General features: G+C 52.5%; 10 protein-coding genes across 10 annotated transcripts in view; 3 read left to right on the top strand and 7 right to left on the bottom strand.

The window, feature by feature from the left end:
• UCRPA7_158 (putative cytosolic iron-sulfur protein assembly protein 1 protein) overlaps positions 1-1,075 on the bottom strand; it is a gene marked incomplete at both ends in the record, with an annotated part of 1,431 nt that extends 356 nt beyond the window's left edge. Inside the window, one exon of the mRNA XM_007912756.1 lies at positions 1-1,075. This exon is cut by the window's left edge and continues 356 nt beyond it. Within this exon, the coding sequence (XP_007910947.1) occupies positions 1-1,075 (1,075 nt within the window).
• Positions 1,076-3,131: 2,056 nt separating this feature from the next.
• UCRPA7_157 (putative glycerol-3-phosphate dehydrogenase protein) lies at positions 3,132-5,241 on the top strand (the record flags this gene model as incomplete). Its single annotated transcript, XM_007912755.1, has 2 exons — positions 3,132-5,040; positions 5,099-5,241. The coding sequence occupies 2 exons, from the start codon at positions 3,132-3,134 to the stop codon at positions 5,239-5,241; spliced, it is 2,052 nt and encodes a 683-aa protein (XP_007910946.1).
• Positions 5,242-17,758: 12,517 nt separating this feature from the next.
• UCRPA7_156 (putative ulp1 protease family protein) lies at positions 17,759-21,072 on the bottom strand (the record flags this gene model as incomplete). Its single annotated transcript, XM_007912754.1, has 4 exons — positions 17,759-19,067; positions 19,650-20,511; positions 20,562-20,679; positions 20,743-21,072. The coding sequence occupies 4 exons, from the start codon at positions 21,070-21,072 to the stop codon at positions 17,759-17,761; spliced, it is 2,619 nt and encodes an 872-aa protein (XP_007910945.1).
• A 3,010-nt stretch (positions 21,073-24,082) lies between these two features.
• On the bottom strand, positions 24,083-25,390 carry UCRPA7_155 (putative phenol 2-monooxygenase protein; the record flags this gene model as incomplete). Its single annotated transcript, XM_007912753.1, has 3 exons — positions 24,083-25,042; positions 25,097-25,165; positions 25,328-25,390. The coding sequence occupies 3 exons, from the start codon at positions 25,388-25,390 to the stop codon at positions 24,083-24,085; spliced, it is 1,092 nt and encodes a 363-aa protein (XP_007910944.1).
• A 4,053-nt stretch (positions 25,391-29,443) lies between these two features.
• UCRPA7_154 (hypothetical protein) lies at positions 29,444-30,277 on the top strand (the record flags this gene model as incomplete). Its single annotated transcript, XM_007912752.1, has 1 exon — positions 29,444-30,277. The coding sequence occupies one exon, from the start codon at positions 29,444-29,446 to the stop codon at positions 30,275-30,277; it is 834 nt and encodes a 277-aa protein (XP_007910943.1).
• Positions 30,278-31,024: 747 nt separating this feature from the next.
• On the bottom strand, positions 31,025-31,538 carry UCRPA7_153 (hypothetical protein; the record flags this gene model as incomplete). Its single annotated transcript, XM_007912751.1, has 2 exons — positions 31,025-31,204; positions 31,257-31,538. The coding sequence occupies 2 exons, from the start codon at positions 31,536-31,538 to the stop codon at positions 31,025-31,027; spliced, it is 462 nt and encodes a 153-aa protein (XP_007910942.1).
• A 9,887-nt stretch (positions 31,539-41,425) lies between these two features.
• UCRPA7_152 (putative protein-vacuolar targeting protein atg18 protein) lies at positions 41,426-43,024 on the top strand (the record flags this gene model as incomplete). The annotated part of the gene is made up of 6 exons (XM_007912750.1): positions 41,426-41,542; positions 41,590-41,697; positions 41,758-42,292; positions 42,465-42,556; positions 42,604-42,911; positions 42,976-43,024. The coding sequence occupies 6 exons, from the start codon at positions 41,426-41,428 to the stop codon at positions 43,022-43,024; spliced, it is 1,209 nt and encodes a 402-aa protein (XP_007910941.1).
• Positions 43,025-44,605: 1,581 nt separating this feature from the next.
• UCRPA7_151 (putative pps1 dual specificty phosphatase protein) lies at positions 44,606-46,304 on the bottom strand (the record flags this gene model as incomplete). The annotated part of the gene is made up of 2 exons (XM_007912749.1): positions 44,606-46,203; positions 46,271-46,304. 2 exons carry the CDS (start codon positions 46,302-46,304, stop codon positions 44,606-44,608), a joined length of 1,632 nt encoding a protein of 543 aa, XP_007910940.1.
• Positions 46,305-50,908: 4,604 nt separating this feature from the next.
• UCRPA7_150 (putative metal ion transporter metal ion transporter protein) lies at positions 50,909-52,558 on the bottom strand (the record flags this gene model as incomplete). The annotated part of the gene is made up of 2 exons (XM_007912748.1): positions 50,909-52,114; positions 52,175-52,558. 2 exons carry the CDS (start codon positions 52,556-52,558, stop codon positions 50,909-50,911), a joined length of 1,590 nt encoding a protein of 529 aa, XP_007910939.1.
• An 8,838-nt stretch (positions 52,559-61,396) lies between these two features.
• UCRPA7_149 (putative dna repair helicase rad3 protein) lies at positions 61,397-63,342 on the bottom strand (the record flags this gene model as incomplete). Its single annotated transcript, XM_007912747.1, has 4 exons — positions 61,397-62,752; positions 62,806-62,903; positions 62,953-63,283; positions 63,340-63,342. 4 exons carry the CDS (start codon positions 63,340-63,342, stop codon positions 61,397-61,399), a joined length of 1,788 nt encoding a protein of 595 aa, XP_007910938.1.
• Positions 63,343-69,799: the final 6,457 nt, after the last annotated feature.

The raw sequence follows: 69,799 nt of genomic DNA, 5'->3' as shown, positions 1-69,799 counted from the left end.
CAGAGTATATGTCGCGCGTATGAGCGGTAGGAAGCACATCTGTGCATTCCCAGTCCTCCCTTATAGAACGGCGCATCGTGTTCGGAAGGCCTCCAAACCCTGAGCTAAAGAGCGGATTGCCCCCGCCTGCGCCTGCGCCTGCTCCATCTTCATCGTCGTCCTCCTCCTCCTTTAGTGACCACAACCGTATTGTCTGGTCCGCCGAGAATGTCATCAAGCGGGGAAAGTTCTCGTTCTTCGGCTCAGGCTCCCACTGCAGGCCCCATACAGTACCGCTGTGGCCCTCCAGCACGGCGACGCACACCCACTCGCCGTCGCCGTCCTCGCGCCATATGCGCACCGTGTTGTCGTAGCTCGCGCTGGCCAGCACATCGGCGCTGTACCGGCCCCTGCCGCTCCGCCCGGGCACGTCCGGGCACCAGGCCACGCACTTGACGTCGCCGTCGTGCTCGTTGAGCACGGCGACCGTCTCCCACTCATCGTCTTCCTCGCTGGCGCCGACGTCCTCCCAGATCCACACCGACTTGTCGCGGCTGCATGTGGCGAGGTACTGACCGGACGGAGAGAAGGCGACGCTCTTGATCTCCGACTCGTGGCCCTCTAGAACCAGGGTGAACTCCCAGTCGTCGTCGCGCTCGGAGTGGTCGTCTGCTGCGGCGGCGGGTGTGCTTCGCTGCTGTAGAGCGGAGCTTGTGATCTCGACTTCGAGCCCGGCAGGATCAGATGAGGGACCGGCGGCAGAGGCGGACTCGAAGGGGACATCGCCGTCCCAGCGCCACAAGCCGGCGGTCGAGTCGAAGCTGCCGGTGACAAGGCATAGCTTGTGCGGAGGTAGGGCTGGGCGCCACGCCGCGGAGCGCACGGAACGCTGGTGTCCGCCGGTGAGGCTGCTGTGGGCGGAGAGGGTAGAGAGGGAGAAGACAGTCACGGACTTTGCATAGCAGGTCGCGATGAGGGGCAGTGTCGGATGTGGTATCGAGGCCCAGGCACGCTCGTAGAGGTCTGGCTTGAAGGGCGGCAGGGGCACGAGATCCAGCTCTGGGGGAGAGTCGGAATCAGCCGTGAGCCCCGGCATGTTCACCGTATGCGGAGGTCGAAGCGAGCGCGTTTGTCAAGGAGGGGTGAAGGTGAAGATGGGATGGTGGAGCTATACTGCGATAAAAGCTGCGCCGAAGACCGCGATAGACAAAGATGAATGTTCTTTGAATGCACGCGATTGAACGTTTATAGGCACCCAATCTTGGTCAATGGACGGTTCCGTTTCATAGAGAGCGCTGAGATTGTTGCTGGCGGTGGACTTTGCAGGTAGCTGAATGAGTCTGTCGTTTTCTGCTGTTCAAAGGTGGTCGCTCTTCGCAAGTCGTCTTTTTCCCCCCCACTGCCTTATGTGATCTCCAAATGACGCACAGCCAGGACTAACTGGAGGTCCCTAGTCGGGACAGCGCGGGGCAGGCATAGGTGCCAACCAGGTAAACTGATGAGCGCCTGACTGGCGAGTTGTATCTCAGGCGAATGCATGCATGCCAAAGAAAAAGAAACGATACTAATATGCATCGTGCAATACCTTGTTTACTCATAAGTATTGTCCAAAGTCGGCGAAAGTCAGCCAAAGGTAATAGTAATAGTCCGGCTGGCTATTCTAAATTGTGACATCTCGAAAATCCAAGCCTGTAGGCGGCTGCTGTGGCTTTCTGGAGCTCTGGGCATTTAGTGCTTCGTGTTGATAGATAGCCGTATCTGAGACGAATCCGATCTCGCTCTCTACTTTTCCCTTCCCTCATGTTTTTCCATCTGTGTGATCATGCATAGCAACACCTTCTCCGGGTTTCCTACGTAAACTCCTGCCTAGGTATCTTATCCCGCCTCCTGAGTAGTAAACCTGCAAGTCTCCAGAAAATCAATGACCTCTTAGACCTTGAGATGCGGGTTTTCCGGATTAACCTGCCCCTGTCCGGGCGGTGCTCATTGGAGGATTATTTTGGCTCCGAGTGCTAACATGTGGGCTGTTGCTCAAGTGCTCAATCGGTGGGGGTAACCACTGGAGCCACTAATGTTATAGGCACCTAGGCGTGCTAGGCACCCTGGCACCTTGAGCCTCGGAGTGCTGCCACCCCACGCTATTGAAGAAATGAATGAATGGCATTTGCTCTCGAGCCTTGAGGTTGAGAGCCCAGGCCCCGGGGGGCCAAGTTGCTGTGCGGGAGAAAGCCGCCCGAAGGCGCGGATTCAACACGCTGAGCAGACAGAAAGACGCCTTCAGAAGACAACACCTGGGGCAGCAAAATCAGGGGGGGTTTTCTCAAAGTCAAGTAGCTACCTACCTAGTGTAGGTCCCCTACCTTCTCTCGTCCCGGCAGACGGACTTCGACCAGATCTGACCCTGAGCTCTTCTCTCTTCTCTCCTCCCTGGTCCATTCTGGGTGATCGTGATCATCTCTCTTGTCACTCGCCATCGCTGTTGGGCTGTCTTTTCCTTTATATTCATGCACCTTTGCTCTCGCCTGCTGCCGTGTCTGTCTGCCAGTCTGTCCATCTCCCGCGACACAGGCCTCGGCGCGTGCTTTCAGCCGATGCGCCTCTAAAGTGCCTTACCCTACCTGCAGGCGCATACATATATTTATTACCTTTACATGCTCTGAGGACCCTCCTCGCCGGAAGCATTGTACCTGGCGCCTCTTTCAGAGCTCCGTGACTGAGCTGCGTTCTTGATTCTCGCCTTCTGAGCGTTGTTCTCACTGTCTTGTTGCTCGAAATTGCTGTTTCGCGGGCTGCGAATTGCTGCCGAAGCTCCATTTCCCTAGCCAGTCGTTGAGTCAGGATCGCCGCGTTGCGCGGTGCTCCATTGCTGCGCTTTTCCGTAAGCCTGAACCTCCCCTCCCATGAAAAGAATATGTATATGGTCTCTCCCGTTTGCTTATCTACTTTTCCGACCCTTGTTTATTTGTCACAGGATCCCAAAAGGCTCGAGAATTGACCAGACTAGCAGGTGTCGTCCCACGCCGGGACCGCCGCCGTCCCTTGTCCCGACCCCCGAACCAATTCCCCCGGTGCACTACTTCTGAAGCAAGACACCCCCTAAGCTCGTCATCGAAGCTGTGTAGTGCAGTCCACCCTCTTCCGACACCCTCGCCATGTCGAAATTCGCTGGGCCTCGCTCAGGGCTCCTGCGCAGGCTTGCCCTGCCGCTGGGGATCAGCGCCGTGGGAGGCGGCCTCCTCTTCTACATGTACCGGCCTCGCAACATCCCCGGCTACGAACCCCCCGCCGTCCCCCCGCCCATCTACGGCGCCGATGGCACCTTCAAGCTGCCCCGGTTCCCCCGCGTCAAGTCTCGCGACGAGCAGATCGCCGAATTGAAGAAGAGCGCCGCCGCCGGCGCGGATGCCGAGGAGTATGACATGCTGGTCATTGGTGCTGGCGCAACTGGAGCCGGAGTCGCATTGGACGCCGCCACACGAGGTTTGAAAGTTGCAGTCGTCGAGCGCGATGATTTCAGCAGCGGTACCAGCAGCAAGAGCACCAAGCTCGTACATGGAGGAGTCAGATATCTCGAGAAGGCTGTCTGGAATCTGGATTACGCCCAGTACCAGCTTGTCAGGGAGGCACTCAAGGAGCGCAAGTATTTCTTGCAGACGGCTCCCCATTTGAGCATGTGGCTGCCCATCATGCTGCCCCTGGACAAGTGGTGGAAGGCTCCATACTACTGGGCCGGCACCAAGTTCTATGACTTCCTTGCCGGAAGCGAAGGTATCGAGAGCTCCTACTTTCTTACCAGGAGTAAGGCCATTGATGCTTTCCCCATGTTAAAGAAGACAGACCTGGTTGGCGCCCTGGTGTACTACGACGGAGCTCACAATGACTCTCGGATGAACGTCTCCATCGCCATGACCGCCGCTCTGTACGGTGCCAATGTCGTCAATCACATGGAGGTGACCGGCTTGAAGAAGGATGCCAATGGCAAGCTCTGCGGTGCAGTCGTCAAGGACTTGGTTCCTGAAAGGAATGGCAAGCAAGCAGACCAGTTTGAGATCAGGGCCAAGTGCATCGTCAACTGCACAGGTCCCTTCACCGACTCAATCCGCAAGCTCGATGATCAAGACTGCAAGGAGATTGTTGCCCCAGCCTCCGGTGTGCATGTCATCCTACCGGGCTATTACAGCCCGGGCAAGATGGGTCTGATTGACCCCTCAACCTCAGATGGCCGTGTGATATTCTTCCTACCGTGGCAAGGCAATACCATTGCTGGTACGACCGATGAGCCAGCCACAGTCACAAAGAGCCCTCTTCCCGATGAGAAGTCCATCCAGTGGATCCTCAACGAGATCAGCCACTACTTATCTCCCGACATCAACGTTCGTCGGGGAGATGTCCTGGCTGCCTGGTCGGGCCTGCGCCCGCTTGTGAAGGATCCCAAGGCTAAGAACACGGAGTCTCTTGTGAGAAATCATCTAATCGATATCTCCGATTCCGGCCTTTTGACCTGCGCGGGAGGTAAGTGGACTACGTATCGACAGATGGCTGAGGAGTGTGTGGATGCTGCAGTTGAGGCGTTTCATCTACAGACTCGCCCGTTCCCCAATGCACCGAGAGTCAGTGGAACTGATGCCGTTGATGATGGCGCTATCCTGGACGGCTCCTGCCAAACACATAAAGTCCGCTTGATCGGTGCCCATGGCTTCAGCCGGACCCTTTTCATTCACCTCATCCAACATTTCGGCATTGAGACCGAGGTTGCGAAGCATCTCACAGAAAGCTATGGTGATCGTGCCTGGACAGTTGCCGCCCTATGTCACCCCACGGATCAGCGCTTCCCTGCCAGGGGCGAGCGCATCTCTCAGCTGTACCCCTTTGTAGATGGCGAGATCAGATATGCCGTCCGCTATGAATACGCACAGACTGCCACAGATGTAGTCGCTCGGAGGACAAGACTAGCGTTCCTCAATGCTCAAGCTACCCTGGAGGCTCTGCCGAAAATTATCGATATCATGGCGCAGGAGCTGAACTGGGATAAGCGAAGGCAAGAGACCGAGTGGAAAGAAAGTAAGTTTATGTTTGAACCCCAGGTCCTTTGCAGACAGATTCTCTAACATTCGGGCAGCTGTCGCTTTCCTCGAGTCCATGGGACTGCCTCAACCCATGCTTTCAACAACACGGAAGCAAATTGAACAGGGCAAGCTAGATTTCAGCACATCGCTCGAGTACAAGATGTACTCACGCCATGATAAACCGATAGAGGAGTAATGGAACATCGTCATCTTGTTGGGGTGGGCATTAAAACGGAGAGCCGGAGTTTACTTTAGACGGAACGGCTGGTAGTTCTGCGTTTCTACATCAAGCGTATGTTGGGTAATCTAGGACTCATTGTGTATACAATCTCGCATAAATAATTACAAAAATAGACCAAAATGGAAACATCTACTCCTCTGAGGCATGAGTCCACTTTCTTTGATGCATGTAGGCACAACTCGTCTGAAATGTGGCAGGCACGACCCGTGAAATATGTGCTACCGGCGGCCTATAAATACCTAGTCCACACCCATCTATATCGCTGTTTGCGGCCTTCACATTCGACATCTTTTGCTGCGATAGCATCACAAGCAGAATTACGCCAGTCTCACGCCCGTTCAAGGCACACGGCGATCGTCATTCGTTTTCATTATCCTTGCTTAACATTCCTGTATCATACAATAGCATACAAATGAGCCTAGATGTCGCCTACCATGTGGACAACAGTCAGTCGCAAGCCTCTCGCGGATGTTGTGAACAAAAAGCGCGAGACATGGCCATGCAAAGATTCGTCGGAAATTACTGCAGTGTCCCTCGTCGATGAAATCGACGAAACAGACGTCTGCCCTGCCACTCTTGTATCCGACGAAGACTCTCAAACAAGCCCGAAGCCGATCACTACGACGGAGCCTTAGGGAGGTCATTCCTTGCATGATATCCTACAACCGCAGTCTGCCAAACCGACAGGCATGACCGGGTCCATTCTTGAGGTCATCGCCCCCCTACAACCAGTGTTTTCGCCTCCGCACCGAGTCACGACCCCTGAAGGCTTGCCGTCTTACACACAACTCGAAGCCGAAGCCCGGCGAGCTCGAGAACAAAGACCACAGGAGCGCCCGTCTCGCCGCCGATCATGCGGTGACGGACCAAGAGTGCGTGTCTTCCGACCACCGCAAAGCCAACACTCCATCGTAAATCATCCATACTTACGCACCGAGCCACCGTCAATCACCAGAAGTAGCTGCCAATGGCCCCGGCATGATTGTGGAGCGGTTGCTCACTCGTCGGCACGTTTGAACGCGACAGATGTACCTCACCATGGCGAGCCAGCGGATGATTCCTGCTTCGGGCTTCATTGGGATAACAGATGGGCTCGGACAGCTCATTGCTCGTCGTGGATGATTAGCTGCCCCTGAGGTTGTACAATGAAATTCGGAGAAGCATCCAGGGTCAACAAAGAACAGCCTCTACCACAGGCCTCTATCACTTGTGTAACACATATTTGTACGCTCAATTATGAGCTACAGATGTAGCCCAAAGTTATTACATGAGCAGAATCGCTCGCAATTCACAAGGCAATATGATCATGCTTCAGAGTTATAACAGCATGTATTGATATAGACATTAATGCTATGATGAGCGCAAAGCTGTTAGGACCTGTGTCCCAGTGCGCGAGCGGCATATCGTCTAAGTCATCAATTCCGTTTCCCATGCGAAACCGCCTCGAAGTGTGATTTTTAGAGTTCCTTGCTGTTTTGAGACATTTGTCTTCGCCTCGTCCCCGAGAAAGCCCTGCGCCATGCAATGCTGTCAAGATGCCATGATTGCCGCCGTCCTTTGCGAGGAGGAAGGAGCCAGGCACCTGACTAATATATAGAGTGATAAAAGAAACCATAAAAAAACCTTTTAAAAAACGCCTCGCCTGCCAACTGAACTAAACGCTCCATCCGTCTATGGGCCTGATGTATGCGCATCCTGTCGTGAGAAGCCAATAGGGAACTGGAAGTGACACTTGGTGAAGAACCAAAATTAACGCCTGAATTGATGATGATTGGGTATCATAGATGCAGTGATTCGTCTCTACGGGAAACAGTTTTGGACAACTGGAGGATAGTTGTCCTCTCAGGAGTCAAGAAGGTTAACATGATTGTGTCTTGAAAACCAACGTTGGACAGCAACGAGCCATCCTGTCGGTAGCAAGCCTGGTTAAATGAGATTCCCTCCCCTCATGGCGAATGATGTTGGTGTTGTCCGTCTCGACTCGGCGGGACGCGGCGGCATCGTTCCTATACTGAGAACACGATGGAGTAGACTTTTCTTGCCGCCGTTGGCCCCCCTGAAATGAAGATCCTCGTATTGGTTGTAATCCGGGCTCTCGCTAGCTGGGTATTCGAGCTGTGACTTGCGGTCGAGCTCAGCGTCCCAGCCGTAGAGATCCGACTCTGGCGACATGTGAGAAAAAGCATCAGAGTCGACAACGGTAATTGAGGCATCATCGCCATCCTCGCCGCCTATGTGAATGCCTAGGTGATTCGAGAAATCCGTTAGGTGGCCTGGTGAAGCAATACTCGATGTCTCGGCTCTAATGGTTGACTGGTCACCATCGGTTCCAGCATCTGTCTCGCAGTCGATGTCGACGCTGAAGGTGCTTGGTGGGCATTCAACATTGGGCGCGCCAATGTGGATGGGGGATATTATATTGCTGTTGAATGTGGTATCCACCACACGCATCAAAGGAGCGCTCCTCATCTGTGGCCCTTCATAGCCTTCTTGGCTAGAAATGGTGAGTGGTTTAGGTATATGAGTCCGTGCTCTCGCACGCACATCTCGCCGACCTTGGCAGGTCCGGCGAATTGCGTCGGAGGTATAATGATGTGGAAAATCGCCTTTTGCGGCCATGGCACCCCTAGTGCAGCCTCCGTCGGTGTGGTCCATACCAGCACCATCTGTTTTACCGTACCGTCCGGCCGAAACATCCAGTGAATAGGATAATTTGTTGCCGGGGTGCGGTTCCTCCCAGCCCATGCCAGGAACAAAATACTGGGCAGGACTGTCATCGCCAACAGACGATGGAGTTGAGGAGGAATCGGAGTCTTCTACTATGGAGGATGCAGGCGGTGACATGACCTGGGATCCTCATAACACATTGTTGTGGCTGCTACCGCTACTGCTGGTAGGATCGCTGCTCTGTAGGTTCACATCTGAGACGCTGGTATTCTTGGCGTTCGATGTGTGCGATCGACGGCTGGAGCGAGACTTTTTGCTAAAACCGAGCTTCGCGCCCATCTTCTTCCAGCCACTGTTGTGAGCACTGATCGCTCTTTGTATTGTCCCGGGAGAGGTACTGGCGAAGGCCCAGTCCGACGTTGGCGGCGTAGTAGGCGGTGTCATCGGTTCTAGAGAAGGGGGTGAGTGCGATCCGCTATCGTCAGTCAATTCTCCCCTGTCAGCAGGCTCGGTTGATGAAGAGGCAGAGTGGCTCAAGCCCTCACTTCGCCGACCAATATTCAGCTGAGGGAGAAATGAAGCCTTCGGAGACCGACTAGAATCTTCACGAGAGCTAGCGAGGTCTCGAGGAATTCGTAGTTTCGACCTCCCCTGTCTTGCATCTTGTGTCCATCCTTCCGCGTAATGATCTGTAGGCGGAGGTGCGAGCGACTCCAGGAAGGACAGGAGAACTGAGTCGTTCATCAGATCGTAGACTATCCTTACTGCTTCGTCCAATTCTGAAGGGTGTGGTGGTAATGAGGAGGCGGAGAGGCTCAATAGGTGGTCTCGCACATGGGCCGGAAGATTGACCTCTCGGACGCCATAGGGTTGAATATAGGCATGAATGAGCTTCTGCCACAGTTCACAGACGTGATCGACCTGATATCCTGTCTGCTCATGCATGACCTGGGAGTAGGCCTGTCGATATCTCTCGGCTTCCATGGTGAATTCTAAGGTTTCAAGACAGTGATTCTGGGATAGATATGCCATGAACGCACTGAGGGTCCATGGTTGCGGCGCAGAGTCTGAGAGTATCTCGTCTAGTGTAGGGAGCCTGATGCTTGATGCTGGATTAACCAAGCTATTTGGCCGTGATGCCGACATGACTGTGTCTCCGTCGGAGTCTATGTGTGTGGCTCGAAGATGGGGCGAAAGTTCCCTCGGGGATGGGCTTAGATATGTCGGAGAACGCCGTCGAAGCTTCGACTTGTTCATACTTCTCTCCCAAGCCCTCAGAAAGAGAGAACTGGAGAGTGAGGCCTGTAGGGATGACAGGCTCTAAGAAGAGTAGTGCGAGGCGTCACGGACAGTCCACCATTCGGCCAGAGAAAATCGTCTGATCGGTCGGGGTCGCTTGCGCTCTAATGCAAGACGGCCCTGATCCAGATGCTCTCGAACGTGTCGTCTCGTAGTGTCGTGCAATGCAAGCACCCTTTGCTTCGCGTCTCACAAGACTGCCGATTTCCGTCAACCAATGAGGAGACGGTCTGCCGTGCTGAAGCTGCGGTAACAGGCAGGTTCCGACGTTGATTTCGGACACTCGGTTGGCTACAGTGTCGTCGGGATCCCGGAAATGGCACGACAAATGCTCAGGAATATGTGTGCAGCCGCTGAAAGGCGTAGGCGTTGCCGACACGAGAGCCCAGCGATCAAAGAATCAGGACAACGGCCGGTTGGTGGCGCTCGTCTCTCTTTGGATCAGTGGCAGCTAGCTGCACGAACCTGTGTGTCAAAAAGACCGACGGGAGAAAGCCAGCGTTTCTGAATAGGCAGGTGATAAGCCAACAACAAGGATCGTCGCGCAGTCGCTTCTCGAAGATCCAGCTTTGTAGGACGAGCAATCTGCAAGTGGTAGCCCGGGAAGAAAATGGGCTAGCCAGAGACGTTGAGAGAAAGGCAGTGAGTGGGAGGACAACGTCAAAGAGAAGGAGGGGCGGGTTCGACTCTTTGACGAGCGACGGTCGGTAGGACAAGTGGGAAGCACAACGTGGGTGTGACTAGACCACCTGCTAGCGTTTCTCGAAGGGCTGTGGAAGAGTCAAGAGGTCCTTTTAAGATGGGACAGCCGAGGACGAGTCTCCACCACGCGTGCTTTGTGGCTTTCGTCCAGTGGTGCTGCACCCACTTCACTTCACTTCAATCACGCACTCATTCACGCACTCAGTCCCTCTCTTCAGTGATAGTCGCCGCCGTCGTCGTGGTTCGGTATGGCGCGGGAACGTCAATAGCGAACAGCCGCGCGCGCAAGAGGAGGCAGCTGATGTGGAATAATCGACCCAAAGGAGGCGCAGACCCGGAGCCCCGGATCTTTATTTCTGTCACGCACGCTCCCAAGACGAGCAGCCTAGACAATCCAAGCCAGGCAGGCGGTCGTTGTCGATGTGTGGTGGTAGTAATGCGAACAATCACTAGGTATTCCTATCCGGTATGTCGTTATATTACTTCCTGCTCGAAGGGCGCAGAAGCAAGCAAGACACGGCTGGGGTGAGATGCCTGCCGATTGATTGAGTCTATGAAGACGGGCGTGCAAGTGCGAGTCGAGTCAAGACTCAAGCCAAATCGAGCGAGCGAGGGAGCGGAACGGCAGAGTCGTTGCAAACGGTTCCCCCCCTCACAAAAGTCCGCGGCCGCAGGAGGGCGCCGGATATTGCTGTTAGTTAAACTGGAACGGTCGCAGCAATGGTGCTGTGAGAAATCGCCAGCCGCAAGGGTGAAGAATGCCAAGTAAGGCGCTTTTGGAGATGTTGGTCCAGAGCGTTGGGACCACCCGTGGTTTAAGGTGAAAGGGGAGAGAGGAAAGTTGTGTGAGTGTGAGTGAGTGAGTGAATGAGGAGACGGGACGTGAGGAATGGGAGGGGAGCAGCGCCCTGGGAGAAGAAGGGTGGGTGGCCGTGGCACACCATTTAATCACTGAGCAGGAACAGAAGGTACTTTGGAAGGTACCTCTTGGATGGACAGGGGAGGGGTACGCGGCCTACAAGTACATTTGCTGCCGATCCCTGCCCAGCCCGGCCTCGCGCCCTTCTTAAACGTGCAGACCGCTGAGAATTGGAGCAGCAATGGCCCCGGGCAGGCATCGGCCTGCTCAAACGGTACCCAAGGCTCAAGTACCTGTAAGCAGCGTCCCAAAGACACATGGGCCGAAGGCGGCCACCCCTCGCACGCATAAGACATGTACTCGAATGGTATCTGCTTCTAGCACTTCATTAGGTCTGCCCGTAATCCAACGCTGTCATCTTCCACCTTACCATAGGGTGAATAGGAGGTAAGGTAGGTAGGTAGGTAGGTAGGTAGGCAGTGAATGAGTGTGAGGTACCTAATTGATCACCATTGGTGCCATTTCCCCCTACTGAGGCCATAGGTTGCCATCATCGTCACCTACCTACCCTTACTACGGCTGACCCCTTGCCCCTGACATGACAATGACATACCTACCCTAAGTAAGGTAAATAGATGAATTCTCGCACCCGGAGGGGCACATCATCGGCCCCCTCCCGCCCTTGTGTGTGCGCTTACATGTTCTCTCCTTCTGTCTCGGCCCAAGTGTGGGCGTGATATCATTATGGCCTCTTGTCGCCATTCTCTGCGGGCTGGATATGGCCATCTATGACTAAACAGCGGCCATATCGCTACGGGGCACGGTGAGGCGAGAGGAGACGGAGTGGATTAGATTGAAAAGAGAAACATGGGAGGGATGGCCACGGCTCAAGGCTAGAAGGTAGAATAGAATGTTCGATACCTCGAGCGACTTGGCCTCCGCGTCTTCCGCACCCGGGGTGGACTGGAAGGCCAGTATAGCCGCCAAGATGGGCCCTAGGGTGTTGGAGGAAGGTGTACTGTATCAAATCAACGACAGGCCGGGCCTGGCCAGACTCGATTGACCCCGGCGCTCAGACACTTCTCACTGGCGGTCCAGCCAGTCCGCTAGCGATGGATGGTTTCGAGAAGCTTTCTGCCAGCCTATCGACGCCCCTATTTCCGGGTAAGACACGCCCAATTGGCATTGTCAATATGTAGGGGCGCGTGTTCGAATGCGGCAGTTTTTCAGATTATCAAAGTACTAAGAAGCTTTGATAAGTGTCCCATGTGTGAGACGAGGCAGCAAAAAGGTCAGATTGGCAAGCAGCAGGGTGTCCCAGACTCACAGGAATCATTAACGAGTCTGTTCTGACGATACTTCATTCTCTCCTATCCATAACGTACAGGATCAAGGCTATAATCTAGAATGCTGCCAACCCATCAGGAGGTTATTTACACTGCGTGCTTCGCTGCCAGCAAGGTCACTACGGTGGACTACCAAGGTACTGGTAATCGAAGGTGAAGAGAGTCAAGAGGAAAAGAAGCCTGGGTGCCCGATAACGAGGAAGGAGGTACCGCACATGTACTTGCCCGGTCGAGCAACTCGAAGGACCTGCACGCCGTGGCGCAGCGCTAGAAGCACGCTAGAAGCATTCCTGAGGGTGGAGATGGCGGTGGAGTCTGTGTGGAACCCGAGCCATCTCCAGTCAGCTGCAGCCTCGACCAATCAGGCGCCAAAGACATCGTCATTCCGAAAGAGATTGGCAGAGCCAGTGCCTGATTGGGATTAGCGTCAGGCCGGTCGCAGCACGCACAAAAACATCATCACCGGACGATAAATAAGGTGGCCCTCTGGTGGCTCCTTCTGGTGGCCCGGCGTGTGCTTGGCTCTGTTGCTTGGCCTGCTTAGGCAGAGGGTCGCTGGATGGCAGGGTGGCAGGCAGGGCAGGCCACTCATCTTGGGCTCCTCGAGAGGGGAAGGGCGACGCCACCCTAAAAGCGGCACTGCCAAATGGAACGCGTGGAAGCCAGATGGAAGGAAGCACCTGACCTGATGCACTGGTGCTCCACCATGCACCAATGCCCCCCCAGCGCCAGCGCCAGTGTAGGTGCGGTGCAGCCAGTGACGCCGTGACGGGCAGAGCCTTCTTCCAGTGGCGGGCACCGCGGTCGATTCGTCGCCGTCACACAGGCTCTTCCCCCTGCCGGTTTCAGATATAATTCCTCCGACACAACATCCAACAATGATCGCCTTGCAATTAATTGGTTGGTCTGGAACGTGCCAGACTTTCTAATGATCTTACTTTACACTCGTACACTCGTACCTCTTCGCAATCAGGTGCGCATTACGGCATACCTAGCTAGTAACCGAGTAGCATACTTCACTCTTTACTCTTTAAACGTGAGTGAGCACAAGTGATGCATTCCGCTTCCCCTTACCGTGCCTCTGGGTCAGGTGGGACGAGCACCACGACCGGACCGCCAAGAATATGTCAAAATCATACGGGCCGAAGGGGTAGCATCACCTCAAATGTCCCAAGACTCGCAATCGATGGCATCACTTCTGGCGCCAGTTGCTGATCGTTTCCGCACATCAGATAAGGTAGATCGGCAGAGAAACTAGATGAACCAAGCCTACCTGTACAGTCAGTCAGTCTCTGTGCACGTACAGTACTAGCGGTACACGTCGTTCATCCCCAACCCCAATCTTGGACGCGCGGGTCCAGGCCTCACTATCGTCCTCTGGTTGTGTTTGTCCACCTCTTTTTTTGTTGGATTTAGACTATTTTTCGTGACTCACGACCCACGCGAGACCAACGGGACCAACGCCGTCGGTGCTTCAGTCAACTCGGGCTGTGAGCTTCCTTCAGTTCGGCAGCCTGTTCTCAACCACCAGCATCACGAAAATTCCCACCTACCTAGGTACTCTACAGCGCATACACTATCCGATGAATTGCTCTTGGTAGGCAAACACTAGAGCCTAGTACGTGGCTTGCCGCGCATGCTCCACTACCGGTATACCTTGACCCAATGCCAGTCGCTTGCCTACCTCGACGGCGTGTCAATGGTGCGCCCTTCGGACTTGCGCAACTCGCGATGCTGGCTAGCTGGCAAGCAAGCCTCAAGCTTCAGGTGTCACCCTTTCGGTGACTACAGTCGTGACTGATTGCCATGATCCGGGTCATCATAATATCCGCAGTTCTTCTTTATCAGTTTCCGCCACCGCCTGTTTGTCCAGGCGTCCAGGTGGCAGCCACCTTGCCTACGCGACCGGGGGTGCGATGTGACAGTCGAGCTAACTAACGAAACAGTCGTGAGCAACCATTTCTTTGGTCTTAATGCTATATGCCATATGCCAGCCATAACCAGTGCTAGTCCGCTCCCCAGCCGTGATCGGAGCTGTGGCCAGCACTACGAAGGCGACCCAGCTGCTCCGGTCGCATTCAGACACGAGCGGCTCGAAAGGGAAGGCAGTTTTCTCTCTCTCGGCGATTACGCTCTGCTGAGGAAGCTTCTCCGTGATCCACTTATTCGTCCAAAAGAGTTGCTTAGTTCTATTTGCCAGAGGAGATGGACGAGCCAAAGCTGACGCTTGCTAGAGTCAGCCACTATGTTCGTAGCATCAAAACATCTTTTGGGTATAGTTGTCGATGCCTGTCACACAAGGGTAATCGTCTTGGGAAGCATCCAGCAAGCCTAAAGACGAAACGCTATCGCATCTCATGATAGCAGATGTATATGTTATCAAGGCCACTCGAAAGCGCGTAGGCCCTTCGTCATTGTCACTCTCAAGCCTGATTGTCTGTATGTCCGTAATTTGTCGAGCAAATGGCCATTGCCCACCTTAGGTATGTACAATCAGCCATGTCGGCGACTTCAAGGTGACCCAGTCACTGGCCATTGGCTCCATAGGCCTTCTCTAGACTTGCTGCGCTGAGAAGACGGTGCATTTAACTCCACTAGGCGTTCGTCGTGGCAGATACCAGACCAGGTGTGCAGTTGTTGACTGTCTTGGTATCGGAAGGACGACCTCTGCTCCATTCGTAACCCAGATGTCAATACCAAGCTTCATGGGCGGAAAGAGCATGGCTTCAAGAGACACATCAACATCTAGAGGGCCAGCTTGTCAGGCTTGGTAGTCGACATGCGCACGAGAACGCCTGCAGCAACAGCGTGTCATAACTCAGTACGGAGTGGGTTATCACTGCAACGCAACCCTACTACCGGAGTACACGGACAGAAATAGTAAGCATACCGTTAATCAGTCACTTCGAGAAGGCGGCAGAACGTATGACGCTCCAGTCATGACAGCAAGACTGCCGGACCTTCTGGCCACTCGACCAGGTGCGCCAGGAGATGGGTAATATCAAATGGACAGCCCTTCTACTTAAAAGGTCTGCTGTTTGTCGATCGTAGCCAATAAAGATGGACGATCGCCTATTTTCAACCAAGCCCTAGTAAATGAAAGCCACTAGATTCCTGTGATGTGAGCATCTAGTACAATACAGGTCTGAAGTACCAAAGGTCCGTCCAGAATGCAACCACCAATGGAGCTTTTCCGGTGAAATAAGCAAGGGAGTCCCCTCCAAGCCATCTAAGCAGATTTCGGGGATTCGAGTTATAAGTCTACCACATCAACTGTGACTGGGCACCACCCGGGAATCGCCAAGCTCAGGCCGTATATGTCAGGACTGGGCAATTGTGCCGCCGGGCCGTATCGTCCCCAAGTCTCGTCCTCATTGCGTAGATGCGAAACCACGGGACGGCAGCTTGAGCATATCGGCCGAACAGCACGACTCCTGGTCTGAAAGAGGGCTATTCGGCCAAGTCCAACGGAATCTTGCGGTTCCCTTGGTTCGTCCCATGAACCGCAGAAGGCTGGGAAAATCTGCAGTCAGGTAGCAGGAGGCCATAGCGTCAATCGCATCGTTGCTGGCGGCTGTATGGACAGACCAGGTTGAGAGTCGACGACCCGACGACCCATCGCGCACACGCTTAGGCATGCCGGCCGTCCAGTCTGCTGTACGACGAAGGGGCGACAAGGCCAATCCCGAGTGCAGAACGCTTGATCAGGGCCGACCGGTGGGAATTGACACGGGGCATGACGCGTAGTGGTAAAACAGAGCAAAAAGACAGGTTCTTGGTTAAATTACCGAGCCGTATGGGCGATGCATCCTGTGCAATCCGGCAGCACCTTTCTAACGTTATAGTGTTTGTGCCGTTGCGGTCACGTCCCTCTCAGCCGGATCCGCGAACCGGCCATCTCGCTCCTTGTCCAAACAGGAATGTGCGAAGGACGTTTCCATTTGTTCCGCGAAGCCCCTGTCCGGCGCACGGAGATTGGATCACTACTATGCAGTATGTGCGACCTAGAGACGACCCGTGCACAGCAAACAAACCTTTGATGGTAAGTCGGCCAACGCGATCATCGGTACGTTGAGCCTACCCGTGTCCTCTCCTCTCGATGCTGTGGGTTTGTAAACGTGCTGGACATGTAGGCAGGGGGCTACTTAGACGTAGGTAGCCAGTGAGGTTCGCTCGCCGCATTTGCGCGCTGGCATGGGGTAGAAGCCGCACACCTACTGCATAGTAGAGTAGGTCCAGGCGACCGCCCAGACTCAGTCTCGCTGCACCAATGCCGATCGTCCAATGCCTCGAGCAGCCCAGACTCAATCGTGCCACTCTCACCCTTACTGAGATTTCGGCCAAATTAGAGGAGTCCCAAACCACAGGTCTGGAGACTATCCTTTGCAAAAGCGAACGGCCCACAAACCTCGATGCTCGGTTGAGCGATGCTGTTGTGAGACTTGGCCTTTCGGAGACTCCAGGTTAAGAGGCTCGATAGTGCCCAGGGGGGGAGGGGGGGGACAACGCCAGGTGTACCCTTGCCGGTGTGCAAGCCAACATCCTGATGCGGTATAGCGTTGGAATCGGAGATGGCGATTCTAGAAGATTGCTAGAAATGTCCTAGTCGATGCAACCCGCCCACTCCATCGCCAGCGGAACAGAGATCATCTCAGCCGCTTCGTGATCCCGGCTACGCCGTTGCCAGGCCCCCTTTTCACATTTCCACCCCTGGCAGCATCCGCCTCCAGCTCGAATCTGCGAAGCGACTGAATTGCTAGAGTCAGTCGCATTGCGGCTGATCATTTCTAGCGCGTCCATTGGGTTAAGCAGCGCTCTGAATCCACTCACAAACCGAACTGTCTGCTATTTTAGGCAAGTGCATGTAGATAGACAAAGTGCGGCCGAGATGGGCCGTGGTCCTTGTGCAACTCGGCCGACCCATGAGGTTGGTTCTCCCCGCCAGCGTTGCCCTATTGTGTTGCCTCGGCAATGCTACACGCTGCTACAGTGAAGATCCCTCGATGCCATACTGGGGAGGTAGTTTGACTGCCAAGAGTCTTACTCTGACCGAACACAGGCCAGAAAGCGTATCACGCGTCAGGTACACCACCGTCAATTGGACGAGCTAACATCACGGATTCACTTGGGCTGCCTGAAGTTCCATTCACAACATGTTGCAAGGTGTGGAAACTTATTTGCCGCAACAAGGTATTGATTCTAATGTTAACAGGTCCTAATACACGTATCCCTCGCCTGGCCTGTGACATAATCCATAATCCTACACCAACCAAGAAAGGCCTGGCCGACAGGACTCAAAATCAAACAGAGTCTAATATTCCAACAAACGCCGAAACCCCATGCCGTAGCCATCGTGGCCATTGTGCTTGACAACACTGAAGATTGAGAAGAAAAAAAATAAAGTAATACAGTTCTTTTGACAAGAACAAACACAATCAGACAAAACAAATTGCCGATGAGCTCCGGCCGAGCCTCCTCTCTAGTTCATGACAGTGGTAGTCCTAAGTTGGACATTGTCCCATAGGTCGATGGCGAGCCGACGGTGGTTCCATGCGACAAGCCCAGCTGATTTTGACTGTTATCTTCCGCCGTTCCAAAATTACAAGGCAAGCTCAAAGTCCCCTGTAAAGCCGCCGTTGAGAATGACAGCCGCAATGCGACGGCGCTGCAGTGGCAGCTCGTCTGATTTATAGTGTGTCGGATCAACTCCGAGAGCGAGACACATCCCGTTTGTAACAGCGTGTACGCCGCAGTCCCATCCATTTACTTGGGCCGGCGAAATATGATTCACAATATCCCATTCGTCGCTGACAAATGAGTCCTGGAGGATGTCCCTAATCCACTTCAGAGTATTGGATGTGATGTCAGGGCTACCCGCACCATTCCGCTTGAGAGAATCCATGTGTGTAATTGTGCGCTTTTGTGGACGGACGACGACAAGAGTCCAGTGGTTGTCACGGCAAATGGGTACGAGGATAGTCTCGATATCAAGGAAATTGTCCTTACGGACACCTGAGCGCTTCATTTGTCGAGCACTGCCTTCTGCCCCGTTTTTAGCGAGTTTGGCTCCAAAGAAAGAATTGAAGACCATGCATTTTGCGGTCTGGGTCTTCGTGTTGTTGATACCCGCCTGCTTGTTGATGTAATTTGCAACATGGATCAGTCCACTATTGACAATCTCGTCGTTGAGCCACTCCGTAGGCGGCACTACTGTCCTGAAGTCTCGTCTCTTCAGGCCTGAACCCTCCGGAGATTTTGCAAGCTCGGTATTCTCTCCAGCGGAGAGAGTCTGTGTGACTTTCATATCCCACTCATGGGTAAGGCTTGGTATGATGGAATGTTTGGGTGGACGCAAGACCCTTCTCGAAGCCTGACGGGCCTCCTCTTGTTGACGTACTTTTTCGAGGTGCGCCTTCTCGGCCTCTTCTACTTTGCGCCGCTCTTCCTCCTCGCGATCCTTCCTCTCTTGTAGACGAAGTGCATGCTCTTCCTTCTTCGCCTCGCTAATTTGAAGCGTAGTATCGAAAAGCTTCTCGAGCTCTGATGGCTCATCGAGCATAGCCATGCGAATATTCCAAGCTGCTTGCTTTTCGACAGTGATTGACTCCTGCGCGACGGGAAGTGGTTCAGTAACATCTTTTTCGTCCTCGGGAGAACCGTGGAACACCAGCTTTGTCCGCGGCGGCGTCTCTGGGCTCTCTGGGGTCTCAGGGCTGTCTGGAGTGCTAGGATCTGTGTTCTCGGGGTTCCCTCTGAATCTTGGGGTTCTCGCAGGCGACATGTAGTACGCCACTGGACTGACAAAGGCAACGCGTGTTGGTGCACGTCTTGAGTTTCGTGCTTGGGCGTTACGGTCGGCCATCACAGCGTCAGTGTCTCTAGGACGGATCCTGGACTGGTTGGCGTCTCTGATTGTAGTCGCCAAATGAAGTCTCATGTTGACTTCTGCCCTATCCGGTTCCCTCCTAGCCGCTATCAAGTCCAGGGGCAGTGTGGGTGGTGAGGGTGAGCGAGGTGAGCGAGCGTTGCGCGTGCTGTTGCTCTTAGCAAGAGCGATGTTCGCGTCGATTGCGCGCTCGTCCGGAGACGTAGCAGAGTGAGAGGGTGTGTCCACATCCATGGGAGAGCCTGTGGAGTCGGTTTCAGACGGCACCGTAAAGGTAAGGGTTGGCCCAACTGGAGGGGATGATGCCCAGGAGTCGGTATCCGACGGCACCCTGAAGGCTCGAGATGGCTCGATGTCGTTGAAGTGAAGGGGACTGTCCCCCAATGCGTGCCGGTTCATGTCCGGAGTGTCATGGGCTGGGGACCGAGCAGAGGATGAAAGCGCATGGGCAGGAGAGGATTGTGTGTCCTCATCTCTTGCCAAAATACCTTGCGCTGGGTAGAATTGTGGTCTGTCTTGTCCGGGCAAGTGGACTTGTACCAGAGCATTGCGCTGTGGCGATGGCATCGACTGAGCACTTGAATTTGGGCAGCGGTAGTCGTACAAAAAATCGAATTTGAGTTCGTCCAGAGAGATGTAGTCGAAGAGTAAGTCTTCCACAATACTGGGGAAAACGCCTGGCATGTCTATGACTTTCCAATCGATGTAGCTTACGGGAATTTCCTCTTTGTGGTATGCATCAAAATCCATGGCAATTTGAGCCAAGGAAAGCGCGTCCGAGCGGCTGAGGTGCATAGCCTCGCGCTGCTCGACGATGTATCCCAGGAACTCAGCACAATGGCGAAAGTATGCTTTGTTGACTCCCGTCCGACGGAATGGCTTGAATCGCTCCGTAGGAAGTCCAAGTATATTCGCATCCCTCAATTCCTGGAGATTTGCCTGCGAGTAGATTGTGGAGATCATGTCCATGGTCTCGCGAAGAAGCCTCGTCCATCCCTCTGCGACAATCAACATATTATCTTCGCAAGCGGCTGCAAAGTTTGCGATCATGTAATTATGGACAATAATGCTGAAGGGAATATTGTGCGAGGGGAATTCCTCTTTAGGAACTTGATCGATGGTCATGGCGTGTTGATGTTCGTCGTCGAACCACGATTTCAAGCGCTCTCGCCAGTTGACAAGGTCCTGGAGCGTCTCATTCAAGAAGGCGAAAACCTGTAAGAGAGCACCTTCACCGATGTATCTTGTGACATCGTCTGTCCAAACGAAGCGCTCGAGGTAAGGGATGGCTTCAGGACGCAAGGTATTATGGCCGTCAGTGTTGCGATCTCGGATGTTATGGGGTAGACGCTTGAAACGTTTGACTGTAGGGGCGTTCGGATTGCTTCGATGTATGCGCTTCACGGTAAGAACGTTGTTGTTGACGCTATGAACTTCCTCAACCTCGTACCGGGGTACAGGGACAGCTATCGAGATGTTAGCTGGAGAACAGGGATAAATATGTGTGAGGACTTACGACGACGGGTGAAAGTCCGAGTGACACGATCATATACGTGCCGAAATCCCGAAGCGACCATGCTCCGATCGATGGAATTGTAAGCGGTGGCGATATGGTTTCGCATCCGTCTCAGAAACTAAGGTACGAAGTATTCAGTCAGTAGCGGTCGGAAGACACTGAGCACATCGCGAAGACTTACCCCTGGATTGGAGGCCTGAGTCTCGCCGACTGAGGATTCTTCGGGTTGAGGTTGCGCGCTCTGGGCCTTATGTTGGTCCTCGCGCTGCGCCGCCTCTTGGGCATTTACCTGGTTTTGATCTTGCATTTCTTGCAGATTCGGGACGATCGATTGCTGCGGGCTGTCGTGCTGAGCAATTAGCTCTGCTTCGGACACCTCCGCTTTGCGCTTGCGATTCAGCTTAGTGGCATTCGCCGTAGATTCTTGTCGATCAAATGCGAAGACGGCACGGATGTCTCCATCATCGCCATGGAGGAAGAACCGCGTGCAATCTGGGATATCGGCAGACATGGCCTGTTCATAGGTGCCGAAGACAATAGGGCTACGATGTTGATATTTAAGAAACCCTTTGAGCAACTGTTTACTGGTCCAAGGCCCGCGAATCTTGCCAACAAGGTCGATTTTGAATTCGTTATTGCTGGGCGGCGGGGATTGTGAATTCTCAACCTTAAGGGAAGAGGCGGTAGACGAAGCTGTTGATGCGACAGGACCGTTGGTAGGTTGTTGGCCAGTGGCATCAGTAACGGCAGAAGGGTGGCTGTGTGGCGTGTGGACTGGAGAGTGGACAGAAGTGCGGACAGGACTGCGGACAGGAGTGCGGACAGGACTGCGGACAGGAGTGCGGACAGGGACTGAGGGACCCTCTGGTCCAAGTGCAGAGGTGGTAGGGGTAGGACTGGAGGGTGTCTCCAATCTTGGATTCTGTGGCAGGTGCGAGCGGCGGCTGCGAGTGCTCGCCGCGGTTCTGATGATGCCGGGCATGGTTAGCGACTGTCTTAAGAGTAGACAATGTCGAGCTCTGGTTTCTTGATGGAAGGTGGCAACGGAAAGAGGGGATGGAAGATTCTTCTCTTGGTATGAGATGAGAATATTCAGTCAAGGAAAAGAGGAGCGCGATGGACGTAAGAAGGTGCAACGCGGCAGAATGATGACCGCAGGATAGAGTGTTGTTGTCGTCGAGGACGCTGGCACCCACGAGGAGGTTGCGATGACAACAGACACCAGTGCGTTGCTGCAGAGATGGACTTGCGAGGAACAAGAAAGCGTGCGCGCACACAAAGAGGTGATGGAAATTGGGAACGGAGGGTAGAGTCAAGATCAGAGATCTGGTATGAAAGAAGAGGTGTGTGATAGTTGGTAAATGAAGATTCACCGGGCGATGGATTCTTGCGATGCTTTGGTTGCTGGATGCGAGAGCAGAAGAAGATGTAGATCGCGCAGTGAAGTGGTGGGAGAAGGAAAGCAGGAGAGAAGGTGTATGTGTGTGTGTATGGGTGGGGAGATAAGTAGAAGCATAAGGTGACTGTAAGGAGACGGGGTGATTTGGTACCTGCGAGTGTGGGTGGATGTTTGTGTGTAGCAGGAAAGAAGTGGTTCCTAATCGGGTCGAGCAAGATCACACACCCACACACCTGCACACCGAGATCTGAATAGATCAGATCAGATCAGATGGAGGGTAGGGCAGCCCGGGAATTGAGGCCAACCAATCAAAAAAGGCTCTCGGGAGGGTGACGACCTCGAGACGTCTGGCCAGCCACCTTAAGAGATACCTAGGTACCTAGCTACCTACGGAGAGCGCGCGCACACGGTACACACCGACGAGGAAGGAGCAGATGTCAACCCCGAAAAGGTAAGGCCGCAGCACTTAAGGTTCGAGAAACGTGCGCAAGGGTCGAGGCAGGAGGAGGCAGGAGGAGGCAGGAGGAGGCGGGTCTAGCCCTTTACGTCATGTCGCCCAGCCAGGCAAGGCACAAGCGGGTCGACGCCTCAGGTTGCTACGGCTCTATGGTCTTCGGTGGTCGTCGGCCGTGGGGAGGCCCTCACAGGCGTTTTGCAGCACAGCGCGCGCTGAGGTTTGGGGAATGTGCCATACCGGCCTACACGATGTTGACGCTGGAGGTGCTGCAGCCGAAAGACTTTTTGCGGGGTGTAGCCGCACTAACGTTGTCTTAAGGCGTTGAGGCTCCCGGCCTAGTGCACCCACCCGCTTTCAGTTAGCCCGGTCCACCGCACCCATTTCATCCCTGGCAGCCTGTAAGGATGCCCGATTACAGAAAATCCGAGCACCGACCAATCAACAATCCCAGCGCTGTTTTGAAGGGGCGCAACGAGCCCTACAACGTTCGACCGCCCTTATTAAAGGTGACCTACCTACAGGTAGGCTCCCCTTACCCAACACCACAACCCTGTTGCAGAGGCACATGTTTCACACAGAGCATCACGCGCGCCACGTGTTTGTGACGGCATCTTTCACCCGTCGTCAGCCTAGACTTCTCGTTTCTGCATTGGGAACCATTGATCCGCGTCTTGTGTCATACCCAGGTACCCTGCAAGCCTCTGCACGGCGGCTACCTAGGTACACAATGTTTTGTGATTGATAATAGCTATAATCAGAAAATCCAACACGACCCCGGGAGACCAGAGTTTGACAACGCAGCCAATCGCACTTGGCTTGCGTGGTGACTGTACAACTGTTGGATTTAAGGTTCAAAACTTTCTACGTACTACAATTTTCGTGTCATACCGATGCACTTTCTATGGTTTCTCTCGACCAGTGAGTATGGTGCCACATTACAAGCTGCCCTTCCAGTGTGGTCGATCAAAGAAAATGCAGCTCAGCCGCAATTCACCACAAGTCGTCATCCATGTTGGCAATGGCCCGGGATTGTGTAGCTCAGCGTCTTCCAACCCCTAGGAAAGGACTGTATTGTGGATTTCAAGTAAAACTTAAGTAGATGGGCCACAATGGCGAGAATGATATAGACCTTTCATTAAACGTCTCATAGACGGCCCGAGTGCCGATGGCGGGTAGGCTCGCGAACTTCGCCTCGTTCCTTCTCTTTCCATCAAATTTCTCCTACCCAACGAGATGGACCCCAATTTCATGTATCAATGGACTCCCTTGTGAGGCAGCCCCGTGCTATATACTCCAGGTCACAGTCATACCAGCGCTTCCAACATTGATGGATCCTCCTGGCTCGCGCCCTGTGCCAATTGTTCGACGCTTGATCGAAATATTCAATTTTGCCTTGCTTGACTATACATCTACCCCGCGAGCCAAATCACAACACATGCTAGGATCATGGCGCCACTAATCATGGCCCATCCAACACCCTTTCGACTTGACAGAAGAACTTCGATATATAGACCTACCAGCAATACACCAACATCAAGAACTTCTACCAGCATTGCAGTCATTTTCGACCCTTCCCTCGGAGCTTTCAGGTCTTCTTGGGTCCCATCTTCGATACATCTAGCTACTGTCGAGCGTGCGGCATCGTTCAATAGAAAATATCTCTAATCATAGCTGGGCCATCGTGTCTCCCAACTTCTTCGTGCAGAAGGTGCTGAAGTATTGGTTGATGGCATCGACGGTGCCGCTGCCCTCGGCCAGGCTGACAACCAATGCAACGTAGCCGTCCGGGCGCACAACGACCACGCCGCCCTTTTCTTCGTCCAATCCCATCTTCGCATGTGCTGCTGCCTTGGCCTCCAACACCCGGCGATCCCATCGGTCATCCGCGTAGACGTGCTCTCGATATCGGCCAAGAATCGTCGGCACGTCGCGAGAAATTTCTATGCTGCTACGAGGGGCGGCAAATATGGTGCTAAAGGTGAAGAAAAGGCTGTGCGGGTTGTGCTTCTCATGGTGGGACACTTTGTCAATGTCTTGTCGCGCATAAATCTTGAAAAACGACCCTTTTCGTTCGAGATTCGCCGCGAAATCTCTCAGTGCAGCACGGGTTACGGACAGCCGCCCAGCGAAAATGAATATACGGAATGAGCCGTTGAGCGGAATCTCTTGCTCCAGATGGACAACGTTAGCGTCCACAACGCGCGTGACATCAGCATTGATGAGCAATCGACCAGTCCGCAACTTAGTCCCTTTTGGATGGACTAAGGGTGATTGCACCGGGTGGCTTGGAGACCAGTTCAGAGCATTTGGTTGATACGCAACACCGTAGCCACTGGTGAACTCGCACGACTCCTTGAATGTTCGCACAAAGTCGTTGTCTTCTTCCTTTTGCTGGCTGGCGCTCTCGGAGGCTGCCTCGATTTCACTTGCAGCCGGCTGACGCTGGGAGAAAAGCTTTGCGTACTTGTTATCAAAAGCGAGGAGCTTCTCTGCAACATCCTTTCGTTCCAGCTCATAGGTCTTGAGCAAATCCCTGTGTGCGAGGCCTCCTTCCACGGCATGGATCTTCCAAGCGAGGTTCTGGGCATCTAAAAAGGCAGTATTCATTCCCTGGCCAGCTTTGGGCTATGGAAACAGTAAGCCTCCAGCTCGTCCAAATGACAAGATCCGTGTACTTACGCTATGAGTATGGCAGGCATCTCCGCCAAGGAAGACTCGATGATCAATAGTGTAGCGTTCCGATATGCCCTGGCCAATCGGGTAGACCGAATACCATTCAACGCGTTCCCATTCAATCGAATACGGCTGCAGTATCTTCTTCGCCGACGCCTGTACTTCTGCTTCGGTGGCTGTTTTCCGTGGATTCCAACCTGGGTCTGTCGATGAAGCTATTTGTATATACAAACGGACCATGTTGTTTTCCCGAGGGATGACCATAATGGAGCCATGGGCAGAGTGGATCGTACATTTCATCTTGGGAGTGTCAGCATATGGCCCCGTTGGAGCAATTAGAGATTGGCAGTGACCTTAATATCGGGGAAATCTGTCTTCACTACACCGTCCATGACGCCCCACACATGAGCGATTGGATCTTTGTGCTTGATCCCTATCTTCAACTGGTCTCGGACGAATGACCTGGCCCCTTCTCCGCTGAACAGATACTTCGCTCGTATGGTCTCTTTTGCGGTACCGTCCACGTGCTCGAGTTCTACCTCGACGGGATATTCGGGGTTCTCCTGCTCGTCGGATTTGAACCCTCTTATTGTCCATGGGCGCTGAATCTGCACGTCTCGCTGCTGTAGGTCGGATATGAAGACCCGCTCAATCAGACCCTGGTGCAGAAGTGTGGTAAATGGATATCTCGCATCGATGAAACTGGGGCAGCTTGCCCAGGTGCCGGTTCTCACAATACCTTCTCCAGACCTTGGAGGGTCCCAAAACGCTACCTCAAAGACCCGTGCAGGTTTATGTGCCATGATCGCAGATTTCAGTCCCATATTTCGCAGCAAATCCAGGGATCGAGGCTGAATCCCGTCGGCTCGACCGGTTGGCGTAGGCTCTGCTCTATTGTCGATGTGCTTGATTCTATAGCCCCATCGTGACAGACAGGTTGAGAGCATGAGCCCGGCGGGCCCAGCGCCAACTATCACTTTGAATTATGTTAGCGATATCATCCGAGTTAGCGGATTCGATCACCATATATATACCTATGTCATAGTAAGGTGGGGATGACTGCCGCGCTGGTTGTGTTTCCATGACCGGGAGGAGAGTGTGGGAGTAGTAAATTACAAAGAATTTACTAATAAGGAAGACGCCACAATGTCAGTAGTGATGGAGAAAGCAGGCCTGGATTTAACTTGTCTGTGCGTGAAATACAACAATGAGATGCTGCAGGTAAATAGTGACCACAAGAAGGGGAGTGTTGGTAATTTATAGATATCCTGTATCGAGAAGGGATTTCTAGCCACGGCTGAGCCCACATCAGGGGGTCAAGTCACGGGTGGGTTCCGAGGAGCCTCTCGAAATATTAGGACAGAAGACGGCATGAGCATCGGGAGTCTTTGGCAATGTCAGGGCCACAATGGCGGGGGGAAGATATGTTACGGGTGGTCAACTTCCAAACCAAACAGACTAAGGATGAAGAAGCTGGGCCGAGGAGTGTGCCAGTCGGCTGGTATTGCGGCAACGTCAGAGCCCTGGGGGCGGGGGAGCAATGGCCACAGGTCAAGCAAAGAACCGTAGCTCCCAGATCTATCATTCTAACACGACCGCAGACTGGAGCCCGCTATGCTTAGTCTGGCCCAGTCTTGACCCCGGGATATAGACACGGTAATGAGAAAGTGGGGCCGGCGCCGCGGGGTCTCGGCTCAGATTCTCGGGAATGACAGTTCTGCCGCTCATTGGAGCCAGGCAACTACAAGCTACGAGACAATGCTATCTCCTAGGGGATGTCATCGAAAGTAAGGCTGCTATTCACGGCAATGTTCTGTGCTGAATTTGACAGGATTCTTCTCCTGTCCTCCACTACCTAGGCCCGCCTTGGGTTGCTCCACACTGGCCAGTCGAATATGAGTGCTATTGCCTTGAAACAACGATGCCACTGCTTCGAACCAGTGTATATGTCCAACGAGATCTTATAAATCATATGTCCTGTGCCAGGTGCATCGCCCAGCAGCTGCGAGAGGCAGACCAATGTGGTTTTCTGCATCTGTTCCCGAGAGGACGTGCTCGGTTTGTTGGCCTTGTCATTGATCGAAATGCCAATGTCACAAGATCGGATATCGCTCCATGCTGCCTGAAGTGAAAGCGACACTACTCGGGAAGGTCCATAGTGACAAAACATGCTTAGATTCAGCAAATATTGCTTTTAGCAAGTTTCACGATGATGCGAGGAAGTTTAAGCTGCCAATCTCTTTTTCTGGCAAATGGTGAAAAAGCTTAGACGCGTGACTATACAGGCATTGAACCGTGCTTTCTCATTCTTCCCAAGGTGTTCATAGACCCGGTATGATAATGATGTCGCATAGTTGAACTGTTAGTAATTCATGGCTGCCTTATATATCTTGGGCGGACAAGATGATTCATCCTGGCGGTTCAACATGTCCAGATGCTAGGATTTTGATATCGCGAAAACGGCCAAGCAGACAATACAATCTCATGTGTACAATGAGGGCTATCAATTGGACGTGATCATTTTGATTTTCTAGAATCTAATTCAGCGACAAGAGCTACCAATTTTGTGGATGGTGAGGGGACATATCTCACAAGTCTTCGGTAACGACCGTGATGCAGTGAGTTCGAGCAAAGTCCAAGCTTCCGCAGACGGCACTCACTGCTTGTTGGTCAAAGTGCTAGGGTTTCAACAAGCTCGAAAAACTCTCCTCATAATATGTATCTGGTAAAAATTTCCATGGTACAAGAGCTGGGCATGGAACCCAGAACACCAGAAAGGGAAGGGGAGGGGAAGGAAACGCCCTTAACTTAAGCTAGGTTTCCTTGAGTACATGCTGGAGGCTCACATCTGCGGTCGGTGAGGGTAGTGATGATGGTGACGATGGTGACGATAAGCTACACCAAAAGACTCCATGGGCTTTGTTTACCTTTCCGTCCAGTCTTTCCCATCACGCGTTTTCCCGGACCTTCCACAGCTCCTTTCCCAGTCCCGTGACCATACAACACCTTTGCCTTCGACTTTTACTTTGATCATTTGTTTTATTGTGACTTTTAGGTGTTTTCATCTTCCATTATCCTCCACCTCCTTCACTCCATCCACCAACCGTTCAGCGCCTGGAAATCTCCACAAGGATAAAGTACCTGAATTCGCAAGCTCCCGACAAGCAACGCGAGGTCACACACAGCTGCAAGCTGCGTCTCAAAGCTGGCATGGGATCCTGAAAGCTTTCATGTTGTGCAAGGTTGGACTGAACGACCAACGGTATCTCTACAGTTCGATCCGAGTTACGTATACTATTGACTTCCAACCGAAATCCCAGTAGCAGACAACATAACAGAGCTGCTGTAGGATATATGCTGTACAGGGCATGGGCCGATCATCGAGTCCCATTCGCGGAAATTTCATTCCGGTCTCTGCCTCACTTGGTTCTCGCTCACCTCGTCGTCAGAAAGATTTGGGGTTGCATATTCACTTGAGTTTGACAGATTCTCAAATGGATCGACTTACTTCCGCGTATGTTTCCACGCTCCGCGCCAGGCCACCTGCTAACGTGGCATAGTATTCCAGGTCAGGGTACTCCTGACAGAAGTAAGCAGTATCATTCTGACGGACCTTGGAACATGGATCCGTCAAAGTCGCGAGACCTCCGCAAGGGCAATACAAACGGAGCGAGTCGCCATCACATGCAAGCCCGCCCAGGCGATCGAGGAACACCCAAGCCAGATGATGATCGAAAAGCCATATCAGAGATGACTATTGCTTACTCAAATGTAGAACACTCTACACCTCGTCACCACATTCTTCGTTCGCGCTCCCGGTCGCCATCCAAGCGCTCACAGTCGCCAAGCAAGACGCCACATTCCGTTCTACACTCCTCAACTGGGCAGTCCTCTGTCATTGCTCGACGTAATATCTTACCGCCGACACCTGTCGACACCGAGAAGGCCCGCGAGTATCGATCAAACTCTGGTCGGAAACCTCGGGACTTTCCTACGTCATTCACTCCATCTCCTCAGCATTCTCCTGTGCGCCCTGTCTTCGGTGCTACTGACGACTCGTCATCGTTGTATTCTCAGGATGGCATGGACGAAAGCCAAATGCCTCCTGTCAGCCCCCTGAGAATCAGCAAGGGACAGGAGTCGATCACAAATACCAGTGCACCCCGATCCTATAACGACTGGGCAAGACCAGCCGCGTCGCCGGAACGTCTACTGCCTAGGGATATTATGCAGACTCAGCCTGAGAACAATCACGGAATTCCCAGAGTCAACACTATGGGCGACCTACGCCATGACGGTGACAAGCTTGAGAGAACTTGGTCTCCACTTTCGGATTACTTGACGAGCAAAGATATGCCCGTCAGAAAGGAGTTGGTTGGAGCCCGCGGTTGGCTCGAGCGTACTACAGACTCGTCGAACAAGAAGCCATCTTTGGACAAGAAGGTGCCTCAACCAAAGAAAGCCGGTCTTCTTGACAGCTTGAAGAAGATTGCCAAAGACATGAAGGTGACTCGCAAACTTCGCGATTCCGAGAAGGAGTACCGCGCTGCACGACTCACCGTATCCCTCGACCCCCGCGAGCAAAGTCTCCTTTACTGTGAGCTCGAGTTCATTCTGACAACTGCTCTTGAAGGATATATCTCGAGTCAATTCAATGCTGGACGCCTCGATGCAGATAAATACAAGAAAATTGTAGATGGCTGGCAACAGAAAGGTCGTCCGAAGGTGGTTGGATTTCGCTATGATCTCGAGACACAACTTGAGTTGGTCCACCTCCACAGCACCGACTTCAGATTCTATGGTCGTCGCGCTGGTCTGACGGTAGCAGTCAACGGGCTGCTTGAGATGATGAAGGTTAACTCGCGCGCTATGAGAATTCGCACTTTTTGCCAACCGGACACCGTTGTCGCCAAGCAACTCCTCGACTCTCAGTCTCTCTTCAACATGCTCGGTTGCTCAGAGCCGCAGCAGATCCGCCTTGCTGAAGTCATTCAATTCTTCAAGATTATACTGGAGCGCGAGCAACACTTTCGCCACCCACATGAAGCACATGCTGCATCTCCCGCTCGCCGCGATACTGGCCACTGGGACGAGAGTGAGGAGGTGATTGACGGCCAGGGTGCCAAATCTCATTCTGAGAAATACCAATCTTCTGGAGGTGACCAGCACCAGGAATACGGAGCTTGAGCTACAGTCCTGCTCTACGACGAATAAGCTTTGAATATGCGATATCAGGCTACCATGTCCTCCACCGCGGCGCCATTATACATGGTATTCCCATTGCTTGAGGTCCCCGAGTTTGCCTACATTTGATCTCAGCTAAGTTGAGGTTAAATGTTCAGTCGTTGTCAGAGACCACTTTGCGTATGGCGTGGAGATCAAATGGTGTGGATATTATGTAAATATAAACTGGAACGGAACGGTACACATCTGGTGGAAGACTGGTCTCAGATGGGCCATGCCTAGAAAGGTGAAAGGATTACTCGTCCAAACTACACACATGCTCAGAGCACTCTGGTGGACGAATTCTCTGCTCTAGTCATCGGAGCGTCGTTTGTAGTCGATGTCATAAATAGTCTCGCCATTTCAAATACAGGAATGTCCATCCCTTTGCGGCTCAATTGCTCGATCTTGTTTACATTGCCATCGTCATTGCCCTTGACAGTTAATCGCTCCATTGTGCGGAGAGTTATGCAAGGAGAATTGGTCTTGCATTAAGAGAGAGCTACACTAGTTGAACTACTCGATATTCCTCATCATCATGGTTTACCCAGAGATACCCACCAAGGCAGATACATGACATGAAAATCCAAAATCCTTATAGGCGAGGATAGCGTAGCGTGATCGCTGCCATACAAAACATTCGTAATCAGTACAGAAACACATCCAGTGGTGCACCAGAATATCATGAGAAACCTAGTACTTGTCGTCACTTCATCGGTGTCTCGTCTTGCGGTCATACACATAGTCGTAATCGTCATTATCGTAATAGTCTGCGTTTGCTCCGCGGATCGGGCCATGGGACCTACGTCCGCCCTCTTCTCGCTTCTCTTCGTCCTTCTTCTTGGCTGATTCAAGTCGCTTTTCTAGTGCATTCGCGCCGAGGCCGCCGACCTGATCTATTAGTCAGAGTATGTTACAGGTCATGGTCGTGTTTTAAACTCACTGCTGCACCGATGATGGTAGACACCAGCGTTGATTTGTCATGTTCACCGGAATGGCTTTTGCCTCGAGCACGGAGTGTTGCCTCGCTGGCTTCCCTTGCGGCGATACCACCGACGATGGCCCCAAGCACACCGACACCCAAGCCCGAGTTGGATTGGGAGAAGGTGTCCTTGAGGACATGGCGAGCTTTTGCAAGGGGGCTGCGGTCGCGTTCATCTTCTGAGCCCGATGAGCCCGGAGAATGGGAGCGTCGACCACGGGGAACTATAGCGCCGCTTGACATGGGAGGCATGGAACGAGGACGGTGGCGGGACTGGGGAACCTGGAGGGTGTTTCCCCCGTCAGGCGGATAGAATGGAGATTGGGGTTCGTACTGCAGTCTAGCTTGTGACTGGGATGCTCCCCCGGCATAATGATAGTCAGGGGATCGATCTCTGAATTGTGGAGGAGGAGAATGCCGGCGGCCACGGCGTTCATAATCCCCATCGTCATCATAATAACGGGACATGTTGACTAAGAGTCCGATTGTTTCCCGCTGAATTCAGCGTCACGATGAGCGTGGCACTGGTAGCCTTGCACTTCAGCCCCTAGCCTGAAGCACCCACGATAAACTCGGATGATATCAGGCTATATACTGTGAGGAAAAGGATGGTCTTCACACTTATGTCTATCCTTTAAGCGTTCTTAGACGGGGCCTTGACCAGAATGTGGAGTGAATTCCGTGCAAGACGGTGGATGAAGGCAAGGGTGGTGTATAAAATACAACGTCCGCTTACGGGGCTGGCAATCAGGCTGAGGCGGGAGGCCAATCTCTTGAGATAAGCCACTCGGTCGGTGTAGACGTGAGTCGCAGCGCTTGATTTCGACTGGTCGTCGAGAGTGTCCGGGTGAGTGCGGTGGACGTGGGATGGGGGACGATGAGGCTCAATGAGGGGGGGAGTTGGACGAAGTCTGGGGCTGAGAGAGCAAGAGCATGTGTTGGATTGGAAAACCTGATCAATGGTGGCATCCCTGCAAGGAAGGCCGACCCTGCCTTTGAGCTGAAGAGGACTCCAGAGAGTCCAGGTGCCTGCAGTCTTACGGCATTGCTCACCCTCGTCCTCTCATAGGCTGGCGAGTGTGGAAGGGCTCGGGGGCGGTGTCAGCCGACCGACTGCAAGTCATTTGGCAGCCTGGAGGTGGCCCCTGGAGGTGGCCCCTCCTCCATCCAAGTCCATCGTGATGGAGATCTATAGCTACTGCTGGGCATGGCCAAGACTGAACCAGACTAGACTCAACTAGACTAGACTAGGCCGGTTAGTTTCTACGTGGTAGGTATATTCTGTCTGTCTCTGTCAACCTCATTGATGTCGAGCACTATCTCAGTATTGGGTGAGGTGTGATGGGATAGCAGCAATCAACTGGTTAGCAACCTAGGAGGCAAGCCCTTGCAGCCAGGTCTCAGCCAGGTAGGTCTGCATCAAGTACAGCAGACCTGGGCACAAGGCGTCGGCATCCACCGAGCTCTCATATTATTTCTTCTCTGCTCTAGGCAGTTTGCTTTGTTTAGGTGAGTCTCGCCAGAGAGAAGAACGACGAGCAGAGGGAGGCTGGGAGTCGATACCACCGCGTCCGTAAAGGACATGTAACGCGGGGTAAAGAGTTGCCGGTCGGAATGATGTCACAAGGCCGCAGGCGGGGCAGTCTGACTGCTTCTCCCATCAACCTGGAACGAGTGGGACACTCTTTCAATGGGACTCAGTTCGGCTGGTTCATTGACTATAATCCCAAGAAGGCCGCTTTGTCGCCGGCCGGGTCCCGATGTCCGACCAAAATTTCTCTGGCTTGATGCGACACAGGGAGCTGGCCTCATATTCTACCAGTTTCCTACCGCAGTGATACCTCCCCGGCGAGCAGAGAGTTGGCTGCCGGTGTCTACCTACTTAGAATTACCATATCAGCCATTCACTGAGACTTTCCAGAATTAGGGAAAGAAAGCTCATATTCTGTGCAAGTTGATACAAGATCTTTGCCGTCTGCCGCCCTTAGGTCTCCCTGTACATACTGTCGGACGGCAATGCTTCGCTTGCCCAGGAACTTGCCCTGGAATATAGTCTAGACCACTCACATTACTATCATATCTGGATGTTTTCGTAGAGCAAAACACGGATGAACTTCAAGTTAGCGAAAACCCTCGGTTCGATATACCTAGTCTGAAATATGTTAATGGTGATGAATCGCTTATTCCACAGTGCTGGTTCGTGCAAATTTTCTAGCGAAAATTATACCGCCGTAGTCTCAGCTCTAAGGACACTTGGTGTCACACTAGGTATTCTACGTGCGTTCGCCATGGTATTCGGGCAGAATTGTCCATTGCATATCACCTCAACCTAACCAAGGGCCAGCTACGGAGTCGTGGTAGATCGTGCAGGTGTTCGTCGCCTCTTGGCAGAAGACGCTCGTTCGCTGCTGCAACGGGGATGCCGGCCCGGGCCTTTGCGCAAACATCATATCCCCGGCTTAAGTTCGGTAGCCACTCCGCTCTAGCTCCGCTTCCCATACCTCAAAATAGGTTCCATTCACATTCAGTTTCCGTGGCCTGACCAGATCCGACTGCTTTCACCTGCGAGGCCCCTAGCTGACGGCAGCGGCATAAAGCTTCGCTTCCCCGGTGTAAGTGGATCCCACGATGGCCTCACCGCTCGCATACAATTTCGACATTCCCGACTCTTTCACTGCCTCTTATTCATCCTTCCTAGGCCTCAAATTCTACTTCTATAGAAGATGGTGGGCAAAGTTGGTTGAACAAGAGAAGTATTGATGCTAGGAGCGCAGAGCTGGCGTACTTGTTGACCTGATGCACGATCTCCCATTGATAACCATCAAACATCCATGGAACTGCTGTACGAAACATCAGTCCGTCTAATTTTCACTCCACCAGGTCGTGTACCGCTGTCTTTCCAGAGATATTACCGCACGCGCATGGTATGTTGGATCAAGTGGCGCCTTTGAATCCTCCTCGACCTTAACTATAACAATCAAGCTATTGAGCACAACCCTGTTGCATTCAACACAGTTTTACTTTCCCGGCAGACGAAATATCGCACTATCTCTCTATATATACTAATCTATCGAGCGTTGTATACAAGTTAAACTGCCCGCTTCCTAAACAACTATTGTATACCGGTTGCGAAATCGGTTTCTAAGTTGATTATTACCACTCGCTATAATTCAATGTCTGCGTCGGTCCAGCTCTCTGCTGCCGGGGAGGTACATGGAGATCTTCATCAACACTGTGATCTTCCTAAGGGGCCCGATGAGAAGAATGCCGAGGCGTTATCAGCGCCTTCTATCATACCACCCGTTGATCACGATTCTAGCCTCAGCACGCCTTCACCGAACCATCTTGAACGATGGAACCAACCCCGGAGAAACATGTACCGTTTCTTCACAACACTACTCAGCTTTATTATCCTAGGCGCAAATGATGGAGCTATTGGAGTGAGTTCAGCTGATCGGTCGGTTGGGTGGATGTTACTAATGCTACGCAGGCTTTGATCCCATATGTAAGTTAATATTTTGAGCACACATTTGGATGTCACGAAATCACCTTACCAATGGTGTCAGATTGAAGAGTATTACCATATTACATACACTATGGTAGCATTGATATTCCTCGCACCTTTCGTCGGCTACCTCTTGGCCGCATTACTTAACAACTTGATTCATCATCACCTCGGCCAACTTGGGGTAGCTTTCCTGGGACCCCTGTGTCGCATGATTGGATACATTCCCATGGCTTTGCATCCGCCATACCCAGCCCTTCCCGTCTTCGCCCTATTTCCTGGTTTCGGAAACGGGATTGAGGATAGTGCATGGAACGCGTGGGTGGGAAACATGGAGAACGCAAACGAACTTCTTGGGTTTCTTCATGGCGCGTACGGACTTGGAGCGACAATCGGTCCTCTGATCGCCACGGCCATGGTGACCAAAGCTAACCCGCCACTTCCATGGTATTCGTTCTATTATTTCATGATTGGTATGGCCGCTCTCAACGGTGCCCTTATTGTTACCGCTTTCTGGGGTGCCAGCGGCGCTGTACACCGGGCTACCCATGCTTCCACCACAGGTGAAAAGAGAACGACAACAAGGCATGTCTTAAGAGACCCTATCACTTGGATGGTCGCGTTGTTTCTCCTGGTGAGACTGATTCCCTTCAAAATTCGCAATATTGGTCTACTGACCATATATGTACCACAGGGTTACGTCGGTGCTGAGGTTAGTTTGGGTGGCTGGATCGTGACATTCCAGCTGGACGGTAAGCAACGCCGTCTAGGGCTTCTGGATACTTTGCACTGACAATTGAACTTCAGTTCGACATGCAGAACCCTTCCTTGCTGGACTGACAGTTACTTTCTTCTGGGTTGGTCTCACCGTGGGGAGGATTATTTTAGGATTCATTACCGGGAGAGTCGGGGAGAAGCTGGCCATCACCATTTACCTAGGCATTTCTCTGGCATTGCAACTCATGTACTGGCTCATTCCCAGCTACGTTGCCTCTGCCATCTGCGTTACGTTCCTCGGTTTTTTCCTCGGGCCACTTTTCCCGGCTGCGATTGTGGCAGCGACAAAGCTGTTGCCAGCGGACTATCACGTATCCGCTATCGGCTTCGCTGCTGCGTTTGGAGGAGGCGGAGCGGCTGTTTTCCCTTTTGCCGTTGGAGCAATAGCCCAGAGCAAAGGCGTCGAGGTACTGCAGCCCATTATTGTTGCCATTTTCATATTCATCTTAATGGTGTGGCTTGTTCTCCCCGGCGGACTCCGCCCAGGTGGCTTGGAGCGAGCAAGAGAGAATAAGGAGAAGCCCGGACATCAGGTACTCCAGGTGTATAGGTGGCTAAAGGCAAAATTCACGTGAAGCCATCGCCAGCGTACAATATACTTTTCAGTGTGTAAATAGTGTGTCCGAGCAAGTTGACTAATGGCCAAAGGTAGCTAATAAGCGGATTTGTGAGCCAATAATTCATTCTTGTGCCTGCGAGAGAAGTTCACTGGCAAGCCTTTGGACGTAAAACTGTTTAGCCTCTGCCGGGACGTCGTTGAAGGCAGAAACTATCTTAGTTACAGCTTGGCGCCCTTTCTCATAAGCTAGTAGATCACGGTTGCCGTACACATCGCGTCCGGCCGAGTATCCGTTTTCGAGGTTGCGAAAGAAGACATTTACCGCTATACTGGAGTCACTTATAGGTGTGGCCGTGTGTAACCATAGGGGTGGGAGGAAGAGCACATCTCCAGGACCAAGCGTGGCTTCATGGGGATGCGTTTTTGCTAGTGAGTTCGTTTTTAGGTGTTCAAAAACATCAATGCTCGAGCTTGAGGCTCCTGGGGCGAATGATAGGTGGTGTACGTCAGTTGGCGGGAATAGAACCAGGCGCTTTGTGCCATCAATCTGACAATAGATGTTTGCCATGACCTGGGTGAATCAGAAGAGCCTCATAATGTATAGCTTTTGGAACTATAAACACTTACGTCGTAGTGTAGCCACATGTTCACTGGGCCAGAAATTCTGAGGACCGAGCTAAAGCTGTTTTCAGCAACAAATGCCAGCTCAGGTGGCAGTACAAAATCAGCAGCGAGCGCTGGGAAGTCTCTGTTCAGATCGGCTGGCTGACTCGCCGGCTCATCAGTGGCTAGAGCTCGCAAATACAGTCTGGCCCCTGACTTGACCTCCTCGACAAATGCTCCGAAGCTCTTCGTCACATAACGAAAGTTTTTGGCGTTGAAGTCCATACTTCGGTTTTCTGATTCGTGTACCACGATCTAGGTCGTCTGTTAGCGAAAGATATATGCTACCGAAAAAGGAGGGAAGAAAAAGGGGGGAGGGGGGAGAAAAAGCCGGGTACAACCTACCTTCCTATCCCGTCCAATCTTGTCGGCGAGGTAGTCTAAGCTCCAGTTATGTTTGATTGCCCCTAAGTCAATTCCTTCTAGAATGACAGGTTTACTGGCTTGAAGCATCTTCCCGAAGGCTTCCGGGCTTTCAATTTTTATGCGCTGGATGGCAAGGACCGTAGTTTGTTCCTCCGGCATCGTATGCTTGCTGCTAAGTTCTGCGCCTTCGTCTTTGTCCACTAGCTCAACTGTTCGTGCAAGCTCCCAACCAACACCTCCTGCCGGAACACTGAAGCATTTTCGACCATCAAGAGCTCTTAGATCAAGAGTGAATGCGTAAGTTCCACTTGTCCAGTAGGTCCCCATTGAAAAGCAAGTGGCGCCGCCACCTATCAGAACTACTTGATCGGCCGCTGTGCTAATAACAGATGAGCCTATGATGAGGGGTCGAGGTGGCCCCGAGGGCTCGAATATGCGCGGGTCGACCAAACGAGATCGGATCTCAAGACTTGAGCCATTTAATGAGCATATAAGGATGTCGTGGCTCTGTGGCACGATTCCGTGTCGGAGAACACCCCCGAGAACCAGTAGGTAGCCACGGTATGTTGTCCAAGTCGCACCAAACCTTGAGAGCAACAGTCTCGCCGCTTGGGTGTCTCCTAGAGTGTCTGTCGACGCACTGCATGTGCTGAAGATTATCTTCGGTTGCTGTTCTTTGCATCAGTCTTATACGGACAACAACAGTGGTGAGATGATGGATACATACCTTTTCATTAGCGACGTCAACTTGCCATGCCAGAATTTGGTCGGAGATGGTTCCATCCCGAAGCATTCCACCGGCAAGAATACCGGTGAAAATCCCAGCACTTCCCTGATGCCTTCCGAGGCATGACAATACAGCACCGAAGGCCGGCAGCGGACGTACTGGCCCACTTACGTGGCACTCTATCCACCCCAGTCCAGGATGATACAACATACACTTGTCGGAAACATCACATGCCCCCGACTTCCCGCCATAAAGAAGGGCTAACGATGACCCGTCTAGCCGTGTCGCGGAGTGGCGATAGAGAGGCACTGGCAAGTCTTCTACGCGGAACCAACGGTGGATGTCTTGCTTGAATAACCAGCTATCCATCATTGGCGACATGGGAGAGGAACGACCTCCAGCCAACAAAATTCCGCTAGAGCCAAGATCAGTAATGGTATGAGACATGCGACCTGCTGGTCCGCCTGGCTCAAGAGCCAGATCGATATTGCAGCCATTTTGAGAGTACACATCGCAAGATCGAAGGCGACTGTGCACACCATGCCCCATTACGTTTGCAATGAATTCCTGTCCCGTAACATTTTTTAAGATCATGGATGCGCCAAAGCGGCGGAGACCTCGCTGAGTCGAATACTCTTTATAAGACATAACAACCTCCGTTGCAGGAATGTCCGGCAATCTCTCTCTTGATCTTCGCGACACCACATTGCCTTCGGCGAGAGTGCTGGCATGAAGGATGAGATAGTGGCTGGCGAACAGGGCCAATTCGTCCCACTCATCAAAAGGCTCGACATCGTCTAGTTTCTGTCTCTCCGAGGGGCTGAAGAAGTCATTATTTGCCCACGCTTGCCACAATGAGAGCGCCGTGACATCAGCCCAGCCTCTGCTGGAGAAGCGTTCTTCCTGCTGCTCGATCGTCTGGTACTGAAGTATCGATCGAAGGGGGCTGTTTAGTTTTCCAAAGTGTTCATTCATGGTCTTGGCAAATGGGTGCTCAGGACCATCCGGTAAGATTTGCTCCAACAAACAAAACTCCGCTACCACGAATGTCAGTAACAAGACAGTATAAGATTGAGATTATAGATGTGGCGAATCGTTGAGAGATACAAGGGAAATGGTGATGCAAGAAGTAGACTGCCGGAGACATACCCTGCCCAATGCTACTGGCCCATTTTATCAGACCGTCTGCAGCCTCAGTTTCCATGTACGTGATGGAAACCTCAGCCACAAATAACAGACGAGCGCGAGATATCTCGGCGATCAAGGACAACGCTTGGTGTAGAGTATCTGTGTCACGTAGGTCGCAGCCTACTTGAAAATAGCGATCACTCCGGAGCAGGATTGGTCCGTCCTCGGGAGTTTGAACATCTGCCAGGGGAGCCGTAAGTTCCGCGGTATTGAGCACGACTTGGCGCTTCTTCAACATCAGGTCTGGAAAGTCAACGTCCACAAAGACGGCTTCTTTGCACTCTTCGGGATAGCGAGTGAGACACTGCCATGGCAGAACATCGCTATACAGAGCTTTTAGTGGGATTCCGCGGAGTATTTAGCGGTGCTCGATGGAAGAACGCAGCGCTTACCTGCCACAACCAAGGTTTATGACCATCTTCTTGGCCGTCGTGGGCTCTTGCAGAAACCTGCGGACAAGAGTATCGATTACATGGAGTCTGAGATGATAGCCCCTATTGATTAAAGGAGCCCTGCGCTGGAACTTTCTCACAAAGAAGCGGAAGAAGTGTGGCTCGTTGGGGTAATAGAATCGTTCCACGCTACGTTTCGAAACGATACTGCTACTGTTTGTCTGGATCAATACCGGTCAGTGATCGTCTTGGCTGCACAAGAGATTTTGAGTCTGCGAAGTTCTTGGCAAACCTACAGCCATGACAAGGTCATCTTTGGACCTCCTTTCCGACTTTGCGGCACGCGGGCCTATAGGTCGGGGAGTCGTGACCGCAGCCATCCCGCCTTTTCTGGAAAAGGGGAGCTAGAAGAGAGCATGGAGATTTAGGGTGCCGCTATACGACGATCAAGAGAGATGCCGTGGCGACGGGATGTGGCTGACTTGACGCGGGCGATTACCTTGTGATACAACATCTAAAGGGTTGGAGGTATCATTGGTAGACTCTACAAGGAAATTGAAGTACCCGGACTCTTCTAGGGTGCACATCACATCCTGTCCAAGGTGAAGCGAAAGCTATGCGGCTGGTTGTGGGCTGCGAATATTCTGCTCTATGCTCGGTACGTGCATTTGGAGCGTCGAGATGCATCATGTATGGATATGGTGGTGGTATGAGATCAACGAGGTCCATCTCCAGCTTGCAGACTTCCTAATCTACCTACGGATCCTGATTCGAACAGAGCCCCTAGAAGTGCCCTGCAATCTCAAGGCGCTCTTCTCTGGTCACCACCTACTCATCGATGCCTGAATGCCTCCCTATGATGACTTCCTGAGCACTTTAGATGAGAGATCGGTTAGAGCCATATTACTATGACGGATAGTACTACGCTGGCTAATTCAATCTTAGTCCGGTGCGACGGAATGCGTGGTGGACGGATGCGGCCGGTACACTGCTACTGGGGCTACCTAGGCACCTACCTTTAGGTACCTACCTAGGTACCTAGAGGTATGTAAGTCCCGCCGTCCCGTCTCCACACAAGCTGTTTGCGTCTCCATCGCCTGTCCTTCCATGGTTACGTATTACTCTTCCGCCAGGCTGATAAGTCTTCGTCTAGTAAGGGTATCTAGGTATCGTTACCTCTGCAACAGGAGATGACTACCTCTATAGAAGTTGATAGACCTATGCTATAGTAATGAACAAAATCTTCGACTCTTGATAAGTATCACGACTCTCAGCATCGGGTACCTTTACCCTTCAAGAATTAAAGGGGAGGAGCAAGCCTACCTAGGTACCTAGGTAGGTAGGTATGTACCTGGGTAGCCTGGGAGAGCACTGAAGGAGCTCCAGTTCCATCGCTGGCGGCGGGGACACTTCCCCTCCAGATCCCTCGGAGGGCCCCCACCTACGCAATACTTCCCTACCTTAGGTACTTAGCCACCTACCTAGGGTCCCTTACCCAAGCCAGTCACCCCCGTCCCGACCTCCCTCATATCATGCATACTTACCCTGCCATCTGCTACCGTCGGCCTCTCAACTTGCTATACATCACACACCACCTCCACCAACGTCTTCGAAGCGCTGCGATCACGACGATCACCACCGAAAGGGCGGGCCTACGATATCGCGCCCGCCTCGCCCGCGCATCTCTCGCTCAGCTGCACTGCACTGTACTGTACCGCCCAGGAGACAGTCAAGCTGTCCTGCCTTTGCCGAGCCAAACGCAACGAACGAGCGAACGAACGACTGCCTGCCACCAGCTCAGCTGCCTTGTGATCAATTCTCCATCCACCTTCCTGCTCTGCAACCACCCTGCCACGTTGCAGACCAGCTTCGACAGTCGAGTGGACATTTCAGTAGCCGAGTGCACGCAAAAGATATAGGCCACATCCACTTCCTCCTCCGACATCGTCAGAAATGGCGAGCGCCGCTCTCAACTTCATCACCTTCAACCAGGATCACAGCTGTCTTGCTGTTGGTGAGTCTGCCCGTGTTCTCGTCACGCACCAGGAGCTGATGCTTGGGCCTCTCAAGGTACCTCCAAGGGATTCCGCATCTATCATACCGACCCTTTCTCTAAGATATTCAGCAGCGATGATGGCAACGTCTCCATCATCGAGATGCTCTTCTCCACCTCGCTTGTCGCTCTCATCCTCTCCCCGAGACATCTCATCATTCAGAACACCAAGGTATGGGTCGCCTCCATGACATTTCGTCCTCTTCTCAGGCTCCTCTAACCCTTCTCGCAGAGGGCGTCCGTCATTTGCGAGCTTACCTTTCCTTCTGCTGTGCTCGCCGTCCGTCTGAATAGGAAAAGGTTAGCTGTCATACTCGAAGAGGAGATCTATTTGTACGACATCGCCAACATGAGTCTCCTCTACACCATCACCACCTCTCCGAATCCAAGCGCCATCTGCGCTCTGTCGCCCTCTTCTGAGAATTGCTATATTGCATACCCTCTACCCAAGCCGCGGGAAGACACCGGAGATCGGCGGCCTGCTCATGCACCACCTTTGTCGACCTATGTTCCTCCCACCTCCGGTGAGGTTCTCATCTTCGATACCCTCACCCTCAAGGCAGTCAATGTCGTTGAGGCTCACAAGTCTCCCTTGTCTTGTATCGCCCTGAATAGCGAAGGCACGTTGCTTGCCACTGCGTCGGAAACCGGGACCATCATCCGCGTCTTCAGCGTACCTCGTGGGCAGAAACTCTACCAATTTCGACGGGGCACTTACCCCTCAACCATCTACAGCATGTCTTTCAACCTGAGCTCGACATTATTATGTGTCTCCTCAACGTCCGACACCGTGCACATATTCCGACTAGGGGGTCCAGGCCCTTCGGGAAGCGCCAACGCCGCCATGAATCCAGCTGCGACAGAGCCCCCTTCTTCGCCCCGCCTGGATCGCTGGACTCGCTCGCGCAGCTATGACAGTGGTAACGACTCGCCTGGTAGCGCAACAGGATCCCCGCGAAGTGAAGCCGCTGACTTGGCTGGGCCGCAAGGAAACAACGGTAGCAGCAGCAACAGCAGTGGAGGAGCCCACCGTAGGCAGAGCGGCTCCTTTAGCAGCATGTTGAGGCGATCATCACAGATGATGGGCAGGAGTGTAGCAGGAGTTGTCGGGTCATATCTCCCGCAGACCGTTACAGAGATGTGGGAGCCCCTGCGTGACTTTGCGTACATCAAAATCCCGAAAGCAAACTCCGGTCTGCCTCCTCGTAGTGGCTCCTCGGCAGGCGCAGCTGCCGGTCCAGCCTACCTAGGTGGCCCAGTGCGGAGTGTGGTGGCCATGAGCAGCAGCAGTCCTCAGGTCATGGTAGTCACCAGCGACGGCGGCTTCTACGTCTTCAATATCGACATGGAGCAGGGGGGCGAGGGCTACTTAGTGAAGCAATTTTCGTGCGTATAGTTCTAGTCTATCCTTGCCCTGTCGAATTGAACTGACTGGAGCTTGACTGATTAGTGTCCTTGACGGCGACGACAAGCTTGAAGCTTCTGCGTATGGCTCGTGACGGAGTCCAAGGCGGGGATTGATTGTGTGTTTTGTGGCAGTGAAGGTTCTCGAATGACTCAAACAACAGCATCGTCGGTTAGCGCCGTAATCTCATAGGGCAACACCACTGACGATGGCTGTTCAGCAAATTGGACCGCAACAGATGGCTGCTGCTCAAGACATGTTCCCTTTCAAGGTTCAGACTCGGTGGCCTAACCACTCGCTCCACTTCATGTTCGACGAATGGTTCTGCATAAGCGTTTGGCGTTATTTTTACATATTCTAAGCCTTTGGGGGCGGCGAGATTCATCGATGGCGTTTCGGCGGGCATGGACTGGGCTGCGGCACTATGATGATTTGTAGGGAGACTGGATGGACTGCGATATACTCTTTTTGCGATGCCTCGGGAGTAAGCAAGTAGTTATTGTGTCTTCCTCGAGGTTCATAATATGCATCATTGTAGTATAGTATTGCTCTCTTTTCTGACGCTCGTCCTCTGATTTTGACGCTTGTTGCGATCGGCCTCAATTTGCATTTGTCATATACATGCTCTTCACACTGCAACCGTATCGGTCTCCTGAAAATGCGAACGCCATCCAGAACGAAGCCAACTTGTCGACGCTTTGGATGAGCGGCAATACATCTGCTCCTCCCATGTTACAAAACACTCTGTTTCCATACCGCAGGAAAAAAAGAGAAAAAAAATTCCCACCCCACGCCGTTAAATGAAGGTAAAAGGGATATCAAAAAGAAGAAAAACCAAGCTCAGTTGCCGCCTTTGATATCCTGTCGTAAATCCTGCAAAAGAAGTGATCGTTCCGTCGTGAGGCTTATCAAATACATCGTTGCAAAACAAGTGAAAACAATTGCCCCCAATAAAGCGCCGGACGTATTTAGAAGTCGTGTGGTTTTGTGAGGGTTGGCTCGTCCCGTCCCCAACCAAATCCCAGAAAAGGTAGCTGACAGTCACCGAAATTGTGCTACGAAGTAGCTAAACAACTTCACAGGGCCACTGACGTAGAGTTTGCTCAGGCGATCAAGCAACAAAGGCGATATGCGAGCCGTTGTCCTAGTCTTCTTGCCAGGTCGGCATAACTGATCTGGTTGTTAAGGTCCTCAATCGTTCGTCCCAATGAGCTCTCTGGAGTCAATTATTCGTTGCCCCGGATGGCCATTTCGTGTAGGCAAAGCCGCCTTTTGAGCCTCGCTCATCTCGCGTAAGGTCGATTCATCAATGCTACCTCTCTCGCAATTTCGCCCCATTCAAGCTCCCTTTTGATACCGGTACCTTTTCCCCCATTTTCAGCCGATCTCTTCATTTGGAGCATTTCATCCCATTTCAGCAGCTCATAGGCAAATCGCAAGTGTGGTTGGATAATTACGTTGAGCCGACGAGCGCGAACAAAACAATATGCCCGGGGAAACGAGAGATCCATCGTCCGCATGACCTCTGCAATACAGATGGTTGCGCTCCGAGAGACGCCAACGCGGCAGTGGACAAGTGTAGCTGTCCCGTTGCGGCGGCCGCGGTCTGTATCAGGGGTGGGTCCATGTTAGTTCAAATGCAGGATATTTTTGCCTGGCACAGGAACAGCGATTCTCAACCGGACAATGACATACCGATAAATTCGAGGCACCTCTCAAACTCCTCCGTCAGAGGATCAATACCGTTATCCTGCACACCTTGGATAATGCAGGTATTTTCCATGCCCCATTCCTCAAGCTCTCCATCACGCCACATGGCCGTTTCGCCCACACTCAGGATCTGACCAATTCCGAGGGCCCTCAACAGATCAGGGTTGTTGGCGTGGCCCAAATTGCCAAGGTACATATAGTCCAAGATACGGCTAGGAAGAGAGCCGTCCAGCCCAGGTAGCCATTTGGGCTCGTCCTTCACCATGGCTGTGATCTCCGAAAGGTTCTTATCTCTGCAAGCGGGTGACTCGGACAATAGCCGCGGCGCGAGAGCCATAAGAAGGGCCACGTCTGTTGGGTAAGCAAAAAAGTTGCGTCGCATCGTGGTGTGGAGCTGAAGCCAGGCGTCCGGGACGGGACGGCCGGTGCTGAAGCTGAAGTAGGCAATACCCAGCATCGTCGACTCCGTGTATCCGTCTGCACAATGGATCAGAATTTTGCGAGAGCGACCGGGCTGGGTAATCTTTGAATCGACATCGTCGGACATGGTGAAATCGCCGTCCTCATCTTTGCGGCTGGGGATGGTCGATGGTGTTGTCCCATGGGCCAAGTGGTAGATCCACCTGCACGTCTCCAAGATGCCATCTGCCTCAGCGTGTGACCAGGTGGGCGGCAGGATGCTTCCCGATGAAGGGAAGTCAAGATATGGCTGTTTGACAATCTCATCTGAACTCTCGGCGATGGCCTGCAAAGCAGCCGCGTTGAGGCGACCCATATCACTGCACTCAATTAGGACATCGTATCGTTCTTCCTCTTCCGTGCCATGATCGGGGGTTGGCCCTAGCCACACATTATGGGAGATCTCAGATGCCTTGGTCATGGCGTACATCTCCGTTCGCTCCTGGTGGAAGAAATCAACAACGTTGCCCGTCAGACGGCCGGCTGAATCAACGGCCACGAGCTCGTCATGCGCGTTTTCGAAGTCGGCGAAAGGGCTCACGCAGATGAATGTGTTGTAGCACGGCAATGGATGGCCTTGAGCCTCGTGTTTTTCCCGCCATCGCTTCTGCGCGGCTGCGATATCCCAGCCGAGCTTGCGGACAAGGACGTCGTCATCGCCGTACACTATGATGTCGGAGGTCATGGCGGTCTTTGCCGCCTGTATCTGGAAATTTCTCACGGAAAAGCCCTCCTTGGGATCAACCTCCAGGAACTCGGCCGTGGTGCCGGACTGCATGAACTCGTGGGGCGCGATGGCACCCTTGAGGCGGGCGACAGTCAGATCGCCATCGGCCTTGACGACCGTGATACCTCGTAAACAGCATGGCGTCTTCCGCAGGGCGCGGCGACGGGCTATGAAGAAGGCCTGCTGGATATGGTTGTTGGGGTGCAGGCCATGCAACCAAGGGAACACCTGCGAAGGGTCGGGCAGAGGTTGGCGCGAAATGTAGTCGAGGGCATCTGCCACATGGGCGGCATCGATCTTGTACAGAGCTAGCGAGCCGGAATCGAGGCGGACGTAGCCGTCGGGAGGGTGAAGGAGAGATGGCTGGGGGTTGTCATCTTCTCGGCCGGGCGACGGGGGCGGGGTGTTTGGCTCCTGCTGGGGTACGGGGCCCGGTGGGCAGACGGGTAAGTGCTTGTTTGGGAGGGGGACCGGGCATTGGGCAGCCTGGGTGTTGATGGTATCGAGGGTTATGGTGGAGGAGAGGGTGGTGATGCCCGAGGAGGAACGATGGGGTGGTATGGGCCGCGGGAGTGCAATGGTCGCCATTGCTCCTCCAGCCGGCAGCGTCCTCGAAAGAATCCAGACACGCCTGGCCTGGATCGGACCAGGGAAGACGAACCCCGATGAAGCAGTACCGTGCCAGATCAACAAGAGGGCACGCCCGAATATCCTGCCCTTTGGTGATCGCGTGGCGTGTATGCTGGAGCACGGCGCAACGCTAGTGAGCACGTTTGAAGAGACGTCGGCGAGGATGAAGCTCTAACCGCAGGCAATTAGCGAGATGAAGAAGGACGACAACTGATTGGATTCAATATGGCGAGGCCGTGCAACCAGAAGTGGGGTGAAAGCAAATAGAACAGTCGATGGCTAGAACAGCAGGCATGGAAGAGATGAAGAATGCAGGCGAGTGGTGAAGTGACAGTAGAGACGACGGGAGACAAGACACCCAAAACCTACAGAGGTATGGAAGGCTAAGGAAAGGTACCCTAGGTAGATGAGTTGACGTGGGTAGACCAAAGGACAACTTCAGGCCGGGACAAGAGGGAGAATGGCAGGAAACATGCACGCACGACCAAAAAGCTGAGGTTGGTCAGGTAAGGTGAGGATAGGACGGGGTGAGTAGATGAGGTAGATTGATGATACATACCGGGCGGCGTGCTCTTCAGGTTCGATGGGCAATGGGCAATGGGCGATGGGCGAGCAAGCTAATGGGCGTATGAGATGGTGGATTGTGGATGGCTGATGGCGCAGCCTTATCGCACATCCCTGTTTCAAAGAGGGGATGAGGTTTCACTCACAGGTGGGCGATAAGGCGTGCACGGCAGCGGCTGCCCGGGGGGGGAGGAGTGGAGGGTTTAGTAAAGTCAGTAAAGTTTAACAGCCGTGTGAGGGCTCCACCACCTGAAGAGACTCTTGACAAGGGAGGCATCTACCTAGCCAAGGCTGAACGGGCAATGTTCAGAAAGAGATAAGGGAAGAAGAGAGACGAGACGAAGAGTGTGGGCGGTCTCGGAGAATATGGCGATGGGATTGAATGGCAGATGCAATCGACGAAGTGCACAGGTGTGTGTAGTAGTATCCTAGGTTAAGTCTCGTTGGTGAGGGGGTGGAGATGGCGATGGCGATGGCGATGGCGATGGCGATGGGCTGGTGAGACCGGGGGCGGGAGTTCTGACAAGCGGGGCGGGGGGGGAGGATGCAACTGCGGTTGCAGGTGCAGGTGCAGGTGCGCAGTTGCAGGTGGCACAGAAGCTAAGATAACGAAGTTCACCTAACATTGGATTAGCTGCAGGTGGCCACCCACCTGTGCTGTGGGCACTGGGCACCTACCCTCCTACCTAACCTTAGTCGCCCCTCGGTACCTAACCTGCAGTCCTCGTTTCCTACCATACCTAACGTCCGTCTGTGTGCCTTTTTCACCTCCACATCAGTCTGCTGGGTATGGGTACTGGAGGCATTGGTAGCCAGAACTCTGCTGGGCATTGAAGAGAGATACGGCGAGGCAAGGCGAGCTATTAGCAGTAGATAGCTGTGACATATGAGCAGGTTGAGTGAGATACAGATGAAGAGCAGCCGGGCCATGTGTGCAACGTACCCAGGTACCTAGTGAAGAGATCTACCTAAGTACCTACCTGGCTCGCTAGGCTTGTAGGTCGAGGTATGCAGGTGTGATCCAGAGTTTAGGCGCGGGATAGAGCGATGAAGAGACGAGGAGGCGGCATGGCTCGACTCGATTCGATTCGATGGCCCTGGTCGTTTGGCCGTGTTTCGCAATCGACCTAGAGCGACCGCTGTGGGGGACACGCAATTGGTCAGCTCCTACTTATGTGCTTCCATGCAGATGCGTCTGTTGGCTCATACCTGGTAGTCTACCGCCTCCCTACTATACAGTAGGTAGCTGCTCCATGCCTTCCGACCGGTTTTTGGTGGGCTTATTATTGCAGAGGGTTTTCTTGACTTGTTAGGACGAGGTCTGCAAACCCTTCACTTCGCTTTACTTAGACACTTTAGACACCGTCTGCATGGGGTATGGTATGTAGACCAGTCTCCCAAGCAGAGAAAGGAAGATGGCTAGAATCTCAGATAGATGGTTGGATGGGACTTCTTCGAGAGACCACGGACAATGCTGGCAGGAGAGACCTCAGGGAAGCCTTCGAATGTAAGAAGATGGTATCGAACTCTGGATGCCTACTCTACAATACCTAGGCACTGCTAGGTGACCAGTTGGTTCTGGACTCTCGAATACCGGTACATTTGTAGGTCTTTCCTGGCTCGTCCAAATCACCCATCCGCCCATCCATTCATCCATTCGTTCGATTTCGACTAGGTGAGAAGACATTACGCGACATAAACATACAGTGGAGAGACGGTGGCTCTGTGGTCTGTTCTGTATCAGGGCCACTCAACATGATGGCATGTCGGATGGATCGAGGATATGGAAGTGGAAGTGTAGGTAGACAGGAAGGAGGGTGCTGGACAACTCTACAATTGGAGTCACCCCTCACATTGTCATTGATCGATCAAGGCAGGGGTATAGGGGTATCGAGTCCAAGGTATGCAGTACCGTACTGCATAATGGTTGGGTGAATCGACAGTGGGCGGCTAGTGTTGGGGCCCTTGGGGGGCGGCTGTTGCTAGTGACCCAATTGGGTGGCCCCTCCTCTTCCCCTCCCCCCCTTCCAGGTTCTCCCTCCAGCTCCCCAGGGTGCCCAGGTGGTCATATTATCCACGCAGATGGTACTGCGTAAGCAGGCTCGCGGGTTAGGAGAAGAGATGACGAAGAATAGCTCAACTTGGCTTCGGTAGCCCAGAACATCCCCGGTGGGGGCTTGTGCTTCTTGAATGTTTGAATTGATATCCTGTTTTCACACTGAGGGACCTAGAAAGAAGGTAGAACCAAAAGAGGGTCTGTCCTGTATTTCCAAGCATGTTACTGCATACCTACATGTAGGTGGTAAGGTGGGTGGGAGCTTGGGCCAGTCATGTCATGGGCAGTAACGCCGCCCAGGTCCAGGAGCTAGTCTACTGCGGGGCTGTTTTAGCAGCCCCGTCGAACAGTCGGGGATGGTCAGCTCTCAGCGACTCTACCAGCTACGAGCTTGCCTGGGGATTTACATACATGCCTTACCGGCCTATGTCCTTAGATCGCCGATGACGATGCATCGTCAACCAAGATCGTGGATGTCTTATTGATAGAGCTGTATGGTGGTACTTTGGAGGTGCAGAGAATGACCCTCTCCTCCATCCATCTAAAAGCAGTTAGGGATGTATGTTTGCCCTGCACCCTAGGTCAGTATATGGCCGAGGTTGTATCTGCAAGTGTTTTTTTTTTTTTTTTTAAATCGCTCGCCATTCGAGTGTCAAGCACCTCACAGCGTTCTGGTTGGAAACTGTCTCTTGCTTTGCCTGGCTGGTTGGCCCTCTATCGGCCGATCACTCATCTACCTGGGCTGTTGTTGCCTGGGTTGTGCCTGTCGGTTCAGAACTGGTCGCTCTCGATTGTCGTGTCAGATATCAAGGCGGATTCGGCCATCTGGAAGTCGAGGCGTTGCCCTTTGGAACCGTTGGCTCTCTCATGGAAGAGGCTCTTCCTACACCCAGTACAGCGGTTCCAACCCCAATCATCCTAGACCAGATCTTAAGCCCTTTCGCGGACAAGCGTCGCGCATGGCCACTCACGGTTTTGTGCTGCAATACTATATAATATCATATCTGCCCTTGGTCTCGATGGTGCAGGAGAAACCCTGCCGCGGCTGCGAGTGCCATTGGAGGTCAGGGCACCTGTATGCCCGCGGTACAAGTAACATCACAGCCTGAATCAATCAAGAGCCGTGCTCCCTCACACCTCTCTGCACGACTGCAGTAGCGTGTCTGCCGCGGGTTTCTCCTTGCCGTGCCGAGCCACATAGTCCTATAAGCGTGTCACGTTAAAATACAATCCTGCACTCCGGCCGCATCCTCTGCACCCTACCTTGGTCTTGTATTGTTCCAGTTCCGTGTGCTGGGAGTTACGACACCTGGACACGACCGATCACCTTCATTCGAAAGCTGCCCCGGCTGGCCAAAGTGTGTTATCACACTGCTCAGTAGTAATAGAATGGCCATACCAAAGGGTAATGGTAGCATCTGCAATAATATATATGCCCTGGCAGACGGCACTGTCTAATTATCCTCTATAGACCACTCTATATCGCGCCGGACTACGAACCCATCAAAGGCACACGTCAATGCCCCTGGACGCGCAAGTGAAGTCAGCCTTACCCCTGACAATATGTATCAATGGGATACCCATTCCATGAGACGGAGACGACATGGCCATCGGAATGGCATCTTCGCGTACTCAATGTCTCATCAACCTAAACGCCGGTCTAGTCCATGTTTTCCCCATATTTGAGTTGGCCTGGCACACTCGATGGTATCATCGCCTGGATCTTGTAATACAAAGAGCCATACTACATCTCACAAGTCCGATGCCAACGGCCCTCCGGCACATTGAGAATGTCGATGTTCGCATCACATGAACCCTGTCATGTCATCATCTTAATCGTCGCTTGTTATGCCTAATCCGATGAGGACAACGGTCGCCACATCCATCACCACCACAACAGTCCAGATGATCCAGGCAACAGCTGCTGTTGGGATCGAATTTCTCATGCTGACCGTTCCGGTACCGTCATCCGTAGGGACTCGCATATACTTCTCACGGCTGGTGTAGTACACGAGCGGGAACGTGATGAAGATGAGGCCAATTGCCAGGATGTAATTGCATGCAACGAGCGCCTGGGAGAGGCCGTCCTTGCCCACGGAGACAGCAACAATGAAAGCGGGGATGATGGCTACGCACCGCGTGGCCAGTCTCCTGAGGAAAGGGTTGATTCGGATCTTCAGCGCGCCTTCCATGATCATCTGACCCGCCATCGTCGCCACTATGCCGGCACTGATGCCGGAGAACAACAATGACACAGCGAACAACGTACCGGCGGCCGGTGCGATCACCGTTGAGAAGAGGTCGTACAGGTCGTAGAGATCCCCGGAGATCTCGTCGTCGCTGTCGGGGTCGTAGAACGACGCGCCCGAGATGATGATCAAGGCCGAGTTGACGAAGACAGCAACGGTGAATAGTGTAAATGTGAGCTCGGCAATCGAGTACGAGAGGCATGACTTGATGGCCCGCAGTGAGGGGCGATAAAGGCTGTCGGTGCTGGTGGTCGGGGTGGCATTGGGACTTAGATTATGCTTCACGTCGTATTCGTACAAGCGAGGTTGCTGAAGCGCTGTGCCAACATAGATGGCATGTGGCATAAGCGTGCCGCCGAGGATGGCACACGACTCATAGAGGCCGGTACTGACGAAGATATCTCGAGACGGAAGAAAGCCCTTGAAGACGGGACCGGCCGGGGCAGATATCATGGCCAGGGCGACGCAGATGGTGATGAAGATAGCCAGCACGAGGAGCGCAATGAAGATCTCAAAGATGCGGATCCGACGCATCTCACCATTTGATTTGTAGAACAAGAGGATAATGAGCGTGTCAGCGACGGAGACAACACACGCAGCCGGGAGGGGCAGCTTCGGTATCAGAATGTTCAGGGCGATGGCAGTACCGACGACCTGACCAATATCAGTACATACAATACACGCCTCGGCGATAGCGTAGATGAAAAGGTCCAGCCATCTTGGCAGGTATCGGTGGTTCATCTGAGCCAGGTCGAGCCCAGTCACGGTGCCGAGCTTGACACACAGTGACTAGTTTTGCAGGGTCAGTGGCTTGCCTGAGAGAAGGTGCAGTATTGGGCCGGAACGTACCTGGAGAAAGATGGCGACGATGTTGGAAACCAGGACCATGAAGAGGAGCTTATACTGGAAGGATGCGCCCGAGGAGATTGCGCTTTGGTAATTGTCAGGATCGACGTAGGCGACGCTGACGATGGCACCAGGGCCGAGGAATTTGAAGAATTTCCAGAGCTTGGCCCATGGCCCTCGAGGCTCAGAGTATGGCGAAGTATCCGATGGGAAGCCGAATCTACGCCTTGTCGAGCTCCACCAGGTCGAGGCCCCGGCGTCCTCCCCAGGAGCGAAAGAGGAGGCGGCTGAGATGGCCGTCTTCTCATCGCCGGGCCGAGGGACGCCCGTGTCTGAGGCGGGACGGACCTCCGATATTGCGGGCCCTGTGGAATCCGGATTTGCCATTGGAGGGAAATTTAATGGAGATGAGCAACACACAAGATAGTCGGGGGCGCTGTTCTCGAGAGACGCAAATGTGTCCTTGTCTATGTTCTCTCTTCTCCGGGGGGGTTTCTTTCTCGCCAGGCTAACAGGAAGACGGAGGGAGTAGAACGGGCGGCTACAGTGGCCCCAGTCTCTTGGTCCGTCGACCGGCCAGTCAATTGGTCCCCCAATAAGTCACTTAGTCGGTCTCGAGCAAGCAACAAGCCGTGAGGTCTCACGAGGCAGAAGTCGAAAAATCGGGAAACCGTAGCGACGGTCATGGATGGCATCGGGCTGGGTGGCTTTTATTGTAGGACAGGCTGGAACTTGGGCACGGCCCTAATGTGGGCAAGTCGCATAGAGCAGGTAGGTAGGTACCTACATTGATGCTCAAATGGGCCGAGAAGGCTAAGACCGCGAGTCTAGCTACAGGGGTGGCTTGATGGGTGGGTTGCAGTAGGTGAGGTGCGTAGCTAAGTAGGTAGATTGTGATTGTTGAGATGCGCTCTGCTGGGCCGGCGCAGACCCGGGAGGTGCATTGGATGGACGGATGTACTCTACTGTACACCTCGTGCATACCTGACCAGGCATGCCCAGATTCTCTGTCTGCCGTACAAAACCTTTCTTCGACCCATGTCAGGCTGTTACTGTTGGCATCTGCTGCGGAACTACCTTAGGTTGTACATATATCAACTTCCGTAACTAGGATGGTAGGCTACTAGGAGGCAGCCCTGAGATACCTGTGGGAAAAGGGTAATTGGTAACGCTGGGTAGCTCGATTAGATCGCTCAGATCAGGAAATCGTCTAGGCAATGGATCAATCTGCAAAGAACTCGTCTCAATCGCATGGGGGCGGGAAGTCCGTAGGGAAGGGTCTCGATCGAGGTCCAGGCACTTCAGCGTATCAAGCTTACTACTGGAGGATAAGCTTAGCTTAGACTCGGGTGCTCCAGCTCCACGGTGGTGGACTTCTAGGTGGTTGTACTAATCCACATCCACGGTGATCCACCTCAGCCCTTCTCTATCCCAGCTACCAGTCAATAGTCTAGCTGTCGACACGATTCCATACTACCGGTAGCTGCTAGACCATCCACCACCGCAATGTGGCTGTGGGTGATTTCATGGCTGCGAAAATTCTCGTGGCCACGTCGTGGAGCCAGGGGGCTACCTCGCTACCTAGCCAAGGAACCCACGCGCGTAGTCCATTGGCTGACGCTTCGAGAAGCTCTGCTACATACCGACCTAGATGAACCTACCGGACTGTAGGATGATGTTCAGATGGTACTATGTAAATCGGGCAAGATACAAAGAATCCAGTATCCGTCGGCATCTGCCTGCCGTCAGCGGATGGCCCGCCGTAACAGCAAATCTAACCTCCCTATTCCGGAAGCACAACGGTGGCGGCCTGCATATCTCGGCGTACCGTAATGTGGTCTGCAAGAGCAGGAATCGAATTGCCATCTGGAACAGCTAAACATACGGCTTGATAATATATCGATCTATCTACCTTTCTAGATTACTCGGTCATGAAAAAAAGCGCAATGCTAATCTCGTTATGAAAGAAGAAACGAAAGAAAAGAAGTAAGATGAGCAATAGGACATGTTCCAGCTTGGCTCGCCCACGAGGCGATCAGCCAGCATACAGTACACCTGGGCAGTCTAGACCCGCCGTATAAAGCCTGGCTCGGTTTGAATAGACGCAGGGGGTGGCCTTGCCCGGCGAGCCTACCTAAGCCCAGCTAGCTCAGGTACAGCACTAGCGTGGACGCGGATTTTCAATAATTCGATGCCCTCTGACCCGCCATTTGTCGAATCCCATGGCCACTCTTCCAATAATCTGATAATATCTGCCGATCCGACAGCGGGTGACGGACTCATTCGTCAAGGATGGGAACGGGAAGAGAGAACGAGATGCCATTTTTCGCAGCACTGCACACAACTGCGCTTAGAAAGGAGGCGGATAAAATGCACAAGCGCATTGAACACTTGATACCCTACCGTAATCGCAACGCCTACACCTCGGTTTCCATTAGCACATTACCTTGCGTACCTTGGGCAGGTAGAATCAGTTCCAGACGAAGACAAGCTGACAGGAGCAGCAGGAATAAGCATTTCTTTGTGTCTCGCCAGTTCCCGTCCGCTGACTCTGGTGCCTCTTGGCCTGCGTGGCCCCCTGCTGTTCTCCCCACTTACCCAGGGAGGTATCACAGTACCTAGGTAGGTACTATAGTTATTACCTAGGTATCCTCCTGTCAATCCGCCCACCTGGGGGCCTGGGTATGTAAAGTACGTGCACCTAGGTATGTGCCGTGAAAATCTGGTCACCGGGGATTTACTGTCATACCAAAATACTGTATCATTAACAATGATAAGGCACGATTTCTTGCAGGTTCGCAGGTACACTTGCAGTTGTACGTATGCTGCTCTCAATTACGCGCTTGCTTCTTCTGCTTTCTTGTTCTGCTCTGGCCGTACTTCCCGCCAGGCGGAGCCCGCGTGGATCTATCGGCTTTGAGTCTCAGGAGGCTTTAGGTCTGCCAGCAACAATATATACTCCTTATAGGTAGATAGTTAAAGAAATAGAAGAATAAGCAAAAGTCAGCGCGTAAGATTAGAGAGGCTGCTGTGGGAAGCCGAGTCCATCCAAGTAAGATGATGTGCGCTATGCACTAGATACCTACCTAGCTGTACCTTGCAGGAAGCGCGCATCCAAGTCAGCTGGCCGGCCCCCTATAGGGAGGCCCGTAAGGGGGTCTGGGTTGTGGGAGGGGGCTTAAGTAGATCGGGTTTCTCTCGATTGACGACAGTCCGTTTCCCTCTCGCCTTGCACTTCCTCGTCGTCCTCCGTCCTTTGCGTCCGACCTCACGGCACCGTCGCCGAATGCGTTCGGTCGGTCACCGGTCTTAGCTCTGTCATTTTTTCCGCTACTTTGGGCTCGAGAGCTTAAGTCACACTTCACGCATCAGCTCTTCACATTCGCTTAGTCTCCCGACATCGTGTACGGCCCTAAAGAATGAACTGAAGAAAAACAGCCCCGTTCCTTTCTGCGCTGCATCACATTCGGGACGACGGTGTTTCCGTGTGCTCCTATCGGCCTTGTATTGCGCGTACGGAAGAGGTGGGATTGGGGGAATTAAAAGAAAAACAAAAGAAAAAAAAACTCCCGCCATGGCAAACATCGACACGCTGTTATTCAACTTGGCCTCCTTCATCGCCGGGCTCTTCCTCCTCGAATATGGCGCTGACAAGTTTGTCGACAATACAGCCATTGTTGCCAAGAGGCTCAAAGTCTCACCCACCCTTGTCGGTCTCTTGACTTGTGGCGCTGAATGGGAAGAGGTAGGCATTTTCTCGGCCACACTATCTCCTGTGTATTCTTTTCTCTCTTCGCGTTTGCAATGGCTTCGTCGAGCCGCCCATTGTCGTCCAAGTCAAGAATGGAGGACTACCACCGCCAGCATGCGAAATGAAATGTACGAGGTCATATGCTGACGTTATTCGATGCACAGCTTGTCGTGATTGCCGTTGCCCTCGGCCAAAATAGACCCACACTAGCGTTGGGTAACTTGATAGGATCTAGCATTGCCAATATACTGGCATCATTCTCGCTGGGACTTTTCTTCATGAGAACTTCTACCTTTGATCGCAGCTCCAAGATCTACTCTGCAGTTCTGCTCGCTCTCACCTCGGTCTTCCTCGTGGCACTTTACGCCGTGCCAGCCCGTCTGAAATGGCTGGCTGGCCTCGCTCTCATGGGTGCATTCGTCGTCTACGTCGGTTCCGTTGCCTCGTTGATCTACAGAGGCACGCTCACTGCCCCAGAAGACGACTCGGATAGTGACAGCGTTTCGGACTCGGACGGGAGCAGCAGCAGCAGTAGTAGCAAGGACGAGGACGAGGCTGGGGTCATTCCCGAGGACAGCGACTCGGACCTTGAACTGCAGGAGAAGCCTGGCGGCCCAGACACCGCAATCGCGTTGAATAGTCTTCGGCACAGTATGCTGCCTCATGCGCCTCGGAAATCGAGAAAGATGAGGCCAGTTCGAACCATCAGATCGCGTCCCAAGCCCATGTGGACGTACCTGCTTCGACTCATCGTTGGATTTATCGCCTTGATGGTGTCGAGTTACGTCATTGCCCACAGTGCTGGGACATTAGGCTCTGAATTGGGCCTATCTAGCACCGTGGTGGGAACAACAATCCTATCTCTGGCGACAACCCTTCCAGAGAAGTTTGTGGCTATCCTTGGAGGCATGCGGCACCAGCCGGGGATCATGGTAGCGAACACCGTCGGATCTAACATCTTCCTGGTGACACTCTGCGCGGGCATCATGTTTTTCTGGGCGAGCCCGGAGCAGTTAGAGGGTGGCTTCACAGCTTTTGAGGCAATGGTTATGTGGGCATCTTCGGCACTCATTTTCGTCATTGTACTCGGAGGTGGGCGATGGTGGATGGGTCCTGTGTTTCTCGCCTTGTATATTGCCTTCCTCATCTTCGAGCTTGCAAACGGCCGCGCACACAACGACGATTGAGCTGTTTTAGAACTGTTGAACATTGCAACACTGTAATAAAACCCAAATAGACTTTTAATACTCTTATGAGTTGCTATCATTTGTAATCGCCCTGAAATATGGATCGTGGAAGATTCGGCGGCCTATATATCTTACGATCATAACCTCGATAGGCCATGTCTAAGTAGACATCTCAGCAAACAGTCTATTGTTAGTAATGCCTGATAGTCATGTATCCGGCGTTGTTGGGGCCTTCAGATCGTTCTAAAGCGTCCGGCCACACGAACAGTAGCCGATATGTCTTCCAAGCGTGCATGTTATAGAACTACATGTTGCAACATCCTGTCTCGACCAGGTAGGTAGGTACGTAGGATCGATAAATGACAATGGAAAATGTCATTGAAAGTGTGTAAGGATGTGGAAACTCTTAAGATCGAGATGTGAGGCGCCTACCAAACCAATTATTAGGTCTGGTGGATACTTCAGTAGATACCTAGGTACCTAAGGTAGGCAAGCGGCACCTCCACACGTCATCAACGCCCCACAGCGCCAGAGCCCCAGCTGAAGCGAACCATGAGCTTGTCTGCCTGTTGCTTCCCTTGTGCGATACCAAGCTCCCCCTTGAGGAACGACATACGTACTTCAATAAGAAAGCCACCTGCAGACAAGGTCAAAGGGCATGTGATCCTTCATTCGAAAATGGTTCAGCCTCCAGTCTTCAGGTAGCCACGGCTCAGCCAAAACAGCTATACTGCCCAGCTCCTTCGATCATGGACTATTGCCGTGTTGCCGATTTGTCCCCGGCTTACCGAGATACCACAGTGGCTACCGTTTTCTGAGTATGCTAGCATGCTGCTTCACTCTGCCCTCCTCATTACTGATCCGCCAGACTGACTTCATCAGCACAGCGCACTCTTCCCGACCGCCGGCAGATGACCATGTCATCGGCGCCTCACACCTACGGCGCGGCCTGCCGCTTAGCTCCAGTCTCGGAGCTGTCACCCCCGGCCGGACTCGAAGGCATACCCCCTATCCGCCCACAGTTCTTCTATGCTTCGCCTATCCCTATCGATGACCCGCTGTCCACCACAACTATTGCCGGATCTGTAGACAGCAAATCCTCGAAGCAGCAGCTCCGTCCTTTCTCTACCGGTGACAACAATGCTCTAGAGAAAGCCTGGCTATCGCTTGCCTCCGACGATGACAGGCTCAACCACGACCATGCTCGGAGGGACAGAAGCCCTAGCCCTTCTCTTGCAAAGCGAAATGCCGAGAGGTTGAATGCAATAATACAAGACTTGGCGGCGAAGCACCTGGAAAAACACGCGCACGAGACTGACTACCAGGGAGCTCCCGAGCTCCTGCCACCAACACAATCGAGCACCGATATACAAATGTGTTGCCCTGAGCTCGCTATGGATGCAGCGAACGAGTTAAGAGAGTCTTTTTGCGCCGTGACCAGGAAGCGACAACAAGGTTTAGACCAAGACAGAATTATTCGGGCTGTCATGACAGTTATAAAAGAAGCTCAGTCTGATCTAGAGCCGATAGCCAGCACGTCGATAAATGAAACAAGCCAAGGAAGACAGATCTCATCAAGCCTATTCTCCGCCAACCCCACCGCCAGCAGCCCATTCGTGCTTACCAGTCTCTCGACTTCTTCTCGGGCAAGAAGCTCTTCCCTGTCAAATAAAGACGACCGTTCACAACTTGGGCAAACCAGAGACCGGTCAATCACTAATGCTTCCACATCCCCATCGGATTTCCCCCCGGTTCTTGGAGAGGCCGGCGCTACCCTCTCTACGACGACAGCTCCGATTCCCATCCGACCTCCAGTTGTAGATGACGGAATTTCTGGAAAGCCGTTTATCAGAGTCGAGGGATCTGGAGGCAATCAAGCTGCAGCTGCATCACCTCTGAAGAGTGACGCGAAATCTCAGCGCAAAGTCCTTGATGGGCAAATAGCACTAACTAGTAGAGATGAACAATCTCATAACGTCAACGTCCTTAGAGAGCAGAAGCGGGTCGACAGGCGACAGAGAGAGAGCATCGTTGACACACCAGTGGGTGTGTCCAGGCTACATTTGGTCTCGCTACCTGTGCTTCAGATGAAGCCAATTTATTGGTCTCCTGTAAACGATGTCGCTATCGTGTTACGGGCGACATGGTTCTATAGGTATGCTGTTTGCTGCAATTCATCATCCATAGGTAGCTAACCAATCATGCCCTAGGGATAATATGCTTCCAGTAGAACCTGCTGTTGCAAATCAATTAGAAATTGGATATCGTGAACTTCGGCCATATAGTGAGACCTGGAGGGACGAGGTCAGGTGTGCAATAGAAATTGGCCCTCTAGGCGAGGAAAAGGTCTCCCATCCTCTCTGGCCAAAGCCAATGAGGTTATCTAAAACGAAGGACGAGGATATTGCCGAGCCTCCCATCTCGTCTGACCCATTTTGTGCGGCTCGATGTTTTCGTGGGGAAGCCTCGGCTGAAGGCACACTCGAGCCGGTACATCCAATTCAGGATCCTGCCAACCCACCTGTGCCAACGAAGATGTATGCCTCCTATCATGTCATCTACAAAGATGCCGGGGTTGCCTTTCTCCTTAAGCCAAGCCTTAAGCCATCCGCATACTACGGCCGCAGACCGGTCGCAAAGATATCAAGAGGTTTGACGGTTGGGATACCAGTTATCAGGGGATTTGACCAACAAGCATGGGAAGCGATTCACGAAAAGAGGAGCACTATGCCGAAGAAAGAACCCAAAATCGTCTCTGAGCAGACCCAGCCTCAAATCGAAGGACATGGTACATGTGCTGGCTGCAAAACGGAGTTAGACCAGAGTCAAGTCACTGATCTTGTCTTGATAGCTCATGGAATTGGGCAAAAATTCGCAGAGCGCGTGGAGAGTTTCCACTTCACTCATGCGGTCACGGCTTTCCGCAGAGCAGTCAACCTTGAATTAAGGAGCGAAGCTGTTAAGTCAATTCTGCGCCCCAATCACAATGGGATCATGGTCCTGCCAGTCAACTGGCGACATAGCCTTTCATTTGAGGACGGCGGACCGGTGAAAGAAGAGGATGAGACAGCCTATACGGCAGATGGTTTCACCCTTAAAGACATCGAACCTAGCACTATTCCCGCCGTTCGTAGCATGATCTCCGATGTCATGTTTGATATACCATTCTACATGTCACATCACAAGCCGAAGATGATTGAAGCACTTGTGGGTGAAGCGAACCGCGTGTACCGTCTATGGTGTAGCAATAATCCTGGATTCGCAAAAAACGGTCGCGTTCATCTTATTGGACATTCTCTCGGGAGCGCCATGGCAATCGAGGTTCTGTCGAAGCAACCCACCCAGGTTCCGAGGCTTGATCTGAGCAGACCGCAACCGGAGACTACGTTCTTCGAATTTGATACCACAAATCTCTTTCTCCTAGGTAGTCCTGCCGGCTTCTTTTTACTCTTGGAAAGGGGAAACCTCATTCCTAGGAAGGGACGACAAAAACCGGGCGCCGACCCTGCCGATACAGTTGGTGAAGGCGTTGTCAGTGAGGCTGGTATCTTCGGCTGCATAGCGGTCGATAATATCTATAATATACTCGCCAAGGAGGACCCAATCGCATATTTACTCAACGGCACCATCGACCCAGTCTACGCCTCCAGTCTTGAGGTAGCACATGTCCCAAGCGCAACTACGTCTTGGTACAAATCTGTTGGGGATGCGATACGTACCATCGTACCTGGGGTGGCGGCCCCGACGGATGTACCTGTGCCGGGGGTAGTGAAGCCCCCGACCGTTCGATTCCCATCGCAGCTGGAGCTTGAGATTCATGACTTCACACGGGAAGAAATTGCTGAGAGGAAGGCATTTCTGCTGAACGATAACGGACAAATCGATTTTTACCTGCGCTCAGGTAATGGACCTTTGGAGATCCAGTATCTCAATATGCTGAGTGCTCACACCAGCTATTGGACAAATAGAGATCTAGTCCGTCTTCTCTGCATTGAGATAGGGAGGCGCCCGGGCAAAGCACATACACTTCCGGTGATGAGGGCTGTTAAGGCGAGCAGACGCTTGCTTCCATTGAGACGATAAACAATCAGATAAAAGTTTGTCGAGAAAGGCGAGCGGCAAGGCCGCGTCAGAAGCTTAGCATCCCGCAAAGGTTGATTCCTTCTTGACAGGATATTTCCTTCGTACAGCGAAGATACACCATATAGAATAATACAGGACTATCATTTGGCATCAAGTTGGCACTTATTCGGCGTGAATGAACGCCCTTGCACTTTGCAATGTATTTCAAATGCCATCGAGCTCCATCATGCCTTCTTCTAGTTCCTCAATGTCTCCATATTCGTCCTCGTCCATGCTTTGCGGAGGGCCGCCGGCCATTTGCAGGCCATCTTGCAGCTCCCTAATCTTCTCCTCGTCCATTTTCTCCTGGTGCTTCCGCAAATCCTCAGAGCTCCAAGTGCTAATGCCCTCTTGATCTTTAGCCCTGAAAGGCTGGGCCATAGTCCTCAAGAATTTCCTTGCGCTGCCGACTGCCATATCTGTACTGAGATTGGTCTCGGCATCCGATAGGGCTTGGTTGATCCACTTTGGCAGCTGAGTTCGCTTTTTCTGGAACCTACGGTCTGCAAGAACCATGATACCATAGTCATCCTTGCCTCTCAAGACTCGACCCAGACACTGTGCGGCATGACGCATAGCATCAAAGGACAAGAAATCATTCTCCCGGATGCGATAGGTCTCTCGCAAGAATTCCAGTCGAGCCTTGAGTATTCGTGATTCCGTGTATTGGAACGGAACGCCGATACATAACACCGTTCGGCCATACTGGTGATCGAAATCAATACCTTCTGATACCTTCCCACGTGCGACACAAAGCAGGACAGCGCCACGACCATTGCAACACGCGGTACGGTATGTCTCAAGAGCGAGTGACGTCTCCTGAGCATCAGGTGTTTCGACAAGGATGAGTTTGTATTTCCAAACTTCGTCCAGAATGCCCATACCCTGCCACATACTGATGATCGACTCCATATACAAGTATGAGGGGAAAAAAACCACCATTCCATCCGGTGTGATTTTGGCAAACTCGGTCAGCAGATTCCCATAATTTCGAACTACACTCGGCTCGTTTCGAACCTGGAAACTTGTTGAGATGGAGGCCTGATCACTCCCTCGCGTGACAATCATGGGTAAGAATGACTTCCTGGCGAGTGTCATGCTGTATGATTCTTGCACGACAGTGGGAAAGGCAAGCATCTTTGGATACATCTCTAGCGGCGATATGGTTCCAGAAGTGATGATCACGGAGCTAAATCTTTCGAAAACCGGCTTAATGGCAATGGCTGCGTCGAGGCAGGTGAAATGAAGGATGGGGTTCGGCACCTCAGCTGTGTCCGACTCAAAGGGCTCCAGGATAAGCAGGAACCCTTTCTCATAGGTGGAGACAAGCGTTGCGAATGTTGCGACTTCCTGCAATGGCTGATAGTCTTCGATATTGGTAAGTTCCAGCGTTCTGACCAATGATGTCAACCGTTCGGCGCAGAATCGTAATGGTTTCTTCTCTATGAAGGTGTATTCTCGAAGATGAGCGAGAAACGACGGAGGCGTTTCTGAGATTACTTGCCGCACCTTCATACGCGTCTAAAGGATGGTAAATGAGTGAACTCTAAATGACAGCACATGCATCCACACACCTTGAGATACTCAATGAATCTCTTGAGAAACGCCACGAAGTGCTCGGCTCTTCTGATGTTTCCGGGAACAGCTTCCTTCAGCAAGTCTTCTGGAAGGGCTATAGGAAGAGTCAGAACTGGACGTGGGATCGCGGCCATGCAGCTTACCCGGATTCGCCATGAAAGCATCCTCTTGGCGTGCTTCGTCGGCACCTCTTAAGCCTTCAACAAGCTTTTGATATTCGTTTTCAAGCTGCTTCTGGTCGGTCTCCCTCATCTCGGAGATCTTCTTCTCGAGATTTTGTGCGCCACGAGTGGCTCTTCGCAAAGAATCTTCGGTAATATCAGTACTTAGGGACTCGATACACACATTGTCGATGTTGTGGGCCTCATCGAACACGACTATGCAATCTTTGGAGAGTTCCCTGGAAACACGTTCGGCAATTTTGGGATCCAGAAGGTAGTGATAAGAGTAAATGATGACGTTGCAGAATTGCATCTACCTTTGTATCAGATTCCCCCACTCTTGCCAGTTATGAGCGGGACATTACTCACCATGCGACGGGCGGTAAAATACGGGCATTGCTTGTGTTGCTCGCCATACCGCAAGAGTCCATCAAGCGTCCAGACGCCATTAGGTATAAGGTTATGAGGCTCGAGCAGATCAAGATTCTAGGTACGTTAGGCTGTCGTAAATACCAGAAGAGGCGCTGTTAGACTTACATCATGATAGATACACACATCGACGTTCTCACCCCTGTCTTTCTTTTCCTTGACGAAACCGGCCGTCAAGCTACGACAACGAGCATCGACAATGCTGCCACTTTTCTCTCTCTTTACTGACGGATGAAGACAGAGATTCTTCCGACTCGTTAGGCCGAGGCCGCGGAATTCTTCTTCGTGACCTAGTTGTTCTGCACGATACTTCATCAAAGCTTTCAGTTCGGTCAGTGCCTTCTCGATCTCAGACATAGTACCTGCACAGAAAGAGCCGCTGTTAGCGTAATAGGAGAGGCATGGTCAGCTTGTTACGCACGCGAGCAGTAAATAAGCTTGCGGCGTTCCGGGGAGTGCTGTTGATATGCTACAATCAAAGATAGCAGTGATACAGTCTTTCCTGTACCCGAAGGCATCTCCAAAACGCAGTGTCCGCCCGCGTCGAGCGTTCCTATAAGGTATATCAGCCTAAGTCAAGGAGGCGGGCATTCGTGAACATACGCTTGAGATCGCACATGTAGCTTGAAAGCCGATCATTGTGAGTACTATAGTCTTGCAAAGGTTTGCTTGGTGCAAACTTACGCATATTGCTCTGGGGAAGCCAGTTAGCGTGTCTCAAGCTATGGTGAGATCGGACATACCAGGATATATTCGTGGGTAGGGAAAGAGAACGGGCAGGTCACTGCAGTCTAATTAACATGCCTGCTTTTCAAGACTGAGTGATGGGGAGCTTGCTCTATGTGAAACAACATGGCTGATGACGACCGAGCGGCTGGCACCGCTAAGACGTGCACTCCCTCTAGCAGAAGATTACGGAAATCTGTTGCCAGTCGACGGTCGTTGCTTGACGAGCCGTGCTCCTGTGTCCCGAGAAATTAATCGTCAATCGTACGTCTGCTCTTCGATTCGGAAGTTGCAGATATTCTTTCGCAGTACCCGGAGAGGCGGGTGGTGCTGAGCGTCGTGATGAGTGGCCCAGTCGATCAAACTTCTTTCAGCATATCATACGAGCATAGGAAAGCTAGCAGGCTCTGTTCAACTAAATGAGTCTTGATGGCGGTAGAATAGATGCAGGCGATGTGGATTATGACGTTCCTTGGGTATGTAAGGTAGTTACTGTCTCTGGAAATGGGTTCAGTGATGACGGCGATATCGATGATCTTGAGCTCCGTTGCCTACTCGCATCACGTGCGGTGTCTGGCCTTTAATCCACAAAACGCGCTAAATATGGTTGTCAGACGCGGGACCACGTGACACAGTTATAGACGATATGTTCTTTTCAATTCCCAAAGCACTCCGCAACATGAGACTTCGACAGATCCTGCATCATATTTGTCGTGTTTATATCAATTGTCTTGAACTGACGGAATATGATAACTTCCGATTTTTGAACTGCTCTTTTTATTCCCTTTCGTTCAAAGGGCAGCATTTAAACTAAGCGCACAGCCGCGTGCTTAAACCTAACTTGTCTAATTCATCCCCGTCAGGGGAAGTCTCGATAGTAGGAGTCTTACAAGCCAACAGGATGTATTTGAAACAAACTATGCTCCTGCGCAAAAGTACGAGACATAATCATATCGATAAGCTAAATTGAACAACCTCCTCTCATTCATATCCTGCCTCCTCAATTCCGAGTGGAATCACATTCTTGGCTTGTTCATTCAGCAGCATGGAAATCTACAGCAGCTGGGAACACTCACTAGTTCAATTGCTTGTTCTCCCAGCGTACACGCATTTGCGAATAGATCTAATGTGCAGTCAGGATCAGGCACGCCTATGCCAACTCATGAATTTCTCATGGATAGAAAACTGTCGTTGTCATCAAGTCACGGCTATTCTCCACGGTGCCACTAGAATTATGGAGAAACATCATATCTACGTGATTTTGGGAACTGAATAACACTTAAAATAACTCATTAGCATACCTTTCAGGATTAAGGTGGGCGGAGTTGAAGTTCGAGGCTATCTTGACATTGACGGAGCATAAAGTCCCTATGGCAGGGACAGTGCATCTGCATTCGCCCCCGAACCAGCCGCAGTTTCAAAAGGCAAGCAGGGGCGAGGCAAAGCAAAACACATGTGTGCTCGGTGGTTATACCTGCTCACTAAATAGACAGCTACTAGGCTAGGTCTCGGATTTTGCCGTGATGGTTCAATGATCGAACGCTTGTTTAGCCCATGGGGACACAAATAGATTCAGAGAGCCGAGATCTACGGAACCAGACACCAACATAGCAACGCCTGTCGCAGCTTGCGGATCGGCCTACAACGATTTTCAGAGTCATTTCGACGCCAGTCTTTGTGAAGGATCGAGATATGCATGGCTAACATGGCTAGCTGTTATATACCCGAAGGACGTATAGATGCCGAAGCTTGCGGTCTGTCCCTACGCCGTGATCCTGCAGATCGCGATCCTGATGGCAAAGAAGACAGCTACCAACTTAGCTAGCTTGCGAATCATGGAAGCGTGGTCCTTCTGTTCCCGGTCGCCAGGGGGAGCAACAAGCTGCTGACGGTGTGGATGCAATGACGTCGGGCTGAAAAGGGGGGAGGGCCATTCTGCAGCTTGCCCGTTGTGGTTTCCAACAAACATGATGAAGCCAGCCAGTGCAACCATCAGAAAGCAATTTATGCGGGACCGCCGGTTCATAATGGGGCGTGCAGACGCAAATTCTCGGAGAACAGGCATGAGGACGGCATGATTCTTCTTTTTTTTTTTTTTTTTTTGAGACGGGCTAATTATGGAAGATTGGCGTCTCATTGCTCGGCGGTGATTTTGACATCCAAGCCGATGGATAAGAAAGAAAAATCTAACGTTACCTGCCTCAAAGAGCAAAAGGAGTGGTCAATCTGCGCTGGTCTCGTGGATACCCTAGCAACTTCGGCTGAGCTAAAGCAGACACAGCCATGCTACCATGTGAATCATACGCTTGGTAATGAGCAGGGCCTCATTCCTTCCCCATGCTGCTCTGGCCTAGGAGTACAGTAGATATAAGACTAGGCTAGGCTCAGGAGCAGCGAGTGCCACATACCTGCATATATCAAGAGGATTCGTGTGGGAGAAGGCCATATAGGGCTGTGCCAGCATGTCTGCCAAAGCACAACAGCGATATCATCCTGGGCAGGGTAGGCGGCTTGAGTCCGTCCGAAAGGCGTTCAAGCGATGAGTTCCAACCACGTCGTGTCCAGTCAAACGAGTTTACTTAAAGTATAGCACAACCATAAAAGAGAAAAAGAGAAACCCCCCCCCTGATGACGTGCCCTCTTCCAGATGACAGTCGCGGATGCTGCTGTGCATAAATCAGTTCTGTCGGTTAATAGGCATCGCGAACAATGGTCCTACTGATGGTAATAATGGTGGTATCAGGAGCTTTGTCAGTGTAGATGGTGCTGGTGATGCTTGGCACGCTGGTTGGCACTGTGCACATCGCGCCTAACTTAGGGGGATCGGATTTGGTTGGTGTGTTCCTTAGCGGGCGTACCTAGGTAGCTTGACCTGTGCGTGTCCGCTTTTCCCCTTAAGCGCCGGCTCGGGAAGCAAGCAGCCCTGGAGGGCGGCGAAGCGTACGAAATACCTAAAGCATCCAAGTGCCACCCACCTGCCACCTACCTAGGTACTGTACTACTGCATAGTAGGTACGCTGGTAAGGTGCTGACACCGCCTTAGCTAATCCTCCGAGGCGGGACCAACAACGGTGTGCAGCGTACAGTGCCTATCTACTATGCAGTAGGTACTTCGATACCTATTCTGCAGTACGGTACCCGTAGGATTTCTGGCTGCCCTGCTTTGATCATGCACGAGGCCGGGCTGGGGAAGGGGGGTGTGCCTGTAGGACATTAATAAATTAACGTCTATTACCTCTAATAGCTACCGACACTACGCTGCACTACACGCCACTACATTAACACAGGACAGGGATCCCAGGCGACCCATGCAGACGGCGAATCCTTCAGTGCTCACTGCGAAATGGTTGGAAAAAGTCTCTTGCTCCAACGAGACTTGCTCGCACGAGCCAGGTCAAGACAGCAGATCCTCGTGGCCCCTCCCCATAAGGCCGTAAAAATCGGACGACGGGGGGGAACCTCTGTATGGGGGCTGCTCATTTGAGGTCTAGCTGAGTCGCCTCCCTGTAAGGCTAGAAAGCATTCGGTATTTTAGTCAGCCAGCTGATGTTCGGAGGGGGCTTTGGGCAGTGGGGACAGAGCAGAGCAGAGCAGGATGGCATCAAGAAACACGCCAGCATGCTAACTTGCTGCATAGTACATGCCTCACATGTTACCAGCAGTTGAGCTTGCTGTCCCCCAAAACGCCACCGGTTGGCAAGCCCTGTCCTCGTGCCTTGGGCTCAAGGCTCAAGGTAGCCCGTGCAAGCATAGCGCCATGTCCAAGAGCAGAGGTTTTCTAGAACGTAGGAAGTTATGCGAACAGCCCGGCGGGGTTTGTCAAATGCAAGACTGATCGGTTGGCTGAGGCACAGCACCCTCAAATCACCCAACAGTACCTACCTTCCAGGTTCCATACAAAAAGCAGGTATATCTGTATATCGTGTATTACGTAAGGGGGCCAGAAGGATATTACGTGCCGGACCCCGGCCGGCGGTTTGACAATGACATTGGACGACGACAAACTGAGTGGAAAGAAAAGGAAACAGCCGAACAACTCCTCTACGGCACAGATGGTTGCTTTGGAGTTGAAGCGACAAAAAATAGCATCTCCAGTGGAGTTCTCGATCGACTACAAGAACCTAAGCCACTTCGGTTATGTCTGCCCGGTAGGGATCGTCTTGTTCATCTCGTTTCTGGATAGCACGCACTCGTAGACCAACACGATACCGACTCGAATAGAGGGCACACATACTGCATCGTCAGAGGATGACTAACCGTCTAACCGTCTAGCCGGGACGCTGGGAGGTTGTAGTCGCCGGCCATGGAGTGTCCGTCAAACGGCAGAACAAAGCCAAAGCATTGCTAAACAAGATCGACGGCTGCTTCTCAGTGTAAATTGTAACTCGCAGGTACAGGTCCTAGCCGGTCCATTCTCAGCACCGGCGTTGGCGGTGTGGTGGCCGTCAAGCTCGATCATCGTAGCTGCTGTGGTAAGACCTGGACCGAGTCCAGTCGAGTCAGGTCCCAGGTCAACAGTTAACAGTCAAGGACCAACGGTCTACGGATTTAACATGTCCGGACTTCTGCGAGGTTTGGAAGCTACCAAGCCTAGACGTTTAGGTGCAAGATGGGTCTGTTCAATGTACTTTTGGCGAGCCGGTGCCCCAATTGGGCTTGTCTAAACATTAGCAAGGCCCGCTCAGGTCGGTCAATTTGTGAACCAGCCGCCGACATCTCCTCTATTCTCCTCGTCAAGGGAAGCTAGTCCAGACCCTGGCCGAGTGTCTTCCCGGTAGTAAAGTCTTCTCGATGTGATGCTCTCTCTCTACATAGTATCTGTCTGTCCTGCAGATTCGTCAGAGAGGAGCTACTCTTCACGTTAAATCCTGTCGGCGCGGCACAGTCTCCGGGGGGCCAGGTGACGCATGATGCGACAAGGTATGCACTCCTTCTGGGCCGTGCTGGACCATATCTACTGTGACCCGGGCGCTGCACCAAACACCAGGTATTCCAAGAAGAGCAATAACTCCTAAGATAGTTGCTTTTTGTAGGGATTGTGCCTGTAGTCTACAATCAGTGACTTGGGATGATGCGTATTTCTGGCTGTCACAACACTACCCCGTGCTGTGCGGCGCTACTCTGCCCTGCTGTTCTTGGCGGTAGGGCGACGACATCTCGGAAGTCTAGTCACTCTAGTGGATAGAAAGTCGAAACTACTACTTCAGTTCAGGCGGTATTTCGGTGCTACCCCTTAGATATTTCGGATCGCCTGAGATTCGTAGAACCATCCGCATTGAGAGGTTGGACTGCTGTGGTAGTCGCGGCTGAAAAGCCAGAGAAAAGGGGGGAGCGTGAGCGTGTGTTGCACGGTGCCATGTTGGGCCATACAGACCGTGCATGCACTGCCTTGCTGCATTTGACATACGATACGATACGGGACAGGTCGGCGACGACGGGGACGACATGACATCTTAGAACGGACTTGAGTGTATCGCGTGTCGACCGCTCAACATGGGAACAGCCAAGTTGCAACTTGCTGGCTTTCTGGCAGGATCTGCGCGGCGCGGAAGAAGCGAGAGAGTGCGGAGCATGGTTCACCCGTTGCAATTGCCTCACTCGTCCTTGCCGTTGGCTGTGGTTGGTGAGGTATGCCACCCAAGGCCTGTTGTACGGTCGATTGACTGTTTCTGCA

Source organism: Phaeoacremonium minimum (genome assembly GCF_000392275.1).
Source record: "Phaeoacremonium minimum UCRPA7 unplaced genomic scaffold PA7_03_scaffold_8, whole genome shotgun sequence".
Taxonomy (NCBI): domain Eukaryota; kingdom Fungi; phylum Ascomycota; class Sordariomycetes; order Togniniales; family Togniniaceae; genus Phaeoacremonium; species Phaeoacremonium minimum.
Note: the sequence above shows the minus strand (reverse complement) of the source record. Positions and strands in the feature narration are given on the sequence as shown.